General features: G+C 40.4%; 3 protein-coding genes across 4 annotated transcripts; all 3 read left to right on the plus strand.

Moving 5' to 3' along the window:
- Window positions 1–5,361: 5,361 nt before the first annotated feature.
- LOC126696045 (uncharacterized) lies at window positions 5,362–6,201 on the plus strand. Its single transcript, XM_050392832.1, has one exon. The coding sequence runs from the start codon at window positions 5,362–5,364 to the stop codon at window positions 6,199–6,201; it is 840 nt and encodes a 279-aa protein (XP_050248789.1).
- Window positions 6,202–37,686: 31,485 nt separating this feature from the next.
- On the plus strand, window positions 37,687–42,629 carry LOC126712838 (stromal cell-derived factor 2-like protein). Its single transcript, XM_050412328.1, has 6 exons — window positions 37,687–38,113; window positions 38,846–38,986; window positions 39,708–39,848; window positions 41,787–41,836; window positions 41,921–42,050; window positions 42,232–42,629. Exons 1-6 carry the CDS (start codon window positions 38,006–38,008, stop codon window positions 42,313–42,315), a joined length of 654 nt encoding a protein of 217 aa, XP_050268285.1. The 5' UTR covers window positions 37,687–38,005; the 3' UTR covers window positions 42,316–42,629.
- Window positions 42,630–50,896: 8,267 nt separating this feature from the next.
- On the plus strand, window positions 50,897–54,346 carry LOC126712839 (U-box domain-containing protein 6-like). 2 transcript variants are annotated; one of them, XR_007651174.1, is made up of 3 exons: window positions 50,898–51,634; window positions 52,263–53,246; window positions 54,076–54,346. XR_007651174.1 is itself a non-coding variant. In XM_050412329.1 (2 exons), exons 1-2 carry the CDS (start codon window positions 51,072–51,074, stop codon window positions 53,191–53,193), a joined length of 1,494 nt encoding a protein of 497 aa, XP_050268286.1. In that variant the 5' UTR covers window positions 50,897–51,071; the 3' UTR covers window positions 53,194–53,395. The 2 variants fall into 2 exon arrangements, 1 of the variants encoding a protein (XP_050268286.1); XM_050412329.1 differs by lacking the exon at window positions 54,076–54,346 and having other exon boundaries at window positions 50,897–51,634; window positions 52,263–53,395.
- Window positions 54,347–57,429: the final 3,083 nt, after the last annotated feature.

The raw sequence follows: 57,429 nt of genomic DNA on the forward strand, positions 1-57,429 counted from the left end.
TTTGTTTGGAAGTTTTAATGAAAGGAATGGAAAATTCATTCCGTTGTTTGAGAGTTTAATAAGTGGGATGGAATAGAATGGGTAGGAGGGAACACTCATTCATTTCTATTCCTTTAAAACCGTAAATTTTCATTCCCCCGAAATTGTGGAGGACTGAGAGAAAATGAAATTATATTTAATGAATTTTTTACTAAAACTCGCAAAATACCCATATATATTCAACCATTTATTTTAAAATAGTGGTCTAATAGTAATATTGTCATAAAATGATTTCATTCCATTCATTTTATGTTACTTCTAAATAAGATTACTTACATTCCATTATTTTATTTTAAAATATCTAATCAAGATTACTTAATTTAATTCTATTCCATTTTTTTTCATTCCCTTATGATCATTTAATTCTATGCCACTCCTTATAAACTCCCAAACAAACTCCCAGGTGAATTAGTATCTCACCTCGAGTATATTTAAATAAATACTTGAGTATATTTAAATTAATACCCTAAATATACATTACCATATAGTTACCGCTTGGACAAATTTTAGTGATAGTTTTTTTAAGTATTATACATTAAGTGTTCGATTAAATTCAAACACACGACTAGCCAATGCAACATGAATCATTTTATCTTCCCTAATGACAACCAACATTTAAACCATATGGTTTATTTACCAACCAAATGGAAAACCAAAGGAATTGTATTAATGTTACATTTTACTATTTTTTTTTGTTCTTTACTTTCATAACCACGTCTTATCTATCCACCACATGCATGATGCATTTTATCTCATTCACTTTCTTTCCAAGCATTCGGTATTATTTTGGCAGGTCATTGCAATATTCTGAGTGAGAACGGGCTCAAATTATTTTCTTCCTGTATCAACACGCTGCTTTTTGTTGACTTGCAAATTGTGAGGATATGAAATTGAGTGTGAATTTGTTGTGTCATAATATAAGAAGTGTTACGTCCACAATAATTTTACAACAAATTTTAGGTAGAAAATTGTTACTAGTTTTAATCTGAAAATACTTTTTTATCCATCAATAACAGTAAATAACAACCTGTTACCTAAATTTTGTTCTGAAAATACCAGAGACATAATATTTTCAAATTTCCCTTCGCTTTTAGACTTTGAAGGGGGGAGAAAAAATCATTAACAAATTTTAAAAAATACACTCTCTTCTTTTTCTTTTCTTTTTTTCTTTCTTTCTTTTGGCTTAAATGACATTAAAAAATACTTTATAAAAAGATGAGAATTTTGATAGATAAAGTTGAAAAAATTAAATAGCTTTCATGATTTTATAAACAAATGAGAATTTTGATAGATAAAGTTGAAAAAAAGTAAATAGCTTTTATCTATACATAAAAAGCGCGAATGTGCTAAAACTACTGTAAAATTTAGTTTGTTCAATACTTTGCACTGTTTAGCTGCCTCTCTCATTTTCTTTTTCTTTTTTAATTTATATGGAGCTGTTGGTTAACACAATAAATTGTCACAATATTTTTACAATTGATGAAGTGTTAATTCTTTATAGGTCAAAATAAAATATCATACTAGAACCAAGTCATAAACCACAACTAAAAATAAAATTATTGTGAAAAAAGAAGTGTTACATCCACAACATTTTTCACAACACTTTCATAACAAAAGTGTGAATTCATAAAGCTATAGTAGCTGCTACATTTTTTTTTTTTTTTTTTGGGTCTGTTCAATTTGCATTGTTCACTGGCCTTCTTCTTCTTCTTTTTTTTATTCGGAAACATCACCTAGTCAACTCTTTTATATATATATATATATATATATATATAGCTGTTAGTTAACAAAATAAATTGTTATAATATTTTCACAATTATTAAAATATTAATTCCTTATAGGTCAAAATAAAATATCATACTGGAACTAATCACAACTAAAAATAAATGTATCGTTATATTGACACAACAAATTTCACAATATTTTCACAATTATTAAGGTGTCAATTTCTTATAAATCGAAATAAAATAATAAAATATGAGACTGTGACCAACCACAACTGCAAATAAATGTTTTGTGAAAATGTTGTAACACTTGTTGTATGAATGTGTTAAAGCTACTGTAGTAACTACAATACTTTTTTGATTTATTCAATATGTACTTTTCATCACTTCATTAGCCCATTTTTTTGTTCCAATCATTGGTTTGTGCTTTTTTTTTTTAATATTTATATGAGGTGGCATTTATATTGTTATATTAACACAACAAATTTTATAATATACAATTATTGAGGTGTCAATTTCTTATAGGTCGAAATAAAATAATAAAATATGAGACTGTGACCAACCACAACTGAAAATAAATGTTTTGTGAAATTGTTGTAACACTTGTTGTTACCATAATATTTTCACAATTGTTGAGATCTTAGTTTCTCATAGATCAAATAAAAAATTGCTAAATCCACAATATTTTCACATTAATTTCACAACAAATCATAGATGGTAAGCTACTATTGATGGATAAAAAGAGTGAAATCAGTCGTGGGTCAATTTTAAAATCATTAACAACTTGCAATCTAGAATTTGTTATGAAAATATTATGGAGATAACATTTATATAAAATAAATAACAATATATTAAACCAAAACTTACCACGGCTAAAAATAAAGGCATTGTGAAAATATTGTGACATTTTATTGTATTCCTAGACTTCTTTTTTGGTTTAGTCAAATTTGGTGAGCAAAAATTCACAGTTTCATGCACAATTTTCTTCTATTAGTTTTTTGTTTATTGTTTTTTTGAATGCATAGTTTAAAGTGGTTGTCCCAATTAAAAATAAATAACAATTTACCATATAGGATTTGTTATAAAAATATTGTGAATGTAGCATTACTCTAAAATTAAACAATAAATGGTGATCTATGGTTTTCTATTTGTTACCTAGAAAACACTAATTTATTAGAGGTTTAAATCTTCTAGATTTATAATTTTATCTAATAGAAACTTCAATAACATATATCATTTGTTATTTTGTTCTTTTTTTATTTGTTTTCTTTCTTAAAATGGTATTCATTAAAAATTAAGTTAAGCATTGTAGTTAGGCTCATAAATTTTTTTTTTTTAGGAAAAAAAAAATGATAAAGAAGGAAGTATGAATAACAAATAATTCATTGCAAATATTTGTAGGTATTTAATTTGATGAAGAGTTTCAATTGTAACATATGTCATCATTTATTACAAAAATTTAAATATTGTGACAGTGTTTTATTAAAACTTAGTTGTTTATTGTTGGAAGATGACGACATTTGTTATCATTCTTAGTATAATTTTTTTGTTAGTAGATATTGTCTTTAGTAAATGGGTTCTAAGAAATTATCATACTAAATAGATAATCACATGTTAAATAACTATTCTAAAATTAAATAAATGATATTGTGGTGGGTAAAGTCTGTCAGTTGATGTTGGGCCATAACTCATGTACCAAGCCCAGCCGCGATAAAGAAGAAAAGGCATGGGCGTAGGATACCCCGTCCCAATCGTGATGGGCCGGGCCTGCTAAGGGGCGTCCGAGGAGGAACACCTCCTCGGACTCACCAAGTACGCATCCAGTTTGCACCCCATACTTAGCGAAAGATCGCCCAATACACGGAAACAATGCGTGACACTCAGGAAGGAGGAGGGGACAATCACAACTGCCGCATTAAATGCCAGGGAACTACTTTTCCAGCCGCATTAATGTAGAAGGGACAGGAACGCAGAATGACCTTGGCCAGTGCAACTCACAGAAAGGAGGGAGGATGACCTATGGAACAGGCACTCGAGTGGAGGATCGGATGACTGACAAGTGTAGGGACATGATCTCAAGAAGGGTGCTATATAAGGAAAGGAGATCCCCATGGAAAAGGGATCGCATGGCAGATAGAAGAAAGGATAAAGAAGGAGAAAAGAGAGAAATAACAAGAACAGTCTCAGGGACTTTTATTCCAAAAGCTCGAAGGAATATCCCTACGTCCAACTAGGTTGCATGGCTTGGTCGTAACTCCATTTCTCCTGTCAAAGACCTAGTTCTATAACCTGCTCTCTACAAATTCATTGTTGAGGAACTTTTGGGCCAGGATCTCCCACCTGTTGGGTCTGAGCCCCAAATTCGTCACCCTACAATTGGCGCCGTCTGTGGGAAGAACTTGTGTCTCGACAAGTGAAACAGCAAGGGATGGAAGGATCAGGTCCGCGCCAAACCGGACGTACTGAATCTCAACGACAGGACAACTTTGTAAACCTTGAACGAGCAAAAGACCAAAATGATCAACGAGAGGGCAGTGTGAACACCGCTCACACGAGTAAAAGTCGCTCGAAAGGGAAAGACCATGCATCCCGCCAGCACAACGAGCAGAAGGCCCTGCAGCAAGAGATTGAGGATTTGAAGAAAAGGCTGCGGCGAGCCCAACAAAAACGTCCTTTGCCCATTTCGGATACTAGCAGTGGTGAGGATGATGAATACAGACGAAGGAGGAGGACCCCCCCGAGCGAGACGTTCTCCTATGAGGAAGAGAGGCCTCACAAACGCGGCCGCAAAAGCCCACCTTACCAAGGCTTAGTCAATGACGCCATGAGCAAGGCCCTGGATCGAATCTCCCAGTCGCCATTTACCCGTAGGATAGAGCGGGCGGTGCTCCCTCGGCGATTTAATCAGCCAACGTTTAGCCTGTACAATGGTCGAACTGACCCAGTGGAGCACGTGAGCCAGTTCAACCAGAGGATGGCCGTTCACACCAGGGACGAGGCGTTAATGTGTAAAGTGTTCCCCTCCAGCCTGGGGCCCCTGGCCATGAGATGGTTTGATGCCCTCCCACCAAACTCTATAGACTCCTTCAAACAATTGACGCAGGCCTTTGGCTCCCGCTTCATCACCAGCACTAGAGTCCCTCGGCCCCTCGATTCCCTTTTATCTCTGTCCATGCGAGAAGGAGAGACGTTAAAGGCCTACTCGGACAGATACTGGGAGGTGCACAACGAGGTAGAGGGGAGTCACGATGACGTCGCCATCAGTGCCTTTAAAAGGGGCTTGCCGACAGAGCATGGCTTGAGAAAGTCTCTCACAGGGAAGCCAGCAACCAGCGTGCGGCAACTTATGGACAGGATAGACAAGTATAAGAGGGTCGAGGAGGACCAGCAAACCGGGAAGGGAAAGGCGAAGTTTGTCCCCCAGGAGAGAAGGGACTTCAGGTCGGACCGCTTCAGTAACAGCAATAAGCCGAGAAGAGATTATGCAGAACAGTCGGGATCTACAGGGGCTCAGGTAGTCCACGCTGTGTTCCGAGAGCCATTACACGTGATCATGGGAAAAATAAAGCACGAACCCTATTTTCAATGGCCAAATAGGATGGCAGGTGACCCCTCAAAACGCAATCAGAACCTATATTGTGCGTATCACCAAGAGCCCGGCCATGTCACAGACGAATGTAGGAATCTGAAGAACTATGTGGATCGACTCGTCCGAGAAGGAAAGCTAGGGCATCTGTTGCAACGTCCTGAGCAGTCAAATGTCGATACCAGGCAAAGTACCTTGAGGCCACCCATCGGCACGATAAATGTCATTCTTGCCGCACCTGGGAGAACCGGCTCCGGCCCATTCAGAGTAATGTCAGTAGGTAGGTTCCCGACAGAGTCAGGCGAAAAGGAATCCAAGAGGGCTAGAGGGAGAGTGCCATTAATTGGATTCACGGAAGAGGACAAAGAGGGAACTATTCAGCCCCATGACGACGCCCTAGTCGTGACACTCAGAATAGGAGGTTATGACGTGAGGAGGGTGTTAGTTGATCAGGGCAGCGCCGTGGAGGTGATGTACCCGGACCTATATAAAGGGCTGAATTTAAAGCAGGAGGACCTGTCGCCATACAACACTCCTCTGCTTAGCTTTGAGGGAAAAATCGTCATCCCTAAGGGCATGATCAGATTGCCTGTGCAAACAGACATAGAAATAGTGGAAGTGGATTTCATTGTGGTGGACGCATACTCACCCTACACGGCTATTGTGGCACGGCCATGGCTTCATACGCTAGGGGCTGTGTCATCTACCCTGCACCAGAAGGTGAAGTATCCCTCAGAGGGCCGAATCAAAGAGATAGTGGGGGATCAAGGAATGGCCAGGCATTGCATGGTATCGGCCATTGCTCGACGATTAAGCGACGCGCCTTCCACTTCAACCGGGAATACCTTATAGCAATCAAAAGCCCCGGTCCGAGTTGCAGGTAATGAAGGACCGGACCTGGAGGTGAGTTGTGAAGAGCTAGAGAAAGTGCTCGTCGGATCAGACCCCGAAAGGTTTTTCCAGATTGGCTCGGAGCTACCAGCACAGGAGAAGTCGGCGCTAATTGATTTTCTGCGTCGAAATGAGGATGTATTCGCTTGGGATCCTTATGAAGCCCCTGGGGTTGACTCAGACCTAATACGCCATCACCTTAACGTTAACCCAGCTATTACCCCAAAGAAGCAGCCCCCTCGGCGCCCGTCAAGGGAGCATGCAGACGCTGTGAGGGAAGAAGTGGCGAAATTGAAAAGAGCTGGGGCTATCAAGGAAGTTTTCTACCCTGAATGGTTGGCGAACACAGTAGTGGTGAAGAAGAAGAGCGGGAAATGGCGAGTCTGTGTGGACTTCACGGACTTAAATAAGGCTTGCCCGAAGGATCCTTTCCCAATGCCGCGAATAGACCGACTGGTCGACGCAACCGTCGGGCATCCCCGAATGAGTTTTTTGGACGCTTTCCAGGGCTACCATCAGATATCCTTGGCCACGGAAGACCAGGAAAAAACTGCCTTTGTCACCCCAATTGGCAACTATCATTACAAGGTGATGCCTTTTGGCCTGAAGAATGCCGGTTCGACCTATCAAAGGATGATGACTAGGATGTTTGAACAACAGATGGGAAAAACTGTCGAGGTGTATATAGATGATATGGTAGTAAAGAGCAAATTGGAGACTGACCACATCAGGGACCTTGACGAGGTGTTTCACATCCTGAGAAGGTACAGGCTGCGACTAAACGCATCAAAGTGTTCATTTGGAGTGGGATCGGGAAAATTCCTTGGCTACATGGTAACCCATCGAGGGATCGAAGTTAACCCTGACCAAATAAGGGCCATTCATAGTATGCAACCGCCTCAGAATCCCAAAGAAGTCCAGAAGCTTACCGGCATGATAGCAGCTTTGAACCGTTTCATCTCCCGCTCGGCGGATCGATGCCGACCTTTTTTCCTCTTATTGCACAAGTGGAAGGGTTTCGAGTGGACTGAGGAGTGTGACGTGGCTTTCCAACAGCTCAAGGAATACCTCGCCCGACCTCCGATAATGTCCAGCCCCGAGGCCGACGAGGTACTCTATGCATACATCGCAGTCGCCGATCATGCAGTCAGCCTAGTACTGATCCGAGAGGACAACGGCACGCAACGGCCCGTGTACTACGTAAGCAAGTCGCTACAGGAGGCAGAGACCCGGTATCTCCCCCTCGAAAAGGCAATATTGGCTGTCGTGCAAGCTACAAAGAAGCTTCCCCACTATTTTCAGGCGCATACAGTTGTTGTGCTAACCCAACTTCCATTGAAATCAGTCCTCCGCAGCGCCGACTACACTGGGAGAATCGCTAAGTGGGGAACCATCTTAAGCGCCTTTGACATCAGATATATGCCGCGCACCGCCATAAAAGGTCAAGTCCTCGCTGATCTGGTAGCTGAATTTGCGGAACCAACCGTGGAAGGGATGGACGTGTCAGGGTCACCGAATAATGATAGGAGACTGGTCAGCGCGATTTCTGTGCGAGAGCACGATGAGTGGAGAGCATACATTGATGGTGCAGCGAACCAAAAGGGATCTGGAGTGGGGCTCGTTCTAATCTCTCCCGAAGGTATAACCCTGGAGAAGTCGTTGAGACTGGGATTCCCAGCAACGAATAACGAAGCTGAGTATGAAGCACTGCTAGAAGGGATGTCGATGATCCGGAGGCTGGGGGGAAAATGCGCGAGCATATTCTCGGATTCGAGACTCGTAGTGGGGCAAGTAAGCGGGGAATTGGAGGCGAGAGACGAAAGAATGCAACGGTATCTTGCCCAAGCTAAACGCCTACGCACCCACTTCGATGACTTCCGTTTGATGCATATACCCAGAAGCGGGAATACTCACGCCGATTCTTTGGCAACACTGGCCACATCCTCGGCCCAGCCCCTTCCGCGGGTTATCTTGGTCGAGGACCTCTGCCGCCCCACGGAAGAGGAGGCTAAAGGTATTCGGATACACAATGTTGGCGGGGGGCCAAGCTGGATGGACCCTCTTGTACAGTTCTTGAAGAATGATTCCTTACCAAACGACAAAGTCGAGGCCGACAAAATCCGGAGGAGAGCTTCTCGATTCTGGTTGTCCGAGGACTCCAAGCTCTACAGACGTTCATTCTCGGGGCCATACTTGGTGTGTGTACACCCAGGCGCAACTGAACTCATTCTGGAGGAATTGCATGAGGGGATTTGTGGGAGCCACACGGGGGGCCGGTCCCTCTCCCACAGGGCTATGACGCTGGTTTACTGGTGGCCAAGCATGCATAAGGAAGCTCTGGAATATGTGAAGAAGTGTGACCAATGCCAACGGTTCGCTCCGAATATACATCAGCCCGGGGGGGTGCTTAACCCATTGTCCAGCCCTTGGCCATTTGCACAATGGGGCCTAGACATACTAGGTCCGTTCCCCAAAGCTGCGGGGAACAAGAAGTTTCTTCTCGTCGGCACCGATTACTTTACGAAGTGGGTTGAGGCTGAGGCGCTGGCAAACATTAGGGATGTTGATGTCAAGAAGTTTATCTGGAAAAACATTGTCACCCGATTCGGCACCCCACACACCCTAATCTCGGACAATGGACTACAATTTGATAGCAAGGCCTTCAGGGAATATTGCAGTGAATTAGGGATTGTCAACAGGTACTCTACACCAGCCTACCCTCAGGGTAACGGACAAGCCGAGGCAGTTAACAAAACCATAGTGAATGGGCTGAAGAAGAGGTTAGACGACGCGAAAGGGAGGTGGGTTGAAGAGCTCGCCCATGTTTTGTGGACGTATCGCACCACGCCCCGCCGATCCACGGGAGAAACCCCCTTTTCATTAACCTACGGGTCCGAGGCCGTCATCCCATTAGAGATAAACTTTCCCTCCCAGAGGACTGCTACATTCGACCCCATCGTTAACAACAGGCTTCTAGAGAAAAGCTTGGACCTCCTTGAAGAGAGAAGGGATTGCGCGATGGTGCATCTAGCTCAGTACCAGCAAAAGCTCAAGCGGGGCTATGACGCAAAGGTGAAGTCAAGGCCGTTGACGCCTGGGGACCTAGTGCTAAGGAAAGTCCTCGGCAATGCGAGGAACCCTGCATGGGGAAAACTCGGGCCGAATTGGGAGGGTCCATACCGTATCACCTCTGTGGCTGGCATTGGAGCGTACTATTTGGAAGACTTGGATGAACGTGTAGTGCCACGTCCGTGGAATGTAAATAACCTGAAAAGGTACTTTTATTAATGAAGAATGTTTTACTTGATGTCGCTCTATTGTACGATCTCAGTAAGCGTTAAACAGAACCCAAGTCCTGCATGGCTCCTCGGACCACAGACTTGGGGGAAATTAACCGCGCAACGATCTCACTAAGCGTTAAACAGAACCCAAGTCCTGCATGGCTCCTCGGACCACAGACTTGGGGGAAATTAACCACGCAACGATCTCACTAAGCGTTAAACAGAACCCAAGTCCTGCATGGCTCCTCGGACCACAGACTTGGGGGAAATTAACCGCGCAACGATCTCACTAAGCGTTAAACAGAACCCAAGTCCTGCATGGCTCCTCGGACCACAGACTTGGGGGAAATTAACCGCGCAACGATCTCACTAAGCGTTAAACAGAACCCAAGTCCTGCATGGCTCCTCGGACCACAGACTTGGGGGAAATTAACCGCGCAACGATCTCACTAAGCGTTAAACAGAACCCAAGTCCTGCATGGCTCCTCGGACCACAGACTTGGGGGAAATTAACCGCGCAACGATCTCACTAAACGTTAAACAGAACCCAAGTCCTGCATGGCTCCTCGGACCACAGACTTGGGGGAAATTAACCGCGCAACGATCTCACTAAGCGTTAAACAGAACCCAAGTCCTGCATGGCTCCTCGGACCACAGACTTGGGGGAAATTAACTGCGCAACGATCTCACTAAATGTTAAACAGAACCCAAGTCCTGCATGGCTCCTCGGACCACAGACTTGGGGGAAATTAACCGCGCAACGATCTCACTAAGCGTTAAACAGAACCCAAGTCCTGCATGGCTCCTCGGACCACAGACTTGGGGGAAATTAACCGCGCAACGATCTCACTAAGCGTTAAACAGAACCCAAGTCCTGCATGGCTCCTCGGACCACAGACTTGGGGGAAATTAACGCGCAACGATCTCACTAAGCGTTAAACAGAACCCAAGTCCTGCATGGCTCCTCGGACCACAGACTTGGGGGAAATTAACCGCGCAACGATCTCACTAAGCGTTAAACAGAACCCAAGTCCTGCATGGCTCCTCGGACCACAGACTTGGGGGAAATTAACCGCGCAACGATCTCACTAAGCGTTAAACAGAACCCAAGTCCTGCATGGCTCCTCGGACCACAGACTTGGGGGAAATTAACCTCGCAACGATCTCAGTAAGCGTTAAACAGCATGGACTGGGGAAAAATCAGCATTGAAAACGGTGTTGCTCAACTACAAAGTATCGCAATTCTAACGTCTTCATTTATTATTGTTTGACTTTAAAGCAGTAAAAGGGTAAGACCAATATTCCTCCATGATGAAAACAAAATAAAGTAAGGCAGCGATATACGTAATCAAATAACTTTTGTCATATAATGTTCAAAGTAATTCAGTTCTGAAATATTAGTAAGGATCAAACAAAACAAAGTACAAAAGCGGGACAGACGAATTCCTAGTCTACGTCCCTAAGGGCCCTGAGTTGGGGCAGACTGATCATCCACTGCTGGGTTCTCCGGGGCGACCTCCTGGGCTTGGGCAAGGATCTCGCTGATGCGAAGACTATCCTCGGGTGACTGGCCCTGCGTAGCTTGTTCCATGCTGCCAGTCTCGGGAATGGGGGGATCTGCTGGAAGAGGCTCAGTGGAAGCGACCTCCCCAGGGGTCTTACGTATCTCGGCAGGATAAAAGATGTTCTCAGCTTTCCTGAGATCAGAATCTGCGGGAACGGCTGCCCTATCCATGGCCAATCCCCAGGTCGAGGTGACATAATCCCTGCAGACAGTGGCGATTTCCTCGGTCAATCTTTCCTCAGTATCGTGAACTCCACGTTCATACGAAGCCGCCACAGCCTTCTCGGCAACCTCCCTGGACAAACGGGCTTCCTCCTTCGCCCTTGCGAGCTCGGCCCTAAGCTCCGAGACCGCTTGTTGCTCCGCTGACAGTTTTTCCTCAGAGTGTCGGAGCTGCTTGCGCAGCTCTTCGGTTTGCTTTTCAGCGGTCTTCAGGCCAGCCTCTGCACTCGCCGTGGCCTTCTTTGTTTCTTTCAGCTCATGATCCTTACGATCAAGATCTCGTTTGAGATCGCTCGCGGCCCTCTCAGCTGTGGCACGGGACTGAGCCTCCTTATGCGCATCCTCCCGAGCTTGCTTGGCCCACTCCTCAGCAACATAAATTTGTTGGGTGACCTGCACTCAGACGGAAATGAAGACGATACCAAGATAAGACGATAAGAAGGTTCTCAACACAAAGATAAGATAGAAGATTCCACTTACCACAGCCATGTCCCTCTTCAGTGACATGAAAAGCTCCGGTTGACGAATCTTCCTGAGGCCTTCCATATCTCGAGGCAAGAGAAGAGGTTGCTGCAACGCTTCAGCCAAGAACGAAGCTGGCTCACGCTGGGACTCCCATAGGGTTGCATCCCAGAGGATGGGAGCGCCATCTAGCTCGATCCGAGGAGACCATGTCCGAGGTCCCCTCTGAGTGACCGCCTCATCTCGGCTCTCAGTGGACCTTGTTCTTTTTTCCCGGGTCTCTTTCGTTTCCTTGCCCTTCTTTTTAGGCCCGGCCTTCTCACGGGCGACCTCCCCCTCCTCTGCCTCTTCTACAGGCCTTTTTCGCTTTAGATTAGGCATAGGCTTCAGCGCCGCACCCGACGAGGGAGGGGGAGGAAGAGCGGGGGCTTTGGAGACGACCTGTTCTCTCGAGGCCTCCTTAGAGGTCTGCCCTTTGGACCTATTGGATAAAAGGCCCCTGAGACCAGTCCTCGGCTGGAGGTCCATTCCTTCTTCTTCCTCTGTGTCCTCGCTAAGATCAGGCTGTGCGATGACCAAACCAGTACCAGGAGCCGCTGAGGCACGGTCCAAATCAGCGTCAGAGTCGGAGATCTCTACTACTCTGACCGAGGCCTCCCCTTCCTCAGTAAATTGGAACCGGTCTATTTGATCCTCTAAGGATGAATGCGAAGAGCCGGACTCCACCTCTGGGATAACTACTGGGGGAAAAACGTGTTGGGGGGGTAATTGAATTGGAGGCAAGTCTGTATCAGCAAGGAACCCTGGTATGGACACGTCAATCCGTGCTAATCTCGGACTATCGGCCCTTATAGCTTGTCCGGCTTCTACCTGGGCTCGTGTGAGCGGAGTATAATCCAAAATTAAAGGGGCCGACCGTAGTTGTCCGTCCCTGCTAACAAAAATCTCGGACCTCAGGAGGTAATTTAGAGCTGGGACATTGACTAGGCTCAGCCGAGGAGTGGTTAGCTTCTTGTCTGCAAAGGCCGTCAAACGATTTATGTTAGTCCGAGGAAACATGCAATCAAACCACCAAATCTAAAGCAAGTAAAAGAAAAAGGGGTGGAGGAGCTTGAAACCAAAATCCTCCCCACGGCATCTAATTCTACGACACCCCACCTGGTTTTCCCTCCCTAGTCGGACAGTGAGGGCCGTCAGACCATGGCCCGGAGACGATCAAATGGTCGTCCTTCAAGCCTTTGCTAGACTTCGAAAGGCAAGATATCAACCTCACTGCGTCAACCCTAGACTTTAGATAGTATGTGTCGCCGAGTTTATGGCATTCGTAAAGATGAACCACGTCGTGCCATGAGAGGCCGAGGTTCATCTGATCGTTCAGGGCTTCGACACACCCCAGGATCCGGAATACATTAGCAGTGCATTGATGGGGGGCCAACCTATGACCACGCAAATAGTCCCTAGTTATTTTCCCCATCGGAATAGTCATTCCTCCTTCCACGAAGGCTATCATTGGAATTGCGACTTCTTCTGTTCGCCGTTTCATCAAAATGTCCTCCAGATGACAGTACTCTAACCCTACCTCCGGTGGGATACGATACTTCGCCCTGAAGCCCGCCATACCGGCCGGAGAATCTACCAGTTTCTCAAGCCTACCCATCCCCTCTAATCCTAAAAACAACTTGAAGGCAGTATGATTAATGAAGAATAATGGAGAAGAAGCGCGAACTTACGGGTAAGAGGTTCGAAGAAATCTTCAAGAGAATGGCAGCGGAAGCAAGAACAGACTGGAGGAATAGGCTCTGAGAAGTTCTGAATATTGGGAAGCTCGTCAAAAATGGGAGACGAACGCCCTCAAGACCTATTATACTTGGTAGAAGTCGAACAGACGCGCTCGCGTCTAAGGCATGCGAGACGCTGTCCACCGTAGATCCTGCCTCTAACCGTTGGATTGAGCGAGTGTAAAACCTCAAAAGCTGCGGTTACTTCCCCTGAGCCACCAACTGCCCACAGCATTAATGAAGCACGTAAAGGCGTGCCTTCCCCCTTCCACGTGTGAAGCAGTGGTTCGCCACGAGCCGTCTAGTGGGTATCAAAATCCCGCCTTTTCTCCTCGGACTCAAAAAAGGCCAACATTTTGAGGGGCTATTGTGGTGGGTAAAGTCTGTCAGTTGATGTTGGGCCATAACTCATGTACCAAGCCCAGCCGCGATAAAGAAGAAAAGGCATGGGCGTAGGATACCCCGTCCCAATCGTGATGGGCCGGGCCTGCTAAGGGGCGTCCGAGGAGGAACACCTCCTCGGACTCACCAAGTACGCATCCAGTTTGCACCCCATACTTAGCGAAAGATCGCCCAATACACGGAAACAATGCGTGACACTCAGGAAGGAGGAGGGGACAATCACAACTGCCGCATTAAATGCCAGGGAACTACTTTTCCAGCCGCATTAATGTAGAAGGGACAGGAACGCAGAATGACCTTGGCCAGTGCAACTCACAGAAAGGAGGGAGGATGACCTATGGAACAGGCACTCGAGTGGAGGATCGGATGACTGACAAGTGTAGGGACATGATCTCAGGAAGGGTGCTATATAAGGAAAGGAGATCCCCATGGAAAAGGGATCGCATGGCAGATAGAAGAAAGGATAAAGAAGGAGAAAAGAGAGAAATAACAAGAACAGTCTCAGGGACTTTTATTCCAAAAGCTCGAAGGAATATCCCTACGTCCAACTAGGTTGCATGGCTTGGTCGTAACTCCATTTCTCCTGTCAAAGACCTAGTTCTATAACCTGCTCTCTACAAATTCATTGTTGAGGAACTTTTGGGCCAGGATCTCCCACCTGTTGGGTCTGAGCCCCAAATTCGTCACCCTACAGATATGATACTAAAAAAAATTCTATTTAAAATTTTATCACTCAAGGGGTAGCACTTGTCTTGCACTTGCAACCCTTAGAACATTCTCATCAGGTGTGCCAAATGCCAAATATTTGGCATTACACCAAAAACAGAGCATCATGAAGTGTGCTAAATGTGTCAAAATTTTGAGACATGCTACAATACACTCTCATCTTTGGCACAATACGGATGAAAATGCCAAAACTTTTTAATATTTATTTATTCCACTTTTCTCTCTCTTCTCTCATCGTGACATCTGATTCACTCTTTCATACTCTCCATCAATCCTCCCAACCTTTGATTCACTCTCTCAGCCTCTCATCCTCTCCATCAATCCTTCCAATCGGACATTGACAATCAAGAACCAAAGCCACGCCAACGTCCAATCAAGCTCCGCCACCATTCTCCCTGCTCGTCCCCTAAAGTCCAATCTCCTCTCCTCTAAACTTGCCGCCAATTACTCCTTTGGTCTCACCAGCGCCGCCGCCGATCTCGCCAATCCTTGCCGCCGATCTAGCCAGTCCTCATCGCTAATCACACCGCCAACCTCCACAGCCGTCACTAATTGTTGGTTGAGTTCGGGTCGGCGTTTTATTCTCTATTTTTTTGGTTGGTTGATTTTTTTTTTCTCTCTCTCTCTCTTTTGTTGAGGTTTTTGGATTTTGAATTTGTTGAAGGATCCAGTGATTGTGGGTGTAGTTTGTGGCGGTTGATGTGCTGTTGGTGGTGGTTGTAGCGGTGGTTGTTGGTTGGCTGGTGGCAACTGCTACTGAGTTGGGTGTTTGTATATTGGCTAGGATTTGAGATAATATATTATTTTAATATATAGAATTGAAGGATAAAACATCTGATAAATGAGATATTATAAAATGATGTGCTAAAATGATAAAGTAAGTTTTTAGTGTGTTAAAATTGCATTTTTTATGAGAGAGCTAATGAGAATACTCTTACTAGTGATTATATAATTTATAAGCATGTATGTAATATAGTTTGAAGATTGTAATATATATATATATATATATATATATATATATAGACCCCTAGATCTCATTGTGTGCCACTTTATTGCACAACTCTGCATAACTTTAATAATCTATATTTATTGAATTTGTGTTTTTAAAAATAATTTATTGAATTTGTGTATAATTCATAAATAAATGCTATGCGTAAATTGTGTCTTTTAAACATGTTATGGGAATCCATATTTTATTTTATTTTTGAGGGGGAATCCATATTTTATTAAGGCTTGCTTTTTCTTTCTTTCTTTTTTCTTTTTATTTTTATGGAAGCTAGGTAAGCTTTTTGGAATGTGTACGGTGGTATTTTTGTAGTTTTCAATGGTTTATTTGCTAAATATGAGTCAAAATATATAGCTTTTTTTATAACTTTTATGATAAATGTGTGACAAATAAAAAATAAAAGTTAGCTTATTTAAAAAACAAATACTAAGTTTACTTCTTCTTCTTTTTAATGACAAAAAGCAAATCACAAAATATTTTTTTTCCAAACAAACACCCGGTTTAAGTTCAAACAACCGTGTAAAAAAAATGCAATCAATCTTTTTTTTCTTTTTTTACTTTAGAAAGTTTCAACCTATAGTATCTGTTTTTGAAGAATGTTCTTTATCATTAGATCAAAACACTAAACAGTTTTTGAAGTAGACAGGAATTGAACCTTATATCTCTTATTCAACCATTACAAATTTTACCAGTTAAGCTAACTGAAACCCACATTCAATCTATCTTAGATGCAAGATAAAATTATAATGTGTTATATCGGGTTTAACAATAGATTATATTTCCATTTTAAACATAATCCAATTCTTCAAATTTATTTTCAAAGGATACAACTCACACAAGTCCTTTAATATTTAAAATTTTCTAATGATAAATGTTTTTTTTTTAAATCATGATAAATGCAATTCAAAATTCATGATATCTTAATTATAATATAAGTTGCCTTAGTTAAGGATGTTTCCATATAAGATACAAGCTCTTATTTGGAGTGTAAAATTAATGAATGAACAAATGATGATAGTTAGAAGTTATTTTTCTCGTGAAAAAATAATAATGTTTGTTTATAACATATAGCCAAATAGCTACTTTGGCACCTTTAGGCAAATTTAGTATCTCACTAAGAGCATTTACATTGGGAATGTCATATGCCATATATAAGCAAAATTTAGCATAAAGGCCCAAAAAACCCTCCACATCCGGACTACTAAAAAGCAAGTATTGCAAAAAAATTTGCAATACTGCTACAGTGCAATTCTATAGCACAATTCTAAAACCAAAAACAATATTTTATTCAGTCTGACTCACTTCTCTCACTCTTTTTACTCATCCTCTCTCTTCTCTATTTTCTCTCCATCTCCCTCCTCTGTCTATTGGCGTGGTGGCTTTGCTATCATGGTTGATGGATTTCTAGATCAACAATAGCAAGATCGGTGATGGTTTTTTTGTGGGTTTTTCTTGGTGGTTGTTGGCGTGGGTTTCTCTCGTGGTTGTCGGTGTGGGTTTCATTATTGGTTGTCGGCGTGGGTTTCTCTTGCTGGTTCTTGCGATGGTTGCTTTTTGTGGTTTTTTTTTTTTTTTTTTTTGAGAAACTTTTGTGGTTGTTGTTGGTAGTAGGTTTTGGTGGTGGCTATTGTGATTATGGTGGTGGTTGCTGGTCGGTGTTGTGGTGGGTTTGCTTGGTGGTGGCTGGGTTTTTTTCTTTGGTGCCGTGGCTAGGTTTGTTTGGTGTCGTGATGGGTTTTTTTGGTGTCGTGGTTGGGTTTTTTTCCTTGGTGTCATAGCTGGGTTTGTCTGGTGCTGTGGTGGGTTGGTGGTGGTGGTGTGGGTAGTGGGTTGGATGAGGTTTTTGCAGTGGGGTGGGCAGTGGTTGTCGTGAGTTTTTTTGGTGTCATGTCTGGGTTTTTTTCCTTGGTGCCGTGGCTGGGTTTGTTTGGTGTCGTGGTGGGTTGGTGGTGGTGGTGTGGGTGGTAGGTAATTTGGTGGTGGTATGGGTAGTGGGTTGGATGAGGTTTTTGTAGTGGGGTGGGCAGTGGTTGTAATGGGTTTTGTTGGTTAAGGTGGTGGTGGTGGGTTGGTTTGTGATTGGTTTTGTATTTTAGTGGATATATTATTTTATTGAGTAGAATAGGAAAATAAAAGTTAGGATGCTAGGTGTATTGTAAAATGGTATTGTATAATTAATAAAGTAGTTTTTTGGGATGATAAAATAGGATAGAATGACATTTCTTGATGCGAATGCTTTAAGAGATTGCGGAATCTTCTCAAAAAAGAAAAAGAAAAAAGAAGTAATTAAGGATAGTTTTTAAAAAGAAAGAGTGTTGGGGATTTGGGAGGGGGTCTTGGGTTTAAGCTACTGGGGTCTTGGGAACTTACTTTCTACTAAGGGTGTGTTTAGTAGAGTAAATTTTAGGGATGATGGAAACAAAATATATGTATGAGGAGAGAAAACTTTTTGGATAATGTTTGGTTGGGAGAGGAAGAGAGGAAAATGATAGTGGGGTCTATGTATTTTATCTCTAGGCTCACAAAAAAAATTTCTTTCCAAAATTGGGAGAAAACTAAGTGAAGGAAGTTTAATAGATATATGACAAAAATGGTCATTTACATTTGCACATGAGCTTAGTCCAATACGTCGCTTTCTTTTTTTCTTTTTCTTTGTTTGGGTATGAACGATGGCTTTTTCCCTTTTCTTCGAAGTTCCCTTTTATCTATTTATATTTTTTTTTCTAGGGGCAGGCTTTGTCCAACGTTGCTCTTCTTCTCCTTTTTTTTTTTTTTTGTTTAGACGTGATTTTTTTTTTCTAGACATGAATTTTATTTTTTAATAAATGTGGGTGATTGCATTTTTTTTGTCATATTTTTTAATTGGGCATCACTTTTTAACAAGGGTATATGAGTAAATTTACACAAACTCACTTTTTCCATCCCTCAACTTTTCCACTCCGAACCAAACAAAAAAGAAAGAAATTAAAATATTTTCTATCCTCCCACTTTTCCACCCTCCTATCATTTTCTATCTTTCCACTTTTCCACATTTTTAACCAAACAGACCCTAAGTCTAATAACTATTTACTATATGTTTTTAGGGACAACTTAGCATGTGCACAAATAAAAAAGAGCGTGTTAGTATGTGAAATCAAGGATGTGATCCAAGATTCGGGGTGGAACTGGAGCAAGCTGCCTTTTGATTTTCCTTTGGACTGCAAGTTAATGCTCCAAGCTATCCCAATTTCCCATCTAGGAAGAGGTTGTGATAGAATAGCATGGGCGGATAATCCTAAGGGTATTTTTGATTTGAAAAGCACGTATGGGATAGCAATGGGAGATGATACAAGTATGGCCTTCAATGCAGATTGGATTTGGAAGCTAAAGACGCTTCCTCGTATTCAGTTTTTTCTTTGGAAATGTGCACATAACAGTATTGGTGTGAAGGATTGCCTTGTAGGGCGAGGGATGGGCAGCGACAATCAGTGTGCTATATGTCACGGGGGTGATGAATCCATACTCCATGCATTAAGGGACTGCCCTCGAGTTCAGAGTATTTGGAGACAACTAGGAGTGCAGGACAGTAACCATGGCTTTTGGAGGTCAGAGTTAACGGATTGGATGAATTTAAATGGGAAGTTGTGTAGGAGCTTCTCTGATGGGCAACCTCCCTGGAAGCTGCTCTTTTCTTTTGCTGTTTGGCATATATGGAAGAGTAGGAACAACTACATTTTCAATGGGAAGCCGGCAAATCCAAAACTGGCTACTGTGATAATTAACCAAGCAACGGAATTTCTATATTGCTTTTCGCCTTCTAAAGCTTCTAATGCCAGAACAAGCATGCTGGTTCGTTGGGAGAAACCACCAAGCGGCTGGACTAAACTGAACACGGATGGGGCTTCTATGGGCAATCCGGGTGTAGCAAGCTGTGGTGGTATTGTGCGGGATGAAAGAGGTAATTGGGTGGCTGGTTTTGCAAGGAAGATCGGGCTAGCTAGCGGCTTTGAAGCGGAATTATGGGGTCTGCGGGATGGACTTTCGTTGTGCTGCAATTTAAATATCTCCTCTCTAATAGTTGAATTAGATGCTAAAGTGGTAGTTGACATTCTTCACAAGGTTAACTATGAGAATAATATCCTCTCTCCCATTCTTAATGACTGTCGCCTTCTCATGACTAGGTTTGATCAGGTTCAAGTTCACCATATTTACCGCCAAGCTAATGGCTGTGCAGATGGCCTTGCTAAGCTGGGTGCTAAGCAGGAAAGTAGTTTTTCTTGTTTTTCTTGTCTGCCTGAGGACATTAAAAGTAGGATAAATTTTGATGGTTCTGGTATGTACTTGGTCAGACGTGGTGCTGATCTGTTTGATGTTGGCTAGTTTTTTCTGTTTTTATTCTCTTAGTTTAACCAAAAAAAAAATGTGGGGATTGATTTTGGCCTTCCAATCCACCTCGAGTATATTTAAATAAATACCCTAAATATGCGTTAGAGTATAGTTACTATTTTTGACAAATTTTAGTGATAGTTTAATACGTACTGTACATTAAGTTTTCAATTAAATTAAAACATGGAACTAACCAATGAAACATGAATCATTTTATCTTTCCTAATGACAACTAAAATAAAACCAAATGGTTTATTAACTAACTAGTTGAAAAATCAAAAGAATTGTATTTATGTTATATTTTACGATTTTTGTTCTTTAATTTCATAGCCACGTCTAATCTATCCACCACATGCATGATGCACCACTTTTGTTCTATCTCATTCACTCCATTTCCAGCCATTCATGATCATTTTGGCAAATACATTACAATATTCTACATGAGAACGGGCCCAAATTATTGTTACCTTTCATTCATTATTTATTTATTTTTTATTTTTTTAAAAACTATTGTTATAGGATCTGGCTCACCTCCGGTTTTAAAACCCTCTAATTTTCTCTCATTTTTACATAGATGAATGACAAGTGATAAATATGCCATCTAAAGGCTTAAAAAAGGCACATCAACCACAAATTTTCCTCTCATGATCATTTTTTTTCTCACTCTTACATCAGCTTCTCCTCTTATTTGATTCTCTCTCTCTCCAACATCGTCATTCCTCGCCTGAGTATCAATGCCTAGAAAAGAAAAAGTATGAAGTAAAAAACTTTCGTCATCCCTAAAAAAAATCAAGCCTACCGGAGAAGAAAGAATAGAAAAGGAACACTAGATGAGAAAATTAAAAGAATAAGGGAATATCTATTGTGCATAAACTTTATTGTGCGTAAAATCTATTCTGCCCATGCACCACCAATTGACATAAATTCCTCGAAGCACCGCTGACCTTTTTTGGGTCCGTTTGGATACAACTTATTTTGCTAAAAACTGAAAATATTGTAACAAAATAATTTTTAAATATGTGAATAGTGCCATGGGACCCATAAACAGTGTATTTTGTCTCCTGCACAGTGAATCTATGTGCATGAACAGTGCGGTTACTGTTCATACGTGCTTGAAAAAAAAAAAATGCAAAGAAAATGCAGACGTAGTAAACGTGCTATCCAAACAGTAACTTTGCCTCTATTGTTTACTTTTATTTTTAATCTCACGATTTTAGCACAATTTGCATTCTTTATCCTTTTTTTTTTTTTTTTCTACTCATTGTCTTGCAGTATTTCCTAGTCTTATTGCTTTTCATGTCATGGGTTGGAGTTTTTGGCTTTGTGAAAGCTTTTTCCATTATTTTTCTCAATAAGATAATAATGGTATTGATTGTGTACGACACCGAGATCCTAGGCCCATACAGGCCCTGGGCCCAGTCCCATACAGGCCCTGGGCCCAATCCCTCACAGGCCCTGGGCCGAGTCCCATACCAGCCTTGGGCAAAGGTCCAGCAGAAAGGTCCAGTTGTCTTGCGCTCTTCTTGGAGCTTCCTTCATGTACGAACAAGCGTAGGGTATTGAATTCCGAGAGGTGATCGGACAAACGTTCCCGGTCAAAAATACGAACTGTTCCCGGGAAATTGTGATATTCCCAGGGAACTGAGTTGCCGAACATAGTCGGTCAAGATGGAGCCAAGTTCCAAGATCATAAATGCTGCACCGCCCTTTCACCTAAACATCCACTTTAATCAGATAATATTGGACCTCCAGTAGCACTAACGGTGGCTGTAATCATAATCTCCCCACTAACCTTAGCTATAAATAGAAGAAAGTTGGGAGAAGAAGGGGTTCAGAAAAATTGAGAGAAAACAGTGAAGGAGAAAGTATAAACTGAGTGTCGCTTTGAGTCTCTCTGCCGAGAACGACCCATTGTAGGAAATCCTTAAACCCACTACAAATAAATTGTGAGCCCAAGTAACCTAAGGCCCAGAAGTCTTGTACTTGGTTCCTACAATTGGCGCCCACCGTGGGGCCCTCCTACGAAGCCGTGGTTCGACTGAGACTCAAACGAAAGGAATGTCTGAGGAGCGTTCAGGAGGGCATGTCCCGAGCAATTCCATAGGATCTTCTCGGGGGTCGACGTGGAGGGAGAGAAGGCAGAAACGGCTGGAGGATAGGGAGCATCCAAGAGGAGAGGAAAGGTCCGGATTGGGAGAAGGATCGACCCAGACGCACCAGACAATTTCAGGCGTCTCAGCACATCGGTAGTATGATGATAGAGACCGAGAGCTGGAGCGGTTATGCAGATTGGTAATGGACTTGGAGCTGGAAGCAAGGGATCGGCGCCACGAAAGGAACCGCAACCCCCAACCAAGGAGAAACCGGGGCGAGGAGGGTTCCAACCGATCTGTTACGCAACAATACCGAGACCGATCACGCTCCCAAGAGTCACATCGACACTCCCGGGAGACACGTCGTAGACAAGACTGTTCCCGATCGCATGGGTATGATGACCAAGGATCAGAATCGCCAGATGAGCGGCGGCACCACAACGCTGCAATGGACACCATGAGCAGAGCCCTGCGGATGGCAGCCCGGTCTCCATTCTCCGATGAGATTGAACGGGCACCCATGCCGAGCAGGTTCACGCGACCACCATTTAATTCCTATGAGGGGAGGACAGACCCCGTGGAGCATGTCAGTCATTACATCCACATGATGTCTTTGCATGCGCACAACGATGCATTGATGTGTAAAGTATTCCCCTCCAGTCTCGGCTCTACCACACTGAGATGGTTCAATGGGTTGCAGAAAGGTTCTATACACAGCTTCGCCGAGCTGATTCAGGAATTCGGCAGCAGGTTCGTAACATGCAGCCGGGTGCAACAGCCGGTCGACGCATTGTTTTCCATGAAAATGAGGGTCGGGGAAACCCTTCGGAGTTATGCCAGCCGATACTGGGAACTTTACAACGAAATTGGTGGAGGAAACGAGAAAATTGCAGCAAGCACCTTCAGGATGGGGCTCCCCGAAGATTCTGAATTGCGGGAGTCGCTGACGAGAAGACCCCCGGAGGACATGAGGCAACTGATGAAACGCATAGAGGAGTACAAACGCCTGGAGGATGACCGGCTGCAAAGCAGGGGGAAAGCTCCTCTTGCGGGGAGATCTCGGCAAAGCATTTTGCTGCCAAAGCCGAAAAGAGACTTCAGAATGCAGGAACCGGAGGTGCAAATCGAAGGGGTTAATGTGGTGTTTAAAGAGCCCGTACACAAAATCCTGGAACGGATCAGGAACGAGCCATTTTTCAGATGGCCGAACAAAATGGGGGGCGACCCATCTCGGAGGAACCAAAACCTATACTGCACCTATCACAGAGACAAGGGGCACACCACCGAGCAGTGTAGGGTATTAAAAGACCATCTCGGACAGCTAGTGAAGGCAGGGCACCTGAAAGAGTTTGTAGCAGATTCCATTGACCGAGAACCTGGGCAGGGGGCCCAACAGAAAAGGAACCCCCTTCCACCACCCCTGGGGGTAATCGACGTCATCCATGCTGCACCAAGAAGAGCAGCAACGGCGAAAAGGGTAATGACAGTGGCTTGCGCGGAGGGAGAATCATCTAAGAAGAAAAAGAAAGTTGGACGGTTGGCCATCTCGTTCGGAGAAGATGATTTGGAAGGGACGATCCAACCTCACGACGATGCTTTGGTGGTGACAGCCCGGATAGGTGGATTCTTGGTGAAGAGGGTGATGATTGATCAAGGTAGCGGGGATGACGTCATGTACCCGGACCTCTTCGAAGGGCTCGGGTTAAAGACCCAGGATTTGGCGAAGTATGACACGCCATTGGTCTCGTTTGACGGGAGAGTTGTGATTCCCGAGGGGCAAATCTCTCTCCCAGTGGACATGGAAGGCAAGGGAGTTGTAGTTACATTCATAGTAGTCCGATCATTCGCACCTTACACCGCAATCTTGGGAAGGCCATGGATTCACGCCATGGGGGCTGTTCCGTCCACCCTTCACGTGAAAGTAAAATTTCCTACCGAGTATGGAGTTGCAGAGGTAAGGGGGAACCAACAGGTGGCGAAGCAATGCCTTGTAGCCGCAGTCAGGTGGTAAAAGGAGCAGCTCGGTCAGGTTGAGCACGCCGAGAAAGAGACTGCATAGCAATTACAGAAACCCCCGGGGGAAACTGGGGCGGACGTTGCTGAGGAGGTGCTGAAGGTAAGAATTCTCCCAGATACTGACAGATATTTCCAGATAGGTACAAGCATGAATGACCGGGAAAGGGTAGAGATGTTGTTGTTCCTGTTGCAGAACATAGATGTTTTCGTATGGAGCCCTTATGAAGTGCCCGGCGTAGATCCCGAATTCATTGTCCACAGACTCAACGTGGATCCATTATTCCCCCCGAAGAAGCAGAGACCGAGAAGAGCGTCAAAAGAACACGTCGATGCAGTAAACCTGGAGGTACAGCGGCTGAAGGAGGCCGGAGCCATAAAGGAGATATTCTTCCCGAAGTGGTTGGCAAACACTGTCGTGGTGAAGAAGAAGAACGGGAAATGGAGAGTTTGTGTGGATTTCACAAACTTGAACAAGGCCTGTCCCAAGGACCCATTCTCGATGCCCAAGATTGACCAGCTAGTAGATGCAACATACGGGCACCCGAGGATGAGCTTCCTAGATGCCTTCCAGGGCTACCACCAGATTGCCTTAGCGCCCGAAGACCGAGAAAAGACAGCATTTATCTCCCCGAATGCGAACTATCACTACGAGGTCATGCCGTTTGGATTGAAGAACGCCGGGGCTACGTATCAGCGAATGATGACGAGAATGTTCCGAGAAAAAATTGGATGCACGGTTGAAGTTTATATCGACGATATGGTGGTAAAAAGCAGAATTGAGTCACAGCATACCGAAGATCTCCGGGGAGTGTTCGAGATACTACGTCGGCACAAATTGCGCCTGAATGCCGAGAAGTGCACTTTCGGAGTGAGGGCTGGTAAGTTCCTGGGATATCTGATCTCTACTCGGGGAATAGAAGCTAACCCCGATCAAATAGAAGCCGTGAACCGCCTCAAACCACCAAGCAATCCCAAAGAGGTACAAGTGCTCACTGGAATGTTAGCCGCCCTAAACCGATTTATCTCCAAGTTTGCCGATCGCTGCCGGCCGTTTTATCAGCTTCTGAAAAAGTGGAAGGGGTTTCAATGGGACGAGAGCTGCGAAGAAGCTTTTCAAGAACTAAAGGAATATTTGGCAAAGGCGCCGAGGTTGACGGCCCCGGAGCCCGGGGAGGATCTGTTTATGTACCTTGCAGTCACTGATCATGCCGTAAGTGCTGTGTTACTAAGGGACCGGGGAGTGCAAATGCCGGTGTATTACGTGAGCAAAACCTTGGTCGACGCCGAGACAAGGTACCTGCCTCTTGAAAAGTTAGTTTTGGCCCTGGTGCATGCCACGAGGAAGTTACCACATTACTTCTAGGCACACACAGTGTTCGTCCTCACCGAGTATCCATTGCAGTCACTGTTGAAGAGATCCGACTTCACAGGACGGATTGCCAAATGGGGGACTCGGTTGGGATCGTTTGACATAAGATACCGACCTAGAAGCTCGGTGAAGGGACAGGTTCTCGCCGATTTCATCGCAGAATTTACACCCAAGAATGAAGGCAAGGTAATCTGTAGTGCGAAGATTCGCCCGTGGAGGTTATTTCTGGACGGCGCATCAAATGCTATGGGGGCCGGGGCTGGTATTGTCATAATCACCCCTGAGGGTATACGACTGGAACACTCCTTCAGATTGGGGTTCAAAGCCTCGAACAACGAAGCCGAATATGAAGCCCTACTGGCCGGGTTGAGGGCAGTATTGCATCTGGGCGCAAAGGACGTGGAGATCTACTCGGACTCTCGGCTGGTTGTTTATCAGATCACTGGGGACTTCGAGGCTCGGGACCCCCGAATGAAAGCTTATCTAAGTACAACAAAGCAGATTATCGGTCAGTTTGGAACGGTAAAGATATCCCAGGTAGCCTGGTCACAAAACAAGCACGCTGACTCTCTTGCCACGTTAGCCTCATCGGCTACCGAGGACACGCCAAGGCATATCATGATAGAACTTATAAGGGAGCCAAGCATGTGTGTGAAGAGTGTTCTCGACCAGGCCGGAGTAGAGGTTGCACAGGTGGCGATGGCCGGGCCATGTTGGATGAACTCGATCATAGACTTCCTTTCCGAAGATAAAGTTCCAGAGGGTGAGGCCGAGGCCAACAAGATTCGACGAATGGCTCCCAGGTACTGGCTATCTTCGGACCGAAAGTTGTACAGAAGGTCCTTCGCGGGCCCTTACCTCTTGTGCCTGCATCCCGAAAGAGTCAAGGAGCTTCTGACCGAGCTGCATGAGGGAGTGTGCGGCGGGCATGCTGGGGGACGATCTTTAGCACACAGAGCAATGACACAGGGGTTTTGGTGGCCACAGATGCAGAAGGATGCCGCCGAATACGTTCGGAGTTGCGAACAATGTCAAAAGCACGCCCCAATGATCCATTAGCCGGCAGGACGTCTAAATCCTGTCAGCAGCCCGTGGCCATTTGCACAATGGGGGCTTGACATCCTCGGGCCATTCCCCCGAGCAACGGGGAACCGCCGTTTTGTATTGGTGGCTGTAGATTACTTCACAAAGTGGGCTGAAGCTGAAGCCTTGGCTAATATCCGGGATACTAACGTGAAAAAATTTGTATGGAAAAACATAGTTACAAGGTTTGGGGTGCCGAATTCGCTAGTGACAGACAATGGGCTACAGTTCGACAGCAACGCTTTTCGGACCTTTTGCAGCGAGCTTGGCATAAAAAACAAGTATTCAACCCCGGCATATCCACAAAGCAACGGCCAAGCTGAAGCAGTGAACAAGACTATTTTGAACGGGCTCAAGAGAATGTTGGATGGAGCGAAAGGAAGATGGGCAGAAGAGCTACCCAGTGTTTTATGGGCCTACCGCACGACCCCTAGGAGATCCACAGGGGAAACCCCGTTTTCTCTGACATACGGAGCAGAAGTAGTGATACCGACCGAGGTGAGCTTATGCAGTGCACGGGTCGCCGGGTTTGACCCCGTGCAGAACGCCGACCTGATGATAGAGCATTTGGATTGGCTAGAAGAATGCAGGGAGGCCGCGACCGTACGGCTTGCCGAGTATCAGCAGAAGCTGGCCCAAAGGTACAACCGAAATGTAAAGGCCAGGGAATTCCGTGCTGGGGAACTAGTGTTAAGAAGGGTAGTGGGGAACATGCGGGACATGGCTGCAGGAAAGCTTGCTCAGAGTTGGGAGGGACCATACAGAGTCACAGCCATCGCGGGTGCAGGGGCCTACTACTTGGAAGACCTTGTCGAGAGGCCGCTCCCCCGACCATGGAACGCCAACAACTTGAAGAAATTCTACGCATAATCATCGGTGTAAGCAAGAACTTGTATCCCATTAAAATTAAGAGCATGATGAACTTTTTTGTATATGCTGTTTTTGACTCTGTAACCGCACACCAAGAGAATCGCCAACAAATTCTAAGGACAGAAACCTGACCCTCGGCTCGATCAATATCGCCGAGCAGGTGGAAACCTTACAAATAAATCCTAAGGACAGAAACCTGACCCTCGGCTCGATCAATATCGCCGAGCAGGTGGAAACCTTACAAATAAATCCTAAGGACAGAAACCTGACCCTCGGCTCGATCAATATCGCCGAGCAGGTGGAAACCTTACAAATAAATCCTAAGGACAGAAACCTGACCCTCGGCTCGATCAATATTGCCGAGCAGGTGGAAACCTTAAAAACAAATCCTAAGGACAGAAACCTGACCCTCGACTCGATCAATATCGCCGAGCAGGTGGAAACCTTACAAACAAATCTTAAGGACAGAAACCTGACCCTCGGCTCGATCAAAATCGCCAAGCAGGTGGAAACCTTACAAACAAATCTTAAGGACAGAAACCTGACCCTCGGCTCGACCAAAATCGCCGAGCAGGTGGGAACCTTACAAATAAATCTATAAGGACAGAAACTTGATTCTCAGTTAAAATCAAATATCCGAACAAGTGGAAACCTTACAAACGAATACTCTAAGGACGAAAACACAATTCTCGGTTAAACCAAAACCTGATAAAAACCTAACCCTTTTACAAATACTAAGTCCAATAGCGCTCTCAAATTACCCACAGCGCCGCACAACAGGTTTTCGGGGGTACCATTCTATTAAGCGGCCATAGCACTGGTATGATTCAAGCAAAACACAAATAGATATAAATTCATTCAACAAATTGAAACGGAAAAAGAAAACAGACTACTAATTAAACACATAAAGGCAATCGTTAACCACCACACCCCGGTGACGTGGGCAAATAAAACCAATAAATTAAGGCAATTGTTCAATCACCACATCCCGGTGACATAGGCAAATAAAACCAATAAAATAAAAATAAGCTAGTAAATAAAAGTAAAATCAGCTGGGAGGTTGGGTCGGCGGTGTCACTTCCTGCTGGACGGTCAGGGGAAAAGGCGGGCCCTCACCGAGAAGCTCCTGCACAGTCGGGATGCTCGTGGCCTCCATTTCCTCGGGCTCGGCGTGAGAATCGATTTGCTCAACCAGCTCCCTCATACTGGCCGTCTCCTCCTTGTCAAAAGCAGTCGAGGCGTCCTGGACGGCAGGTACAGGATTCGGAAATGGAATTTGGCCAGGGTCTCTCAGCTGTGAATCTTCAGGAACTCCCATTGCCTGAAGAGCGGCAAACCACCCGGCCTCGAAACCCATATTCCGAGCCCGAGCCACCACCGGCTCTGCGGAATTCTCGGCATCGGCAAAACCTACGTCATACCACTTTTGTTCCGCGGCCGCCAAGCCTGCCCTGAGATCGGCTATCTTATCGGCATTGGAAGTGTTAAGGCTGATGGCTTCGGCTAATTTGACTTCCGTCTCATTTTGCTTGGTCAGGAGCTCCGCATACCTTTTTTCGGCCAATGCCCGGTACTTCTCCGCCGCAGCAGCCTTCTTCTCAGCAGACTCAGCAATTTTCAGCTTTTCCTTAGCCGTTTTAACTGCTGACTCCCGCGCCCCCTTCTCGCGCTCGTTTTCCTTGGCAAGCTCCCGTGCCCAGGCAGCCACAATGTGAGCCAGTTGAGCGGCCTAGCAAGCATGGAGGTTAGAAAAGAAACAAAAGGAAATCTATATGAAGGAGTAGATAGACAAAAGAATTACCGCAATGGCGTGCCACTCTAACCGACGCCCCACAGACTCCTCGGACCCATCCTCGAAAGCGTGCACGTCCTCGGGAAGTTGGAGAGCTTCAGCCAAAGTTTGGGCAATACGGCCGCCCTCGCCCTTATCCCACATCCGAACAGAGGTGGTTGAGGGCAATGGCTTGCCGTCCAGAAAGAACTTTGGCTCCCACGCTGGAGCCACTTGGGAGGAGGACGCGCCCCCCGTGCCAGCTTCGGTTGGCGGCTCGCGGATAACGATTCCACATGTTGGTCGGGGAGGAGTCTGGACTGCGGCATCCCCCGGGCCCATGGAAGGTTGCTCGGTTACTTTCTGCTTCTTGCGGGCAGCCCTCGCCCTTATCCCACATCCGAATTGAGTAGGCGGGGGCTGGTTGGGCTGCCGGGCACTAGGCACGAACCGGTCAAGGGTCATGACTCTCCTTGACACCATTCTTGCACCGGGTTGGATCGCTTCAGCTAGCAAGGCAGCCGCTTCTATCACTTGCTGTTGAGGCTCGGCGGGTGGATTCTCAGGATGGGGCTGCTCTTGGGCTTGGTCCCCTTGCTGTATGGCTTCGTGGGCTCTCTCTCTAAGGCGCTGAGATACCCGTTCCGCGGACTCGTCTCGCAGGGGAGCTAGTTCGTCCGAGGCAGTGAACCGCCGACCAAATTCCCTCGCTTCCCCGGTTGTAAGCTTCGGCGGCAAAAAATTTACGTACCGGACGTCTATGTATGATAGCAGGGGGCTGTCAACTATCAGTGCCTGCTTGAAAGGCTGCCAAGTAGAATAAACCGGCTCCACTCCGAGGATCAAGTGTGAGTCCCGGAGTTGCCCGTCCCAATGCACGTATATCTCGGAACGGAGGACGAAGTTTAAATCCTTGGCGTGGACGGCTCTGAGGTCCTGAACAAACACTTTGCCGTCTGCAAAAGAACAGGTGACGCATTGGCGTTTAACAATAAATTTTTTTTTTACTCCAATAAGAAGAAAAGAAGAGGCGGAGGAAAGCAATTATATGAAGGGGATGGTACGAACCCACTTCACGCCGTGTAAGGGGGCAAGGGATCTCCCCGGCAAACCAATTGCCGCGCACCCTGACGAACTCCCCGGCGGAGTTCCTGTTCGAATCGGGTAGGCACGATATCAGCCGTACCCGAGCATCCCTTGTCTTTAGGTAATAATTGGTGGATTTGCTCCCACAGAGGCTGTACATTTGGTTAATATTATGGTGGTCTAACTGTAAGTTAAAGGTGTGGTTCAACTTACTGACACAACTAACTACCCGGTAAAAATTGGGGGGAAGCTGGTCAGGGCACAGCCCATAGTAAGTGAGTGTGCTTATCAAGAGGGGATCTACGGGGAACCTGACCCCACCTTCTAAAATGGACATCAAAAGAAAGAAGGCTGTACCCTGCCCTCGGTGGAGTTCCATATCACTCTCATGGCAGTAAGCCACGTCCACGTCATCGGGAATATTAAATTTACTCCTAAAGGTGGCCAAAGCAGCCGGGGATTCTAGAAGGTAAGAGTAACCCATCTATTAAGCCTAAAACTACAAAAGTGAACTCAAAGAAACAAAGCTGAAGGAACAGGAAGGGGAAGAAAGACTTACTTTGGGTTCTAAGGAGGAAAAGAACACTGAGCAAGCAAGCGCACGAAAATGTGGTCGGCAGAGAGTAAGCACTAAAGATCAGAGGCGAAGGAAAAATGGAATGGTGTTCAGAGAGGGACTATTTATAAAGCCAAAAAGAAGTGGGGGGAGAAGAAACGTTTATTCAAGCAATAAATGGGCACAATTTACGAGCGACCCAACGACTGCCAAACGTAACCGATTCGCGCGCCGCTTCGGTCCACGAACCGACAGGCAATAATGACGACTACGCCTGGCGCCGCGAGACGGCGCGTCTTTTGAGAATATTAGTAAAAAGTAACAGTCATAAGTCCCAGACGAGAAGGTTCCCGAGGTCAAAAGGCCCAAACAGCTCCTTGATTCTTCTCGGCGACCGAGTATGAATCAAGGGGGGGCTATTGTACGACACCGAGATCCTAGGCCCATACAGGCCCTGGGCCCAGTCTCATACAGGCCCTGGGCCCAATCCCTCACAGGCCCTGGGCCGAGTCCCATACCAGCCTTGGGCAAAGGTCCAGCAGAAAGGTCCAGTTGTCCTGTGCCCTTCTTGGAGCTTCCTTCATGTACGAACAAGCGTAGGGTATTGAATTCCGAGAGGTGATCGGACAAACGTTCCCGGTCAAATATACGAACTGTTCCCGGGAAATTGTGATATTCCCAGGGAACTGAGTTGCCGAACATAGTCGGTCAAGATGGAGCCAAGTTCCAAGATCATAAATGCTGCACCGCCCTTTCACCTAAACATCCACTTTAATCAGATAATATTGGACCTCCAGTAGCACTAACGGTGGCTGTAATCATAATCTCCCCACTAACCTTAGCTATAAATAGAAGAAAGTTGGGAGAAGAAGGGGTTCAGAAAAATTGAGAGAAAACAGTGAAGGAGAAAGTATAAACTGAGTGTCGCTTTGAGTCTCTCTGCCGAGAACGACCCATTGTAGGAAATCCTTAAGCCCACTACAAATAAATTGTGAGCCCAAGTAACCTAAGGCCCAGAAGTCTTGTACTTGGTTCCTACAGATTGAAATCTATGTTAGCATTGTGCAGTAATTAATTTGATTTATTTTCTCTGTTGTTGATTAAAAAAAAAAAAAACTAGTACTTCTGCCTTTTCTTCTTTAGTAGGTTTCGATGCTGTGTTGGTGGTGATATTGGAGAGAGAGGACAATGTGATGTTGGAAACTGGAAAGAGAAATAAATTAAACAATAGAATGAGAAAAAATGTGGTTGGTGTGCCTTTTTTCAAGCCTTTGGATAGTATATTTGCCACGTGTCATTCATTTATGTAAGAATGGGTGGGTTTTAAAACAGGAGGTGAGCCTAACTGGAATATTAGTAAATCTGTTCCACCTAAAGTGGGATCCTTGAAGCACTTTCACCTGCCCTCGAATAAGCAATACAGCATGGGTGCATTGCAACGATCCCGCTTTAAAAGCACAACCTTGGGGGAATCCGTTTCACCGGTCCAATGACTTGGCATACAGAGGCGAGTAAGGTTCTCCTCTATGTGGTGCACTCCTGCTTCTTCATACCCATAATAAGTTTGAGTTGCTCCAAAGGGACAACTTTTTGCTACCAAATGAAGGTCTTACGTCTGCTAAGAAACCAATGGTCCAACAATTCCCACTAGCCAAGGAGGAATGATAGAATCCTAGTCCGACTCTTAACTCGAAACTGGCAACGACAGAGGAAGTGGCTGACTGCAATCCTTGAGCCCACTAGCTTGTTCTTTAGTAATCAATCGAGCGAAAAGCCAGCCCTTTATTATTAATTACGAATATAATTTAATACCTATATCTATATTTTTTAAAGCTTCCCCAGAATAAGGAACTTCTTCACGATCTGCTGCTTTAGCATTTTTCGTTTAAAAAGCCATTTATACTCATTTTGAACAATACTTAGCTTAGGTTGACTAACCGGACCCCGGCGAGATAGCTTTCTTAAGGATTTGCTGTCCTGCTTACCCATTCTTAGAGCATTCTTATCAACAATGCTATAAAATTTAGCATTTACCATCTCAAAAACCAACTTTATAACATATAACACATCACTTTACAATATCTCTTACATCAAAATTTCTATTTTTTTTAACACTTCATTTAAATATTATTTCTTTATTCATTTTTTATTCTACCCCTTCCTCTCTCTCTGTCTCTCTCTCCCTTGTCTCTCTCTTTCTCAACCCAACTATTCTCAGCACTGCTAGCCACCACATCCACCCACCATTGCCACCACCAGCTAGATCCACTGCAACCATAAACAATAGCAGAGAAAAAAAAAAAAAACCTCCACATCCACCCATCACACCCACCACATCCACATCAACATCCATCGTCGGCCAAAAAAAAAATCAACAGCAATCAAACCAAATCAACATCAACATCCACCCACCACACCTTCTATATCCACATCCACCACATCCACATCTACATCCAATCAACAGCAGGAAAAAAAAAAATTCAAAATCAAAATCAATCGGACCAAATCATGGATCTTCCAGAGAAGACCAAGGAACACGATCCACGTCGATGAGCGAATGAGCTCACTCGATTCGTGTTGGTGACCTAGGAACGCGATCCTCCGCCACTAGCCAGACCCACCAGTAATCGAACCGTCGGTGACCCAGGAACACAACCCACGACTATCGGTGACTCAAAATCAAGATCAAAACCACGACCTATTAACACCGCACCGTAACCATCGAACTGTCAAACCATAATGGATCATCAAACCATCAGACCACACCAGACCTAGGGATGGGCATACCCATTGGGTAGTGGATATCCAACCTTACTTGATCCAAATGTTCAGGGTAATACCCGGTTCTTCATGGGTAGAAGGTAATCGGGTAGGGTTTTGATATTACCCGAATTTTGTGGGTAGGGTATGGATATTACCCAAACCCGACCTGTATTAAAAAAACCTAAATTTCTTTCTCTCTTAAAGCTTTCTGCCTCTCCTTAAACATGCAAACATAATCAGATCAAACCCATTAAAAAAAAAAAAAAAAAAACCTTGAATAACCCAGATCAATAGTCATGAGAGAGAACACGATCAGAGAGAAATAACGTAATCAAAGAGAGAGAAGGTGATCAATCTTCAAAATCTTGAGAGAGAACAGGATTAGAGCTTTCTACGACGTACCTGAGCAGAGAGAGAATGTGATTGGAATGGGTCATGGTCGATCAAACTCAACTCAGCTTTCTCCTTTACGGAGCTTGTTGCGAAGCCGTTGTTGATGACGATTACAGTTTCGACATCTGGTTCTTAATACACAAAGCCATGGTGTTGAGAGAGAGACAGACATACATATCACAAAGCTTTTTGCCTTGTACCGCATTTCACTGAAAGCAATTGGTGAAATCACAAGGCTTTTGAGAGAGAGAAAGTGCTGAGAAACGAAGCTATGGATAGAGAGAACATCTGGTTTACTTGGCTAGTCTTGTTGAGCAATACAATGGTATCTTTTTTTTATCTCTATGGATTTTTTTTTTCTATTTCAGCAAAATTTTGATAATATATATTCGTGTTATTTATTTATTTTTTAATTTTTTTTTGCTTTATTTATTGGTAGATTTATGATATTCAATGCATTTTTTTTAAAAATGGGTTTTGGGTAGGGTATTGATATCCATGGATAATACATTTGGGTAAGGATCGGGTATGGATATTAATGGGTATTGGTATCTCGGTATCCATGGGCAAACATTTCGGGTAGGGTATGGGTATACCCGATCCATATTCTACCCATGGCCATCCCTGATTCAGACCCATGACCATTGGACCACCATCGCCAGACTAGAACCATCGTTGGACCAGAACCATCGCCGGATCACATCCATCGGGAGAAAGAAGAGAGAAGTGAGAGAGGAAAGAGAAGATAGTAGTGAGAGAGGAAAGAGAAGAGGGAAGTGAGAAAAGAAAGGAGTTATGAGAATAAAAAAGTTATTTATTTATTTTTTTTAACAATCTAGCTATAGTGAGGTGTTATTGATAACACCTCACTGTAGCTTGGTGCTAAATTTTTTAAGATTTAGCATATTTGATGGAAGTGTGTTTTTATTATTTGAGGTGCTAAAAAATAGCATTTAGCACCTTTAATGAGCTCTTATAGGTTTAGGATTATGTTGGTTTGGCTAGCCTAAATCCATTCAAAGCGCAATTGCAAAACCGAAGCCCAATGTAGCTCAAAAAGATTCTCTTATGCTTTACAAGTTAAGTTGCTATGTTTTTCTTAAAACCACCAAAAAAATAAAAAATAAAAAATAAAACTGATTAAAGGCTAGATTATAAATTTCCCAATGTAACACTCCCAATAAATACATTGCCAATATATTTCCCAAAACGATGTATGTTTGGCATGATTGATTTTTTATTTTATTTTATTTTTTATAATAATAAAAATCCAAATATTATTTCAAATAACTTGTTAATATATGAAATAATTTCCTAGTTGAACCATTTATCTCTTGTAATTCTCTCTCTCTCTCTCTCTCATGAGGATGGAATCCATTATGATTATTGTAGGGTCACAATTTGGTTCCTAAACCTAAAAGGTAAAAGGATCTAGGCCCAAAGAACCCAATATAATGAATTTGTAGAGAATAGGTTGGAAAACTAGGCTCTAATGAGTTGGGTAATAATTATAATGGATCAAGATGACAATAAAGTAAAGATAGATTGGTTTTATCTAAAGAGAATCGTCATCGGCATAATCCGAGAAGATCAGTTTTTGTATATATCACTTGAATTTGATTACAGGCACAGTTTTTGTTGCTACAGTGTTTTTCTCTTAATTCTCCGATCCCACTCCCTCATGGTGTTTTTTTCTATTTTATACTATCTTCTTTCTTTCATCTCCACCCTCCACGTGTAGATTAAATCGCTGGTGTTGATTCTTATCCCGTCAGCACCTTCCTGAAGTATTTGGGAGTAGTTGTAAAGCTGAAAATTATTGTTCAGGTATCACTTCCTCATTAATGCGGCCAGAGAGTTAGTTACAGAGCATTCAATGCGGTGGTAGCAGTTTTCTCTTAGATATTTCATAGCTCCCCTTTGTCCCATATTTCCATGATGTGAATCCTTATCAATAGAATCTCCTAGAACGTTGCTCTGGATGGCAGACCACACATTCTGACCTCTGCTTTGCTTAGCCGAGGAGACCTTCCTCCTCGAACCACCTTCTTGGGCCCTCATGACCAGACCCCATGTCTTCATTCACTAATGCGGACTTACATGACAACGTTTAACCAGCTTTCGACTAATAGATGTCTTCAGATTGGGCCCCCATCCCAACATATACATGGACATATATTACTGAGCCTATCACTTACAATTATGATGACATTATGCGGTAGAGTTTTTGATTAAGGACAAGGGCAATTTTGTTAAGGTTTTGAAATGTTGTGTTGTCATTTGATGGCAAATTTGTCATTCACATTTCGCTATGTTGCCTTATAAATTGTGGTGATTTTAATATTTGATTCGTTTTTAGTACAAAATTTTAACAAACTAATATATATATATATATATATATATAATTTTTAAAAAATTTTGGATGCAAACAAAATTAAAATCAAACCTACTTTGTTTATGGGCTTAAGGGCAACATGTTAATGGATGTAGACAAAAGGTTCGCATTGAATACAAAATAAAAGTTAATAGAATGAAGTGAAAAAAATCGAAAGTATATAGTCACAAATGAAAACATGTCAAAACTAACGGAAAATTTTTTTTTAAACCAAAACTTTATTAAGTAAATAAGCACAAACTTTTCATCTCTTTAACAAAACTCGAATCTTTGGTTGATTTAGTTGGGAACAAAAAATTTCTAAAAAAAAAAAAAAAGTGGGAACAAAAATCGACCAAATTACACTTTTGAGTTTTAACCATAGTTGGGGTTATTTTCAAATTGATTACCTAAGGTTTAGATTTTCCATTTTGGCACACCAAGCTTCATTCTATTTTCAAAAACAGTCATTTCATCTATCTTTATGACTAATGTAACTATTAAGTGCCAATAAAAGTATAAAACGAGTAGTTTCTGTTTTGTCTCTTGATGCCTGTATTAGTCAAGTGCATTGACGAAATAATCATTATGAAAACAGAATAAAGATTTGATGGAACAAACTGAAAATTCTCAAAAATAAAAGATAAAAATGAAAATTATTCCAAACTTTTTTTTTTTGAGAATAAAATTATTCCAAACTTTAAGAATCAATAATCATAACTTAGTGACTTTAATAGTAAATCATACAAAGGAGAATACCTTTCTACCTTTTGGATTTAATTTAGGTCAAGTGTCCAACATCGGATCCTTCTTAAAATAATAACACACATCCAACAGTGAATACATGTCATTGTTCAAATTAGTGCAATGCAGTCGACCCAATCCTTAGCCCAATATTTTTATTTGCTAATTACTACAAGATTTAAGAAGAATGAGAGCAGTAGTAGACGAAAATGAAAGAATGACTTATATGTTGCTCAAGGAAAGTTTATTAAATATTCTCGGAGTACAATGACACGACCATTGGTTGGATCTTAAAATTAGAATGATTTATTATTACATAATAATTATAATTACTCGTGGACCAAAATTTCCAGAGTTGCTGGAGTAAAGAAAGGGGCAGGCTTTTCGTTTCACTCACCCTTGTATTACAGACACATGCAATCACTTCCATCCACGTCATCATAAAAATCCACGTGTAGGATCCCCATTCGTTAAAAGCACGTCACTGAACGTGTCCCTGAAGTTCCTTCTTTCCAGTCAATGCCCCAAAAGCTCTTCTTCAACCCACACCTCTCGTGGAAACAGAAGAGAAAGAGCGACCCAAATAATCTCCAGAGATCACATCGCATAACATTACATTACATTTCCCCAAAAAGCAAGAGAGAGAGAGAGAGAGAGAGCGCTCGCTCGGGATAGTTCGTCGAAACGAACCGTGGCTTCCTCAGGTCCCACGCGAAGAAAGGCCGCCTCATCTTCATCTTCCACAACTACTTCTTCGGAACGCATACGAAGGGCGTCGTCGCAGTCTGAGGTCGATTACCCTTTCTGGCAGCAGAACTGGTTCATCGGGTTACTCTTCCTAATGGCTCTCGGATTCTTCGCTCTCGCTCTTTTCCTCTTCCTCGGCCTCGATTCTGAGGACGGCTATGCCTCCTACGCCACCGCCTCTTCTTCCTCTGAAGGCGTCGAGGTTTGATCTGTGTTTCTCATCCTTTTAATTTATATGTGAGAAATGCTTGAATCGTTTTGTTTGGTTGCTGGGAAAGTGTGGGAAAAGAAACGAATTATAAAGGCCTCTGTTTGGTTAACGAGAAAGAAAATGATAAAGGAATTGACAGTTCGATCGAAATTAGGTTTCTGTGAGTTGAATCATCAAAATTAGGTTGTTTTTTTCCTCATTTTTGTTTGGGTGTTTTGAGAGAATTAGTAAATTAATTTGTAATTTTTTGAAAATTTTTTTATGTGTTTTTCTGTTTTTTGATGAGAGGCAATTTTTGCAAACAAAGTTGAAATTGATTGGTTAACATGTAATGTGCCTATTAGAAAAAGGTTCAAATTCATTGTGTTGTTGTTATAAATGATCCATGGAAACAAATAAAACCTAGCAAGTACAAGAATTTGTGTCATTATCAATGATCCAGCTATTTTGTGTTGTTGTTATAAACTATTAGATTTATGCTTAAAAGAAAATGGTTCAAATACTTTGTGGTGATGTTATAAACTACTAAAATTTTGCTTATAAGAATATGGTTCAATACTTTGTGTTGTTGTTGTAAACTATAAGAAAATGGTTTAATACTTTGTTTTGTTGTTATAAATGATCCACGGAAACAAATAAACCTATCTAACGAGCACAATTATCTCCACTGAGTGGGAGCCAATTTTTTTTGCACTGAGAGTTTTTTTATTTTTGATTGGGCAGATTACTTATGGATCAGTTCTTAAGCTGATGCATGAGAGGTCCAAGTTTCGGCTGCATTCTCATGATGTGCCATACGGTTCTGGTAGTGGCCAACAATCAGTTACTGGATTTCCCAATGTTGATGATGCCAATAGCTACTGGGTATCACCTCTCTCTCTCTGTGTTTTCATTTCCTTTAATTTTTGCATCTTTAATTTAATCGTTAACTGCTTAGCCCGTCAGGGGTGAAAAGCCCCTGGATTACCTGGTAACTGGTCTTGGCAAGTGTGGTTAGTTGCCCGTAGGAGTTTGATTTACAATGAGGTTTGTTGTACAATATGCTTTGTGATGTACAACTAATCTAAGTGAAATTCTCCTAAGTCATAAAAAAAAAAAAACCCTTTAATTTAACCATTCTCACAGGAAACTCTATTGATTATACTACCTGGGTTTAAAGGATATTATATGGTGTTTTTTTGAAAAACTTTTAAAATTTTAAACCAAACAATTTGTAGATTATATAGGGGCTAGGCTGGTTTAGTGGCCCTAAAAAATTATATGAAATAAAGAACTGTATATGATTATTTGACACCAAAAGTGCGTACGTGGGCTGATATTAATACTTCACCACATATCTTTTTCCTCATATGTACAACTGAGAAAGCTTTGTTTTGCATTTTTGAGCTGAATTTGTTGCAACAAAGAGTATATAGATATATGTGATTAAGTTTGGGTAGATAGGTATCTGCAACTAAATATCAGTGAAGGTGAAAAAATGTTGGTTGGGTAAGTGTTGTCTGACATACATGGGCAATAAAGTAACCCTTATTTTATGTGCCAGGGAAGGTTTAGAATATGGACATTAAATTTTTTTTATATGCAGATTGTTAGACCTGAGCCTGGAACATCTGCCAAACAAGGTGACACCATCAAAAGTGGGACAATCATCAGGTTGCAACACATGAGGACCAGAAAATGGCTGCATAGCCATTTGCATGCATCTCCAATATCTGGCAACCTAGAGGTTAGTATAGGCCCTTTATTGTTTGTCATGTATTTATAGCCTTACTTAATGCAGAAATCACATGTAATTTGACTTTGGATTTCTTTCTTTCTTTTTTTTTTTTTTTTTTTTTTTTTTTTTGGGGGGTGGGGGGGGGGGGGGGGCGGCGGGGTTGTTTGGAGATTGAGAAATCTTGTTTCATATTATGCACAATTGGACAATTGGCCTAACCTAATGTATAAATAATAAGGGCTTCACAAAGGGGCTTCTACTTTGTCACTCTTGGCCATGGGCTTTCATGATATGTACTCATGTTGGGAAACTAATTCAATTCTGTAATCGATGAGGTTTCATGGTTTACTTATTTGCTCTAGATCTATGGTTTTAAATTGAACAGTGTACTGAACTTTAATTGGTTTTACATCTGAGTGTCTAAACAGATTAAAAAAGAAAAGAAAAAGAAATCTAAAATGTCTATCAGAAAAAAGGTGGGGGGGGGGGGGGGGAGGGGGAGTGGAGAAGAAAGGTTTGCGTGGCATGCACCTGAATGTAGACTTTAGGTAAAAATGGAAGGTGAAAATTTTTCACGAATTATTACTTTCTTAGATATATGCACAACTTTCCTCAAACCCTATTTGTTTGTGCAGTTGTTCGACTCCTTTTGTATAAAACCAAAATTTCTAATTGAAATTCCAGTCTTCTCTTTGCATAATCAAAATTATGGTGATGTGGAAAAATCTCCTACTCCATTGCTCTAGCTGCCCCATGCAGGCATTGTTAAAAAATTTATAACCCTTTAATTGGTACCTCAACTTCCTTGTTTCAGTTATACACAATTTATGAGCATATTGCTCCTCAGCTGTGTTTCTTGAATGCTTAAGACTTTCCTATTGTCATTAGAAAGAGCTGATGCTGCTAAATTAGTTATACAGTTTGTGGCATAGCATCCTGTTCTGGAATGAGTTATTGAAACTCTAAACAATCCTTCCTGCTTTATGCCTCTCAACTTGGTCTCTACCCTTGAATCAAGGCACCTTCATTTTATCTTACATTTGTTTAGGATGCTTTCTCCTGGTTCAGTTCTTGCAAATTGCCTATTTCTGGACTAGGTTCCATATGTCAGATAACAAGGATTTTCTTGGTTCTTATCCATGGTTGCAAGTAAGGAATATATAATTTCTTCATGCACTGTTAGTTTATATTGCAAATTATTTTGTCAACTCATTTGCCTTCTCATGGCTGTGCTTACAATTTTAGTGTGTTCCCCTGGCCATTTTCATCTTCTTGTTGGATATTCATTTATTTTTTATATGTATCTTCTTGTTGGATATTCTTGGGTTGTTTTTTGAGAAATTTCCTCTCTAAATATAGCCTTCTTTTATTATTTTAGCCAAGTGATATTTTGTCTTGAAGTGAGTTTCTAGATATTATTACTTGCCAAATCAGTTTGAGTAATGCTAGGAACATAACATTTTTCACAAATTTTTTCCCAACTGTTGACATGATTTGTTATAATTGGTGCAACATTACTTTCACCTGGGTCCATCACTAGCACTACTTTATGCACCAATCACAATAGGCCATGTCATCAAAATTGTGAAAAAAAGTTATGAAAATTATTGTGTTCCTAGACTTTATTGAACAGCTTTTAGTTGGAGAATTCATTTCAAAGTGATTTTCTATAAATGACTGTTTGATTAATATAAGCACTAATCACGGCTCTGCACATTCTGGGATTCAACTTTTGCCCCAAAACATAATGATAACCCTTATTAGCCTGGTATAACTATTGAAACTGAATTACATTTTTTTTTAAATTGGTATGTTACAATGGACTCCCGATGGAACTTAATTCCACAACTTCACCATCCACCTTGTTCTTATATAGAGAGAAGCTGTCATTTGAATCTGAAATGTGACTTTCAGATTTGTTAATGTAAGTTGTACTGCTGAGTGCAGGTGAGCTGTTTCGGGGGAGAATCTGAATCTGACACTGGTGATTATTGGAGGTGAGTCCCAGAATGATTTTTATGAACATACCTGACTGAATTTTCTTTATGATTGATGATCCATATTGGTGGCATATTTCATAGGCTGACGATTGAAGGGAGTGGGAAGATTTGGAAGCAGGATCAAAGGATTCGGCTTCAACATGTGGACACTGGTGGCTACCTTCATAGTCATGACAAGAAATACTCCCGCATTGCTGGAGGACAGCAAGAGGTGAGAACAGGGAATTGCGTCCTTCTTCTTTTTTGGGCAATTAATAGTAATCAGAATTATTTTGTTAGCTTAAAAGATTTGCTGTTTCCGTTATTGCTCAGGGTTCATATACCCATTTACAATTCTCGAACTATGCTATTCAATTGAATTTTATACATTGACAATCCATGTGCCTGTACAGGTCTGTGGTGTCCGAGAAAAGCGTGCTGACAATGTCTGGTTAGCAGCTGAAGGCGCATACCTTCCAGTTGCAGAAAGCAAGTAGTAGAACTTTAGTCTCTTCACCATGCATTATTAATTAGTAAAATCAGGTACATGGGTTTTGGATTTGGTGGTGGCTGGTACCTGTTATCGTGATAGCTGCTGTAGATTGTTAACTAAACGAAAGAAGATACATGTTATGTCTTAATAATAGTATAATGTTCCTCTGATATTTGTTATTATTGCATTTTTGTGCGGGCTTTTATATCTCTGCAAAAGATGTAAAAGGTAACCATATCACCTATTGTGGACTTTACTTTCCTTGTACCTTTTATGAGTGTAGAGTGGGTGTTAACGGGCCCAATGGATTACTCTTCATTCTTCACTCTTTACCCTTTCCTTTCAGCTTGAAATTTGTTGCAGATTGGCAGCTTTCTGTCCACCCTTGGTGACCCCAAAACGGGTTATTAGCTGCTGCCTGGCCCACTATAACGGGTTAATTTGCTGATAAGTATTTTTTGATGGATCCATGGTGCCGTTAGGCATTTGTTCATGGACAATTATAGGAAAGTCTTGATATAACTTTTATGGGTAATATAAAAACTGGCAAAATAATCCATTCTTTCTTTTTTCATAAAAAAGTTTTTATAAATATTTTCTAAATCAATGCCTTAAGCACTCGTTTATTTTTTACTTTTTACTTTTATTATACCGGATAGACTGAATCAGATTTAACCATATGCCTTACAAGCCATAACTTGTGATAGGGATCATTTGAATTTGAAACCTTAGTTTGAATGACAGAAGGCACTAACCCTCTGTCTTCAAAATTCTAACTTGTTATAGCAATAGATAGAATTTGAAACCTTAAGTTTGAATGACAAAATGCATTAATTGAAGTTGGCTTAGTAATTCTAAGACCAAATTAGTAGTTTCACAATTGAGACTAATTAGATTTACGTTTATATACCAAAAGAATTTATTAAGTTGCAATTGGGACTCCCTGTAATCGCTTATACTCAAGATTCACTTCAAAAATAGTTGATATAGGACTCACTACATGCCTTCATGACACATATACAAAGGGTGATTTTTTGCCATAAAAATAATAAAAACAAGTGTACAAAATTGAGTTACTCTTTTCTGCTATAAAAATAGTAAAAACAAATGTATACAATTGAGTACTAGTAAAAAATATCTTATGCTACATATGTATGCAAACGTCCTTTTAAATGTGGAATTCATACATGTTAACTCTAAATGCTTATAAATTTGATGTTTGCATACACTCATTATACAAGATCCAATATTGACTGAGAGATGGTTGGGTGACAATTGCCTAATTATGTACCTAAAAAATGGTATTGACATAATTAATAATGAGACAATCATATTATGTTTTAATATTTTTTTTATAAAATGTTGTCAAAACTTTGGTTTGAATATATATATTCATCCATGATTCTTTTTGTTCTCCACTATTCAAATAATGTTTGTTTCTGCCTATAAAAAGCCTGCTTCTCTTCATTTGTAATTCAGAGCTTAATTTTTTAACTTTTATATTCTTCCTTACTTCCCCAACTATCTACTCTTGCATTCTTGCTTCTTTCTTGCTTAGAAATATTTGTTTCTACCACTATCTTCTGTAAGTGTTTATTTTGATAATAATATTCAGTATTTACATTTTCATCATATTTGGAATAGAAGGTTACAAGTTTCCTAACTAAAGTGGACATCTGAAACCTGGATGAAGCTAAAATTTGCACTGTTCAATATAGATAATGTAAACTATACTGAAATTATAACGAAGGTGAGACCAAGAAACATGGCCCTGGTTCTTGTTGTCGAGTGAAATAAATAAACACCTACAATTCTACAGTAGGCGTGAAAATTCAACTTCCTTTTGCTAATAAGGAAACATCTTTACTGACACCAACAAACATGGGTTGTATGTATCTCATAATAAATATACGAAACCCTGTAAACGGGCTGCAATCTGCTCTGATATTATACAAAAATTATTGTTGCCGTTAACGTTATGGCTTAAAGAATCAGTTCCACATTTGTGTTAAAAAAATTCTGCTTCCTTCTACTTTCTTCATTGCGCTAAAGAACACTAACCATGCTGTTTGCTTTTTATATATAATAATAAATAAATAAAAGGTAAATCCGTAGCACATGGGTTCCGGTCTGGAGATATATGGGCTCTTATATTTTTTAACTGAACCGACCAAAAAAAAATTAAAAACCCTAACCATGCTCACAAAAGAAAATCAAGGATATTTGCATGTCTAGCCAAATTATGAGCTCCTTTGTTCCCATTATGTCTAGCATAAATAAAATTCAACCATCTAAATGATTTTTAAATAATCTTGGGAATATTCTAAACAAGGACGGAACCAGGATTCAAACTTAGGGGGTCAAAGTTCTTTGTTTAAAATTTTTAAAAAGTTAGAATATTAATACTAGAGGTTGACAGTGATGCATTATTAGAATTAATTTTTTTTAATTTTTTCGTTTTTTAAAAATCAATAATAGATATTTATAATCAAGAGTTTTGTAAGTTAATTGGCATGTCTTGATATTTTCAAGGTCTGATTAATGTTAGACCAATTCTTTATTCTATCCACATTATAATTTTTTTTTTAAATCTATTTATTCTTTTCACATAATTCTATACCTAATAACTTCGTAACACATAAAATATTCTAAAAAAAAAAAACTATAGTTAAAAGTTCAAATACATGTCTAGTATTACTTTAATAAAACAACTAAAATAATGGTTAATCAACATCATGCACTAATATTAAGGAAAAAAAAATGTTGAGACAATTATTGGTGTCTTGGTTAAGGATTTTTTTTTTTTTTAATAATTACTTGGTTAAGGTTGAGGTAACATAAAGATATGAGATCTTTCCTTTAAAAAATTTCCATTTTGAAAAAGGAGTAAAAAAGGAAAAGAAAAAGAGATCTGTTAAACAATAACATGATAATGAATGGTAACTTTGAGATTCAACTATGTAAATAATAAAACTTTTCCCATCACTACATTAATTTAGTTAAGGCACAAAGTTTATTACCAATAAACTAATCACACACATGCTTTGGTGGCAGTTTAGGTAAGGCACAAAACAGTAGATTGTTGTTGTTTCACACGTGTATTACATTTATGCATGCATACCAAGTGTGTCCCAAAGTTAATAAAATATTAAAAATTAATAAAATTCTATCATTAAAAAAAAAAATCCATGGGTTGTGTTAAAGAGCTACTGCTCTTTAAATAAAATAAATTTTTTTCATGGATTAATTTAAAGACACCAATTGATCCAAGTTGTTGGTGACATTAATTGGTGTGTGGATAGAGTAATTAACAGCATAGAAGTTGTCTCTATGACTATGGAGTGGAGTTGTTTGAGAGGGACAAAGAGCTCTCAAATGAGAGGTAGAAATTAGGTAAAGATTATTGGGTTTTTGTGATTTTTTTTTTTTTTGCTATGATTTATAATTTTTTTTTTTTTTTACTTGGACCATGTCCAAAGATTTTTTTTTTTTTTTTTTAAATTATCTGAATATGTGAATTGTTTTGTAGATTTTCTTTGTTGTCTGGATTTGTAAATTGTCCAAATGTTTAGCTAAATATTTTTCTTGATATTCTTGTGACAACCAAACAAGGGATGAATTGATAATTTTTTTCATTTTTGGTTTCATGGGTCAGCTTGTAAATTTTTTGGGAGAGGGGGGCCAAGTATATTAATTTTAGAGCCAAAAGTATATTTTTTATGCTAATATATATACTAGGGAATTTTTTTTCAAAGGTTGGGAGGGGAGGGGGAGCCATGGCCCCCCTCAACCCCAAGGTAGTTACGTCCCTAATTCTAAATACCGTTTTGAACACCATTTCAATTTGTCCATTTAAACAAATTATTTCAATATATAAACAAAATTTATATACCTAAGTCTAGGTCATATGACATTATACCATATCAAATTATTAATTCAAAATCAAATAATGCACATTATTAATATCATCATTACACAAAATAAATATATAACATTTCATATATAAGTAAATAAAAAATATATATTAATGAAGAAAGAAAAACATGTCACGTGTGAGTAAAGTAAAAAGAAAAAAGAAAACACATTGCTAAAGAAAAATAATAATAAAATGTTATATGTGAGTGAAGTAATAAAAAAAAAGGTTTAGAAAAAAAAAATGATTCATTTACATATCGGCCAAAATCACCATACTAGGTGAAATTTAGTTGAATGGACCGAAACGGGTGAAATTGAGTGGAATGGGCTAGAATATAGAATAAAATAGAATAGCGTGATGATTTATACTGGTTAACTAATTGAAATAGAAAATTTATGTTGTTTTGGGGGAGCAGAACAAAATTCATAACTATGTAGTCTTGACATCATGGATCAAAGTACCAAGCCAATGAAGTTTTTGGCTTCATCAATGCTTTCATAATCACCTTAGAATCACCTTGTAGAATGACTGATTTACTCCAACTTCAAGAGAAAATTAAAAAATATATATGTATATATATACCTTTTTAAAAAAAAATAATAAAAAATAAAAAAAACCTAACCATGGTGTCTGCTTTCTCCCAAATTCCTAATGTCCCAGAGTACACGTTACAGATACGTTATCATTGGTCATATTTATTCCAAAATTGAAATTCATAGTTAGCATGTCTCAAGAGACATATTTGAACTCAATAAAAAAAGAAAAAAAGAAAAAAAAAGACACATATTTCAACATATAGAGAGCCAACGGAGAATTTAATCATGTACTTTAATGCTTTTAATTGACTTTACCTGCCCTAAGAATGGGACAACCACAAACGATAATAGTGACAACTAACATAATCAAAATCCCCATCTACCTGCTTCACGGCCCTTATTCTTATTCTAAAAGAGAATGTATCATATTCAATACGACTATCTGTGACTATTGCAGAAAATATAAAGTGAAAATGAATTTCTGTGATGTTTCCTTAAATTTGTACTAGTTTGTACACATTTTATTTCTTTGCCGTCAAATCTTATCACGTGCTTATCTACTATTTTCATGTCTCAATCCCATATTATGTGATTGCTTTTGCTTGTTGACATTAATATCACATATGTTGGTTGTTTTCTTTGAGAAAATTCAAAAAGGAGTACAGATTGGTGGATTAGATTGTTTCATTTCTAAACACCATTATTGCATGCCAATTATCACCTAAAGTCAAAAATAAATAATAGCTTTAGTTTGGTTATGAGAGTCACGAGAAAATTTGGAATTTTTTTTGGGTCACAAATATTGTATAAGCAACTTCGATCACATATGACCAATTATTAGCACCAACAGGTGTAAAATCAGAATGATAATGGTTAATGATTTCAAAACTGTTCAGTAGAACCCAAACTCCAAAAGAGATGAATGCTCGTGCTAAGAAAGCTTTGACTTTTCTTATTGAGTTAAAGTTAAGATGCACCGTGCACGCAATAGAAAGGAGTTTGTATAGCAAAAATGATTTTACTATTTAAGCTTTTGACTTTTACTCTCACAAAATGCCTTTAAGTTTTGACAAGGAACTCCGACAACAACAAGTGATAATGAAGTCCTAGTTATAAAACTCTTGGGAAAAATTATAATTGGGATTAACCACTGTTCTTTTTGTTTCACTGTAGAAATATTTTACGCATTTTTCATATTTGTTTTATTGTAAAAAGTGGTTAACGGTAAGATATTTTACAGTCAAACTGTAAAACTAAGTCAACAACACGTAAAATGTTTTATGCTTGAGCGACGGCCTTGGGATTTTGGTGGTTGCTCTGATCTCATCAATCTCTCCAGTGGCTACTTTGATCTCGGTGTAGTTGGGTGTTACACTCTCGCCGATGAAGTGGGTTTGTGAGTGGCTAAGTTTTTGGTTGTTACTCCCTTGCTGATCTGCCACCCATTGTGACACAGTGCCGATATGAGTTCAGAGGTGGCTGAGTTTCTAATCTAGGTTTGTGTGTGGTTGGGGTTTTACATGTATTTTACATTTGAAAATATTTTATTACAAAACATGCCTCCTTTTATTTTCTTCTCACTTGAATTAGTTATGTTTAGAGGGGGAGAACTTTTCTGCTCTCTTAAACATATATAAAATGAGGTGTTTTGGTTTTCTTAACTCACTGATCCTTTTTTAGATGTAGTGCTAGGATTAGTAATTGGGCCAACCCATGTGGGTTTTTAGAATATGGCTTGAGGTGGGACCAAAGGAAAATAAAAACACTAACTCTAATTTGCCTTATGCCTTTTATCATCTCATGACAAATCCAAAGTTATTATTAATATAATTGAATTATAAAATTATGGTTGCACCTTAGGTTTCTAAATGATTATTAAATCAACCAAATACTATATAATATAGCATATAACCCCTCCATGAAATCATTTATTGTGAACAAAGTTAAATTAGATTTTTAAATAATTTTGTGATAATGGCATAAACAGTAGGGATTTGGCTCGGATGATTGACTCCAATACTACACAATTTGGACACATGTTCAAGATTGACTCTGTATCTATAATTCCATATCCATAGCGTGTTATTGCTAAAACATGAGATGAAAGCTTCCCTCTAAGAAGTCTAGAGACATACGTGCTTATACCTATTTTACCACAAGTAGCGCACGTATCAAGTTGTGATTAGATTAATTTTATAAATACCGGTGATAGTCCCACCATCTCATATATAAGTGATGTAATAAAAGAAGAGTTGCTCAAAAAAAAAAAAAAAAATTTTGATGTAATCCTATCATACATTGACACATGAGCAATGCTAGGATCACAAACCATCACATAACTTTTGTCACAATTCATAATGTGGCGAGTTGTGAGTGATAGAGTTATAGAGTTGTAAACTAACATGAATCCACCATTTTTTCTTTACCATTTATAACTCATCATGTGATGTAAGTTGTGTAATTGTTTGTAATACTAGAATTCTCCTTTCACAAATATACAAATTAGAGTTTGTTAGGATACCGCTTATTTTACAGAAACTGAAAAATTATTACTGAAAATACTGTAGATAAAAGTAAAAATTAATTAAAATAGTATAATGGGTTCATAAATAGTGTTAAAAAATATAATAGAATTTGATAAATAGTAATAAAAATAAACTAAATAATATATATATATATATATATATTTTTCTAACCCAATCGCACAATAGGTCAAAACCGTCAAAGTATGTACAAGATTCTCTGTGATGGAAGAACTCAGCTTTGCCTAATCAGAGAGAGAGAAGAAGAAACGCTCCTTGGGTACCCCATCGATCTCCATTAAAGTTAGAGTACATGCACACTTTTCCATATACACTTTTTTAGATCACCAACCTAACCATATAGGCTGGCAGTGTACGCTTTACTCCCATGTCTACCGTATTCTCATGCACCCTCAAATCAGACTTATTAGATGACCCCACAGATTGCCCTATTGACGGAGGAACACCTGGGTCCCGCGCGAAGCTTCTTTGATTAACACGTGTCAAAATTAGCTGGATGGCATAGAATGAATGAATGAATCGAAAAGGAGTGCAGTAACGACGGTGTCAGCACTATACACTCTACTACAAATCACATTGACACACTTCCCTATGCTTTCAAACACCCAAAAAAAGAAAAGAAAAGGTTATACAACGACATTGGCTTGGCTTCTTTTGCAAGCTCGTCTTTCTTTGTAAAGCCTTTTTTACTCTACTTTTTTTTATTATTTTCCCCCCACCTGGTCACCTTTATTTCGTTTTCCCTTAAGAAATTAATAACGTATATATGTGTTTGATTATTTTTAACTTATCATTATATATTTTTTTATTTTTTTGTTCTCTCTCTTTTATTATTATTTTTAATTCGTGAGGAAGATAGCAAATGAGACAAGTGAGTTAAATATTAGTATTTGACTCTTTAAAATATATTGTATATTGTAGTTTGTAGCTAAGACTCACTAAAAAAAAAAAAATCTCACATTGAACTCTTCAACATTATTCAAATTTGTGCAAAATTTTATTTAAACTAGTGCTCAACAAGTTTAGAGAAAATGTAGAACTTTATTTCTCATTTTAATTTTTTTCTCTCCTTTCTCTTTATTCACTACTAAATAAAATAAAAATAATTTATGATAAAATTTTTATTTAGATTTATAAGAGAAAGAAGTGTACATTCTTATAGGTTGTATTAAAAAATTGTGGGTAACTAAAAAAAAATGATTTCCTACTTAAAAATTTGGCTAAAATTTATAAAACAATGCTATGCTAAGATTGAACTCGAAAAACATTATCAATATTTTTCTTTAATTTTTTTTAATAGAATGTTAGAAAATATTTTTATTTACTAGTTCACAATTTTTTTTTTAAAAAAAAACTAACTATTTTATGAGAATATTATAAGATTACTGTTTATTTTTAAGAAAAGAAAACCAAATTTGACTGTTGTTTATACGGAAACACATCCCCACTAGTAAGAACACAACACAACAACTACGACTTATTAACTGTACAAACTAGGGACACAAACAAAGCCTTACCGTCACAGTCACTCCACTCACTCTTCCTTCACTTCTTCTTTGTTTATCAACACTATAAAATAGTACACCCAGTAACTCAATTAAAATACAACAAAACAAACAACAACTCACATTCTCTCTCTCTCTCTCTCTCTCATCATAGAAAAACAAAACAAAAGTCTATCAGAATTTAGTATTCACACTCATTTCCTCTCCACTGTTTCTCTCTCTGTGTGCAATGTAGTTCGGCTCACACGTCATCGGACTGAATGGCGAAGTGTCACAGAAACAACGTCGGATCTCTAGTCCTCGACGGCCCCACCACCGCCGCCGGCCACTCTCGCATATGGACCTCGTTCTCAGGCTCCGCATTCCGCCGCAAACTCTTCAACGCCATGAGCTGCGGCGGCGGCGGTTCCCGCCACCGGCCCAAAAGCGATTTCGTCGCAGACACCAGATCGGTCTCGAAACCCTCGAAGCCGCCGGAGAAGCCGAAGAAGGCCAAGTCGGAGAAGCTCTCCGATCTTCTCAACATGCCGGAGTGCTCCTCGTCGGAGACAGACACCGAGGCGGAGACGAAGAAGAAAGTGGAGGCCCTGGAGGAGCTGAAGCTCGTAGCTAAGGAACTGCAAGGCGAGGATTCAGCGAAACGAAAAGCCGCCGCCAGCAATGTGAGGCTTCGCGCCAAGGAAGACTCGGAAGCCAGAGCCACTCTCGCCATGCTCGGAGCGATCCCTCCGCTCGTCGGAATGCTCGATCATCACGAAAACGACGCCGAATCTCAGATCGCTTCGCTCTACGCGCTTCTCAATCTCGGAATCGGCAACGACGCGTGAGTTTTCTCTCTTTTCCGGTTCTCAAAGTTTCGGTTACGAATCCGATACTAATTTTATTTTTATTTATTTTTTAATTAAAAAAACCATGTATTAAATATTAATACATTTTATTTATAATAATTATTAACTAGCATCATCGAGATATTAATTAATTTTGATCGCGGTTATCTCTTACTTTTTCAAAGTCACGGTTGGCGGTTTCGGTCGTTTTCACGCATTAACGCTCGATGGTGGTGTCTAATTTTGTGCTATTTTTGTGAAGGAGAAGTCGTTTTCGTTATTTAATGGGTGTTTTGGGCTTAATTTTAATTTATTCCACTTTTAGTAGTTAGTAGTACTTTTATTTTGTTTCTTAAAAATGTGACTTTTTTTTTTTTTTTTTTTTCTTTTCTAATTCAGTTTATTTATGTCTTTTTGGCAACTAGTATAACAGTTCCTCAAATTTTTTTTTTTTTGAAACAGTAATGTATTGAAAAGTTTGGTGTAACGTGTATTACTGTTACCTAATTGTTTGCTTGTTATTGTTTTAGAATATATTTTGTTTAGTATTCACTTTAATTGCTATATTAATCACGTTTATTTTATTTTTGGAGGGAGGGTCTAATTGTTTTGGTGCTTTTGCAGGAACAAAGCGGCCATTGTGAAAGCTGGTGCTGTTCACAACATGCTAAAGCTTATAGAATCTCCAAATGCTCCGAACCCATTAGTGTCCGAAGCTATAGTGGCGAATTTCCTTGGCTTGAGTGCATTGGATTTGAACAAATCAGTGATTGGATCATCGGGTGCAATCCCATTTTTGGTAAAAACACTTAAAAATTTAGGCCATCAAAGTAGCCCCCAATCCAAGCAAGATGCCCTTCGAGCGCTCTACAATCTCTCAATCTTCTCGTGCAATGTTCCGTTCATTTTGGAAACTGATTTGATCCCATTTCTATTGAAAACACTTGGGGATATGGAATTAAGTGAGAGAGGTCTTGCGATTCTTAGCAATTTGGTTTCAACCCCGGAAGGTCGAAAGGCAATTAGTGTTGCCCCGGATGCATTTCCAGTATTGATTGATGCTTTGAATTGGAACGATTCACCGGGTTGCCAAGAAAAAGCATCATATATTTTGATGGTGATGGCACACAAAGCCTATGGTGATAGGCAGGCGATGATCGAGGCTGGAGTTGTATCGTCCTTGCTAGAATTAACGCTTTTGGGTAGCACATTGGCCCAAAAGAGGGCTTCAAGGATCTTAGATTGTTTGAGAGTGGATAAAGGAAAGCAAGTTTCAGAGAATTATGGTGGGAATTTGGGTGCAGCGATATCTGCTCCTATTTATGGGTCTTCATCGTCTTCTACAAACCCGAATGGGGGTCCAATTGAGTGTTTGGAGGAGGCAGAAGATATGATGAGTGATGAGAAGAAAGCAGTTAAGCAATTAGTCCAACAGAGTCTGCAAAATAACATGAGGAGAATTGTAAAGAGGGCAAATTTGCCTCAAGATTTCGTTCCATCAGATCATTTCAAGTCCCTCACGGCTAGTTCGACTTCAAAGAGCTTGCCATTTTGATGCATTGAAGCAGCCAAGGAAGAGATTTAGAGATTGAAGAGAAGAAATCCTAAGTTAGTCTTCTTTTCATAACCTCATTGGCTTCTGGTCTTTTTGTAGCTTTGTTATAGTGAGTTAAAATAGTAGCCATTGCTTGTCAAAATCTACATAAAAGTTTATCACATAATATAATTGCAGTAGAATATTTTTCATTTGGGTGAAATACATTTTGTTCTGTGAATTATTTTGGCTTGAAATGGGTGACACTGTGACACTGTTTCACCAAACAAACAAAGGAGTATGGGTGACACTGGATTTGAGATAAAGAAGCTTCACTGCTTCAAATTATGGTAACTGCATATGAAACCTGCCAAGGTACCGGTCTTATGAATTTATGAAGTCACTTTCTATAGATCTTTCCTTGTCACATGTGGGTGGCATGGAAAGCAAATATGGAAAATCCGAGGGTGCTTCAGTCATTCATAATTTTTGTGAGTTTCTCTATAAGATTGAAGGCATCACTTTCAAACCATCAGTACAATGATGTCTACGCCGTTGGCCCATTTGGTTCTCTATTAAACTATTCATGAATGTATAAATATGTTGGTGGGGAAGGTGTCGGTCATTTTCTTCATGCCTTGAGATAGAGACCATTCACATTCTTTTTTCCATTTAGGAATCTTTCCTTTGTTGGTTTTGAATTCTGGGTCTGCATTTTTCGTCCGGAATCTTTGGATTTAGAGAGTTGAATTGAATATGTTTATAGATGGTGCAGTGAGAACATGGGCTGTTAAAACTCTGTTTTCTTTCATTAATTTAGCAATGCTATTAATTACCTTATTTATTGTCAATGCTTTGCTTTGTCCTTGTTTAATGAGCTATTTTTCTATTACCTAATTACAGATCTTAATGGAGTAAAGCTGTTTTGATTTAGAGTGGTGAGCTGTTCGATGCAAATAAAAGTCAGGTCACATTTTGTCCCCACAAGGTATATGTACATCTTGGTGTTTTGTGGGGTATAGTCATTTTGTAATCTTATCTTTGCCATGTACTCGAGATTTGTTGTCGATTTTGTTGTAAATATTCTGTGGGAATGAAGTTTTTTACCTTAGAAAATTTGTTAAGGTCCATCTGCTCCATATGTAAACATGAATAAGAAGGGAATTTGATTGGAGACTCTTGGTGTAGAAGAATGCAAAATCACAGTCACTTCCAACCTTGGGTTTTTAATTTTGGTTGCAACTCCTATAGTATAGGGATCTCACATCTTATTTATTTTTTAATAATGCATTTCATTAAAGAAAAACGAAATGGCAAATTTCAAAAGAAAGAGAGCAACTTCCATTTCTCAAATGATTATGTAGGCAAAAATCAGGGATGGATGAGATGGATATTCTACCCGGGCCACATAGTTACACAAAATGGTCCATTTAGCTATATTAAGGGCAACAAAGTTAGTTTCTCTAAATGTATGATTTACAGATGACCCCCAGCAAAGGATTTAAGATACAATGTAGTTGTTAATGGGTGCAATAAACAGATGGACATTAATCTAATACGTATCGAGGACATGCACCATGGGCTAGGATGTGGTTATGAACTCATAATATTATTGTTGGAGAGATGTTGTAACTTGTAAGAGAGGCTACTCCATGGGATTGTACTATGTTCTGTACTAATTATGAGCACTCTGTTTTGCACCGTGTTTACTCTTTATTTCTCTCAATGGCAATAAGAATTACTGGAAGCATTTACTTGCAATTCTCAATCAAATTATTGATATACTTTATTACCAAGTATGGTCGTGGATGTGGGTAGATCAGAACACAATTCATCTAGCTTCATAATTGTCCATTGTGGTCCACTTTTGAAGTTGAGTTGGACCGTGTAGCCACTGATGGCGCTTGATTTTGTACTCTGCTTGTAATATGGACTAGAATTTCAACGATAGTAGGTATGCACAATAACTTTGTATGAGTGTGTACTGGTGACGTAGTTACATATTACAGGATTTTGTAATTATATATAAGATCATTTAAGATTCGAAGGATTTGAGAGAAAAAGGGAAGTGATGAGAGTTATGGTGGCAGCTGGGTGAGCTTCAATCTTAAATGAACCGAACACAAGACTCTTAGCCAAGTAGTTGACGTATAAGACTCAAATGTTTCTATTAGAAATACTAGAAGGCAACGAAATGAGCTATAAAACTCTTGGTCAAATTTTGTACATCTCCTATTATTTGTAACTTACAATCATGCACCTCTTAGATTTGAATTTTGAATATTTCCATTGGAAATATCAAGAGATGCCAACTAGTTGAGATACAAGATTCATGGCCAACTAATTTAAAAGACCAAGCTTGCCAGACTCGTGGCCAAACAATCTAAGGATATGTTTGGTTGGGTGGATTTTAGGAAGGATGAAAAAAGAAAAAAAGAAAAGGAAAATAGGAGAGAAAATGAGCGGGAAGGGTGTTTGTTTGAGAGGGGAAGGGGGAGAGAAAAGTGGTGGGGCCCACAAGTTCTCTCCTCTCCCTTCAAAATACAATCTCTCCAAATTGGAGAGAAAATTGGAGTGAAAATGGAAAAAATATTTAGACAAAACTGCCCCACTTCTTTTAACGTTCCTGGCTCTTTTTTTTTGCAACATATCTTTTTGTTTTTGTTTTTATTCTTTTTTCTTTCTTTGGTTTTGTCAGAACGTGGTGGGTTCTTCTTCGTTTCCTTCTTTAAAAAAAAAAATTAATTATTTTTTTAAGAAAACACTTTTGGATGATTTCTTATGCTATTTTTTGAAATGTCCACTTTCATCTATACATAATTTTTTTTTAAAAAGTATAATGTATTACTTTTTGTTTTATTTAAAAGAGACATGATGGTAAATTTATACAAACCTTATTTTCAACCAAACCAAAAAGTTTTTCATCCCTCCACTTTTCCACCCTCTCAACCAAACACAAATGAGGAAAACTAAAAACTTTTCTGTCCTCCCACATTTCCATCCTCCCTTTATTTTCTATCCTCTCACTTTTCAAGCTTGCCTGCCTGCCAATTTGAATGAAACAGAAAAATGCATTGTCAAAGTATGGTTTTTCACTAAAATAATGAAACAGAAAAAAACATTGTCAAATTATGGTTTTTCCCTAAATTAAAAAATAGGAACACATGTCTATCCCTGGGTGGTCAATGCACAAGCACGTGCACAAATACCTTGAAGATGTTAGATGTATTTGAAGCAACTCGCTGAAGAAATTGATATATTATTTTGAAGCAACGTGGGTGATTCTCCCACATACATAATAAATCACTTCAAACATGACGAAGGTAGGTTTAGATCTTGGTCTGTAGTATACTCCATAGCACAACGTACATTCACCTAGAAAGTAGAAACTTCATTGGCAAACAAGTGATGGCACCGACATCCATGTACATTAGTTAGCTGAGAATTGAGATGCTTGCTTACTGACAAAGTGACTTATTAGGACCTAGATTGGTTAAGTTTTTACCTAAATTATTTATACAAATACATGTGTTTGATTGCGTGCAAAATTATAAAATTGAAAAAATCAATGTTCAAGGTGAGCTAAATATTGACAAGACGAAGGATGTTCAAATTAGATATAAGAGACGTGGAATTTATAAAATAAAAAAAATCTAATGGTCTTAAAAAAAAAAATGCATGTAAACCACAAAAAATCAAATAAATGATACATATCTCACATCTGGCTAAAAAATTGGAGGATATAAATGGAAGAGAATCTTAAGATAACTTGGGATTTGTCAAAGATTTATTTAGCTTAAATTAGAAGTGTTTATGGGTCAGTTGGACTTTTTATTTTCCATAAACTTGCCAATCGATCCAAAGACATCAAGTGAATGGTGGGGGAAACTCATGCCAATTGATATTGTTTTGGAAGCTAACTTTTATATATATATGACCAAAGTATAGTTGTTGGTTTTGGTCGGTGTCATTAAGGTCCTTAAACATCGGAGGGCTAAGACTGCCCCCTTTGCAAACAAATTATTCATAAGTAAACTCTACGGTTTATTTAACAGATCCCTTGACATATCAAATCTCAAGTAGAGTTCACTAGAAGAACATTTATAATAATATCTCGATACTTTTGGCTTACTATTCTCTATATATAAGATACTCAACGAAAAAAAAAAAATCTATATATAAAAAAGTAACATATAATGTTTCTAAAAATACAGGTTGTGACATGAGTTATTATATATTCTTAAATTTATGATAATG

This window comes from Quercus robur, chromosome 2 (assembly GCF_932294415.1).
Source record: "Quercus robur chromosome 2, dhQueRobu3.1, whole genome shotgun sequence".
NCBI classification, from domain to species: Eukaryota; Viridiplantae; Streptophyta; class Magnoliopsida; order Fagales; family Fagaceae; genus Quercus; species Quercus robur.

What these genes read in the sequence shown, in the direction of transcription:
- LOC126696045 (XM_050392832.1), top strand. Translation starts at nt 5,362, where the DNA reads ATGGCAGGTGACCCCTCAAAACGCAATCAGAACCTATATTGTGCGTAT.
- LOC126712838 (XM_050412328.1), top strand. Translation starts at nt 38,006, where the DNA reads ATGGCTCTCGGATTCTTCGCTCTCGCTCTTTTCCTCTTCCTCGGCCTC. An exon ending in CTTCCTCTGAAGGCGTCGAG is followed by an intron (nt 38,114 to 38,845) that starts GTTTGATCTGTG and finishes TTGATTGGGCAG; the next exon opens with ATTACTTATGGATCAGTTCT. An exon ending in TTGCTGGAGGACAGCAAGAG is followed by an intron (nt 42,051 to 42,231) that starts GTGAGAACAGGG and finishes GTGCCTGTACAG; the next exon opens with GTCTGTGGTGTCCGAGAAAA.
- LOC126712839 (XM_050412329.1), top strand. Translation starts at nt 51,072, where the DNA reads ATGGCGAAGTGTCACAGAAACAACGTCGGATCTCTAGTCCTCGACGGC. An exon ending in CTCGGAATCGGCAACGACGC is followed by an intron (nt 51,635 to 52,262) that starts GTGAGTTTTCTC and finishes GTGCTTTTGCAG; the next exon opens with GAACAAAGCGGCCATTGTGA.